The sequence below is a fragment of the Coffea eugenioides genome, chromosome 10 (genome assembly GCF_003713205.1).
Source record: "Coffea eugenioides isolate CCC68of chromosome 10, Ceug_1.0, whole genome shotgun sequence".
NCBI lineage: Eukaryota > Viridiplantae > Streptophyta > Magnoliopsida > Gentianales > Rubiaceae > Coffea > Coffea eugenioides.
In genome coordinates this window covers 3,248,000-3,320,088 of record NC_040044.1, presented here as the reverse complement: position 1 = coordinate 3,320,088, position 72,089 = coordinate 3,248,000, and the positions used below count along the sequence as shown (strand labels likewise).

The 72,089-nt window shown below is 36.5% G+C and overlaps 4 protein-coding genes and 1 pseudogene across 4 annotated transcripts; 4 read left to right on the top strand and 1 right to left on the bottom strand.

The window, feature by feature from the left end:
• Window positions 1-3,101: 3,101 nt before the first annotated feature.
• LOC113749641 (endochitinase EP3-like) lies at window positions 3,102-4,677 on the top strand. Its single transcript, XM_027293455.1, has 2 exons — window positions 3,102-3,613; window positions 4,205-4,677. Exons 1-2 carry the CDS (start codon window positions 3,205-3,207, stop codon window positions 4,615-4,617), a joined length of 822 nt encoding a protein of 273 aa, XP_027149256.1. The 5' UTR covers window positions 3,102-3,204; the 3' UTR covers window positions 4,618-4,677.
• Window positions 4,678-8,668: 3,991 nt separating this feature from the next.
• LOC113749251 lies at window positions 8,669-9,734 on the top strand. Its single transcript, XM_027292939.1, has 2 exons — window positions 8,669-9,529; window positions 9,615-9,734. The coding sequence occupies exons 1-2, from the start codon at window positions 8,669-8,671 to the stop codon at window positions 9,732-9,734; spliced, it is 981 nt and encodes a 326-aa protein (XP_027148740.1).
• Window positions 9,735-16,396: 6,662 nt separating this feature from the next.
• Window positions 16,397-17,837, top strand: LOC113749250 (annotated as a pseudogene).
• Window positions 17,838-24,857: 7,020 nt separating this feature from the next.
• LOC113749247 (F-box/kelch-repeat protein At3g23880-like) lies at window positions 24,858-26,209 on the bottom strand. The gene is made up of 2 exons (XM_027292937.1): window positions 26,125-26,209; window positions 24,858-25,348 (listed from the first exon to the last, which is right to left on the bottom strand). The coding sequence occupies exons 1-2, from the start codon at window positions 26,207-26,209 to the stop codon at window positions 24,858-24,860; spliced, it is 576 nt and encodes a 191-aa protein (XP_027148738.1).
• Window positions 26,210-46,146: 19,937 nt separating this feature from the next.
• LOC113749245 lies at window positions 46,147-48,144 on the top strand. Its single transcript, XM_027292934.1, has 3 exons — window positions 46,147-46,540; window positions 46,925-47,080; window positions 47,171-48,144. The coding sequence occupies exons 1-3, from the start codon at window positions 46,147-46,149 to the stop codon at window positions 48,142-48,144; spliced, it is 1,524 nt and encodes a 507-aa protein (XP_027148735.1).
• The last annotated feature ends 23,945 nt before the right edge of the window (window positions 48,145-72,089 follow it).

Here is a 72,089-nt window from a genome sequence, read left to right as displayed (position 1 = left end):
GGCCTATTATACTTATGTGAATTCCGTGACACCTCAATACATTTTCAGCTTTCGCAGTACGCCTCACGGTCGATGGGCCCATGAACATTTCCAAACCGCCCGCACCTGTTATAGGTAACACTTGCTTTTTTACAAATATTCCCTTCATCCTCCGTACATGTCAGCTTTGCAACGTGCCTGCTTTTTTGCCATATTCTTTACCTTTCCATACCTATCTTGTATTAGTTGAATACACTACAGAATTTACCCTTTTTATGTTTCAATATGCTATTGGCAATTTTAGCCGTGATGTTTCTCAAGGTATGATATTTGAGGATCATAACTATACTAAGATTATTGTTGAGATGCCTTGAATTAAATCTTCGCCCTTCGCTGAGCTGTACGGCGGTCTCGCTGCGAGGTCAGCGAGTCGGGGGTCCAGGGGGCGACGCGCCCCGGCTGGGGGTCTGGGGGGTCTTTGAACCAAAGACTAAGGAACATAGAGCGCTATTATCCGAAGTACTGAAGACTTTGAATAAGATCTAATTCAACTGGCTGAAGAGACTAATGAGGGAATTATAAGGTCTTTGGTTCAATTCTGTTTTATCTTTCTGCCACCAAAAGGCCAATAACTCATCTGCACACGCATGGTGAGACAATGAACGACGAGAAACAAATAACTTTCATTTAGACCTGGCAATTAGGCGGGTTGGGCGGATTTTGGACGGGTTAATATTGGATTTTCATTTAAATGGGTTATACCCAACCTACCCAACTTTAGATTAGGTTGATTTTGGGTTGGGTCATATTAGATTATCTCAAACCCATGATCCAAATATGACCCAACATATTAATTCATACATTTTAATACATAAACTTTTTTCACATACATTTTAACATACAAAAAATATTTTTTTCACACATATAAACACATTTTCACATACATAAATATATTTTCACACACACTCACTTCTTAAGTTCCTTGAAAGCACATCATAAATAGAATAATATTTTATATTACTTGTATTGTGAATTTTAGATAATAAATTGTACATTTAAATAGATTAGCTAAAAAAAATTGTTTACTTTATACTTTTTAATACTACTAATTGATTGAAACTTATTAAATGACTGGAGACATTACTGCATTTTGGTTTTTTGGACTCGGTAATTAAGAGGGAAAATTAATTGTCTTGCTGATTCCAAGTTTCTCATGAAGTTGAAGATTGGAGGTATTTGCTTCAGACAAAATGAAATCATTGGACTAGCTATGCCCAAGTTGTCATAATTAATCAAAACAAAATAGAATCCGCAAGTCAACTATATTGATTTGAAGTTAATATCATGATCTATATACATATAATATATATTAGAAGGTTTTTTTTTATTGATTTGATATAGTTAGATAATTCATCACCTGATTAATTAGAATCATCTAGGATCATACTTGATGCTATTGTCATATTAATCTTTTAGAATTACCAGAGCTCTGATATAAAGCAGAAAATATAATATGCTTGTAAAACTGGTATTGGTCCCCAAAAAATTATTAAAGAAAATCCCAAACTTTTTAAGAAATAAATGAGAGGTGAATTCATGAACTATTCTGACATTTTTACCATCGAGATTGCATTATTTTGAATTATCGAAAAATTAGGCTAATACAAAGTAAGCTTTTGTTTGTAAATTTGAAGAATCCGAAATTATATAATGCTAAAAGGTTAAAAAAGAAATTTGTACGATATTATACATACACGAAATATTAACAAACAAAAGCCATCATGAAATATTAAAAAAGAATGCAATTAGAACAAATTTAAAACTCTATTTACGTACACGAAATATTAACAAACAAAAGCAAGTAGCAACTTGAGAACAACCACAAAAAAAAAGAAAAAAAAGGGGGAGGAAAACAACATACTCTTAAAAGGCATAATAAATTATTATAAAAGTTAAGCAAGTTTAACTACTGTTATAAAAGTAAAATAAGCATGAGTTTTTATTTCAAGTTTCTTTTTTCTTTTAAATAAAAATTTAAAAAATTGATTGAAAATATGTATATATGAGAATTTTGAATACAAATTAATCAATGAATTATTAACACATGTCCAAATGCAAATAGTTGGACATATGTGTATTGAATCTTGTATTTATTATTTTGAATTACATTTAAACAAGTTAGGTATTGGGTACTCAAATAAAAAATCCATCCTGCCCAGTGAATAAATTGGGTTGTTCTTACCCAACCCAACAAAACTCATAACCCAATTGATCCAACCTATGCTTTAAAATTAATGGAAATTAATGGGCGGATTGGGCGGGTTGTTGGGTTTGGACTTTTCTGCCAGTTCTACTTTCATTTGTAAAGTCTATGAGAATATGGGGAAACTTATGCATCGAACAGATTTTTTTTTCAGCTCATGGTAGAAACCAAAAAATTGGGCAGCATAATAAGCCCTCGAGTAGTAAATGTTAGTTTTTATATTGGTATCGTTTCCTATACGCTACCAAAATTTTACCAATTAATTCATATAGTATGCAATAAGAACTCTAAAGGAAAAAAAAAGGACTATGCATTTTATTTAGGATTCTATATTTATCAACTGGATAAAATTTGATCATTTGAGTTCTTTTCACTACAACAGTGATCAAATTTTACATGTCCAATACTTTGCATGATAAGGTAAAGATCGTGCTTTAATTGTAAAGCTTACACCCTTTAAAATATTTTTTTTAAGCCAAATGAAAAGTATGTGTAGTAGGGCAGCCCGTGGATCTAGAATGGTACAAATATCATCTGTGTTCTGACTCAAATACGAGACTGAAGTAGGACTACAACATAGTTAGTCGTCATTAACATCAGATGATACAGACAACATCAAGTTATCTTTTTTGCACGCATTATATTTGTGACTTGTGACTTGTACTCACAATTGTTGATATCAATTGGCCAAATTTTTTCTTTTCCACAATTCCCATTCCGAATGCCAAGAAAGAAGGTTGCTACAATTTGACAGTGACAAAGTCAATAGATTAATTGAAAGTCAAGCACTAATATTGCTTTTTATATCCATTCCCTTCAGTGCTCAACTTCAAGATTTCCAACAGTAGCAGTTCTCCATACTTCACACAAGCTTATCACTTTTCCAGTTCTCTATGCTATAAATATCCTTCTTACTCAAACAATTTCTGTCCACATCCTTTTCTCCTTCTTCAAGTACAGAAATGAAGAATTTTCTAATCATCATTTTCTCCATTGCAGTTCTTGTAGGGTCCTTTTCCCAGCTGATTTCAAGCCAAAACTGTGACTGTGAACCAGATTTATGCTGCAGCCAGTGGGGCTATTGTGGCACCAGCGACGACTATTGTGGCAAAGGCTGCCAGTCCGGCCCTTGCACCGCTGCATCAGATGGCGGTAATAATGGTGTTTCAGTTGCTGATGTTGTGACAGACGCTTTCTTGAGCAGGACTTCTGATCAAGCTGCTTCAAGCTGTGCTGGAAAAGGGTTCTATACTCCATTGGCATTTCTTGAAGCTCTGAATTCGTATTCTGAGTTTGGAACAGTTGGTTCAGTTGATGATTCTAAAAGGGAGATTGCCGCCTTCTTTGCTCATGTGACTCATGAGACTGGACGTAAGCTTTGAACAACTCCACCAAGGAGATTTAGTTTTTTTTGAAATTTTTAGTAACTTTTCTAAGTCTGAGATCCTATTTACTAAATCTTTGTACAGTTCTACATAGGATGTTGTTCTGTGCACTGTTGTCCAAGAACTTTCTTCAAACATAACGACATTAACATGAAATACTTACTATTGTCAAATAACTTAAAATGACCTACCTAAAAAAAAAAAGAAATTTATCATGAGGGTGTGTCTCTTATAACTGGGCAGAGGGGTTATTGTTTTCCTTTTTTTTCTACTTTGTTGTATTGGTTATTTATTTAGTCTGTGATTACTTATAACTTTACAATTTCTTTATAACATACGGTCCCTTCTTAATTATTGATGACATTGTTTTGGGGTTGTTCTTGATTGATTATTATAACTGACTATAGTTTCTGATTTTAAATAATCAATTTTTTTATGTTCTCATTTATTTTTGTATTTAGATTATATATTTTTTTAATAGTAAAAATATCTAAAATCCATGATGTATCAATGAGTGGCTTTCGTGTATGCAATTGAATACAGTGATAATTGATACAGACTTCTCTATATTGCGCAGATTTGTGCTACATAGAAGAGATAGACGGCCCCTCCAAAGATTACTGTGATGAGAGCAACACTCAGTACCCATGTGTGCCAGGCAAGGGATATTACGGCAGGGGTCCATTACAAATATCATGGAACTTTAACTATGGACCAGCAGGTGAAAGCATAGGGTTCGATGGACTAAATGAACCTGAAACTGTGGCCACAGATAATGTTATTTCATTCAAAACTGCCTTGTGGTTCTGGATGAACAATTGTCATGATCTTATCATTTCTGGTCAGGGTTTTGGGGCTACAATTCGTGCCGTTAACGGACAGCTTGAATGCGATGGTGCAAATCCGGACGCTGTTAGTGCTCGTGTTGAGTATTATACTGAATATTGTGACCAGTTGGGTGTTGATCCCGGTGATAATCTCAGGTGCTAGGGTACTTGTAAGAGTTTCGAAACTAATAAAAAATAGCAGAAGTTGAGTACCTTTGTAGTTCTTTGACAGCAGAACGGAAAACTGATTTCAACTCAACTTCTTGGCGTATCTGCAATTATTAAATTCCATTTTTGATCCCTTATCATGTTTGACTTTCTTGTTTCATTTTCAACACATTCTTTGTCAATGATTTGGTGATCACATCTTTCATTTATGGGTTTTTTTAACGGGTGCTAATAAGGCACTCGCTAACATATTTAACGTTCATCTAATCTATCATGTATATACATCTATTAACAATTATTAACCTTTCTTGCATTTATATACTTTTCTTATTTAATTTTATCTACTCTCTCTTGTATTTATTTATTTTTTCTAATTAATTTTACATTTCCAAAAACATGACACCTGACATATATTTTAATCACGCTCTATGGACACCTGTTAGACAAATCCTTCATTTATTATTATTCTTCTTCATATTTTCATATGCTATTGGCAAAATTTAGTTGTGCAGAACTCGGTTTATGCCTTTCTTTCACCAAAATGCCCATAATACATCTGTATGCACTGGGGGAGACAGTCAACGAGATGAAGACAAACAATTTTCATGGGTAAAGTTTGAGAGAAAATAGGGAAGAAAATTTGAGGACACTTTAAAGTTAATCTTTTACAATAAATAAACAAAATTTGTGAGAAAACAATGAAGTGCCTTGAAAGTTGCCATAATTTGGCCTCAAATCCTGGTTCCTCCAAATTATATATTGGGAAAATCGTTCAAAATGTCTCTCACATTTTACAAGATGACTTTTTTTATCCCTCACTTTTAAAAGTGTAATTTTACGTCCCTTACAAATTCATATTGACCAAATTTGGTCCCTACCTAGGTTTCCGACTAGTTTTTTGCCGGAATCCACCACGTGACTTGCATGTGATCATTTTGTAAGGGCAAAATTGTCAAATCAAATTTTTAAATAATCTGATTCATAGTCCCTCATATTTCACAAGATGAATTATTTCGTTCCTCATATTTTAAAAAATGAATTTTTCTATCCCTCACATTTTTCAAAATGAATTTTTCATCTCTCATTGATCATGTGTACGAATAACTTTTTTTCTATAAACCCATGTGTATGTCTATTTGATTTTATTTGAACATTATGAATACCATGTAATTTATCTCTATTGAATTTCATCTAAGCATGCTAATCTTGGTTATACATATGCAATAGATATATATAGGGGTTTAAAACTAATAATTTTGTTTGAAACCCATGTGTATATTTATATGATTTTACCATTTGAACCTATTCAATATTTGTGGCCTTTCTTTTTTAGTAATAAATTATTTATTGAATTGTGTAATAAGGTCATCTAATTAATGGGTCCTAACTCGAATTCTATAATTGTGCTAACAAATTTCAGTTTAAATTTGAAATTTCTACTCGACACTTTAAGACCAACAGTTGAATTACTTGCCTTGTGATTGTCTTAAAATTTGAAAGTGCCAATCACTTATTTCTTTTTGTCATACTTTTCTTTTGTTTACTTTTTCTATCCAAATTTAATTCGATATAAATACTTGACAATATTTAAGATTAAATGCCTTCTTTATTTTCAAATTTCGAGTAAAAGAAAATGAATATAAGTGAAAAACTAACAATTTTTTTAAACTCATGTATTTATCTATTTGATTTCACTTGACCAGTACGAATAGTATGTAATATATCTCTATTTGATTTCATATGCTATTCGTATTGTTCAGGTGATATCAAATAAATATATACATGGATTTAAAAAAAATTATTCACAACATGATCAATAAAAGATGAAAAAATTTATTTTGAAAAATGTGAAGGATGAAAAAAATTCATTTTGTAAAATATAAGGGACGAAAAAATTTATTTTATGAAATATGAGAGATTACGAATAGAATTATATAAAATTTGATTTGACAATTTTGCCCTTAAAATATGATCGCGTGCAAGGCACGTGGTGAATTCTGACAAAAAACTAGTTAGAAACCTAAGTAGGGACCAAATTTGACCAATATGAATTTGTAAGGGGTGTAAAATTACATTTTTAAAAGTGAGGGACGAAAAAAATTATTTTGCAAAATGTGAGGGACGTTTTGAATGAATTTTCCTTATATATTTAATGAAGCCGTCATGGGCGGCTCTGATTGGATGACGATTACGATACTAAAATACAAGCACAAAAATGTCTTCGGTTGCAAATTTAGTAGTTTCATTTAGAGTTTATTGTTCGTTAACTAACAATTAGAAAGATAACCAATGAAAAAAACAAACGAAGTTTCTCCAACATCTCTCTACACAACCTTCAAGACAATTATTTTTTTGGAAAAATTACCAGTTTAGTCCCTAAACATTTTCACTAACGCTAATTTGGTCCCTTAAAGTTTTTTACTATGAAATTAGTCCTCAAAGTAAAATATTTACGCTAATTAAGGACATGCGTCGCAGCGCTGCTCCAAACTTGTCTCTTATTGAAGTAGACGGCGGTCCATTCAAGGGCTTTTTGGGCACTTCATGCCAAGATCATTTTAAGGCTTGGATAGAAAATAAAAATGCGTCCAATATATGCCGAAATTAGGAAAGCTTCTGAGAGAGTGTGTGTGAAACCGATTTAGGGCTTTTTGCTGCTGACTGAAATCTGCATTAGTGCACCTGAATCAGATGATGGAAAGCGATTTCAATAAAATCAAATCGCTAAAGATGGAACAATTGGGTGAGCAAAAAAGTGCTGGAGCTAAAACCAGTGAAATGGTAGCGGGAAAGTATGGTAAGTCCAAACTTATTGTGAAATTTCATTACATTGTTGCTTTCATGGTACTTTTCTTTAGCTCATGTGGTCCTTTTGTTGGCAAATTGCATTATATTGTTGCTTTCATGGTACTGGAATGTTGCTTTTTCCGATTTTTCTTTAGCTTATGTGGTCCCTTTGTTGGCAAAATTGCATTATATTATTGCTTTGATGGTACTAGAAATAGGGATAGAATAAAGGTTGAGCATGTGAAAAATAATTAATAAAAATTTTTGTCTTTTTGTGAAAAAAATAGAAACAGGACACAGATTGGATTATTTTAAGCTGAAAATATTTCATGGTGGGGTATTATTTGGACCACCAAAAGAAAAGTATTTCGGGGACAGTGTGGAATCTTGTAAGGGTGTTCTTGCAAATGGACTAAGTTTGAACAGTCTCTCTGCATTCTGTATTTTGCTTGGATATGAAGGTAATGTAAAAATGTATTATAGAGTTCTAGGCAGAGAGAATGAATTTAAACTTTACAAAATAGATAGTGAAGCTGATGTTGTAGATATGGCTGTCATAGGAAGCCAAATTGGTGATATTGAACTATATTTGGTGCAAGAATTTCATATTAGGTTGTTGGAGAGTAAATTAGACAGGTGTAATGTTGGTGCGGCTGAGTCTAGTGTGTCAATAGAAGATTGTTGTTATATTGACATAACCTTCGATGACTGCACTACCTTTGAAGATACTACAGTGCCAGTTGAAGTTATTGAGGAAGAAGATGATTGCATTGTTGATGATGATGCAGAATTAGAGTCTACTGATGCTGAAAGTTTTCATGATCGTGATTATGACTTTAGCAAAGATGAAGATGATGTGATTTTCCAAAAAGTTGTTGCTAGTACTGAAAAAGAGGTAAAAACTGATCAGAAAATAGGAGAAACACTTGCTGGTGGAGAGACTCAAGGTAGTAAAAATAATGCCATAAAACCAACTGATGATACAATAGGAAAAACAGCACCATGCAAATAAGAAAGTAGCAAAAATAGGGTTGATCAGAAAATAGGAGAAACACTTGCTGATAGAGAGACTCAAGGTAGTCAAAATAATGCCACAAAATCAAATGTTGATGCACTAGGAAAAATAGCAGCATGCAAAAAAGAAAGTAGCAAAAATGGGGTTGACGAGGATGACTTGAATCTATATGGTGGAGATCCCATTGTAGTGCATGAAGGATCTAAATAACTACTGTGAGTCCTCGGATGAGGACAGTTTAAGAATGAGGAAGCCAAGATATATCAGGTTTAGGCCTGAAATTGACATGGCAGAACCAAAATTTTATGCTGGGTTGTTATTGGATGATAAACAAATCTTCAAGAGAGCAGTTGATTACTATGGTGTGAAATGGGGAAAAGTTTTTCAATGGAAAAAGAATGATATTAGAAGAATAAAGGCTAATTGCAAGGCTGCAAATTGCAGCTGGTTCATTTATGCTTCTAAAGAGGCTAATAATGATGCATTTGTCATGCGAACCATGAGACCACCTTGTCATTGTGGTAGGACATTTTATCACAAAAGGGCCAATTCAGGTTTCTTAAGTAGACATTACATGGAATTCCTTAGGTTGAATAAGAAGGTGACAGTTGCACAATTCATGGAAAAAATTCACCTTGAACTCAATGTCAACATCACTAAGCACCAGACAAGCAAGGCTTTCATGAAGGCCAAGTTGTTGATTCATGGTAGTTACAAAAATCAATACAGAAAGCTGTGGGACTATTGTGAAGAACTGCTTACATGTAATCCCGAGACAACAGTGCATATGGAGACCAAACTTGACAAAAGCAGTGGTAAGGATAGATTTTTAAGATTGTATATATGCTTTGAAGCGTTGAAAAGAGGGTTCAAAGTTGGTTGTAGATGTGTGATTGGGGTGGATGGTTGTCACTTGAAGGGTCCCCATCCCGGAATATTGTTAACAACAGTTGGTATTGATGCAAATGACTACATTTATCCTGTTGCTTATGCCATGGTGGAGGTCGAAAATAAAAATTCTTGGAAGTGGTTCATAGAATTCTTGAAGTATGATTTGTCAATTTCTAAACAGAAGAGCTGGACTATCATTAGTGATAGGCAAAAGGTAACATTTTGCTGCTTATGCTTGTTGTCTTTGTTTTTGTCCTATTTTAATGATTCGTCTTTTGCTTATTGGTCTACACTTGCAGGGTTTAGGATCTGCTATTGAAGAAGTGATTCTAGGAGTAGAGCATAGACATTGTGTACGGCACCTACACAACAACATGAAGAAGTTGCACCCTGGACAATCCATTAAGAATAGATTTTAGGCGTGTGCACGGTCATCCTATATGAAGAGATTTGAATCTAAAAAGGAAATTTTAAGAGAGTATGATCGCAATGCTCACAGGTGGCTGCTAGACAACACTAATCTAGCACACTGGTCAAGATCACACTTTAGAGAAGCAGCAAAGTGTGATATTCTATTGAATAACTTATGTGAGAGTTTCAACTCAGTCATCCTAGAGGCTAGAAAAAAACCAATTCTTGGTATGCTTGAGAACATTAGAGTTTATCTCATGGCAAGATTAAGGACAAAAAGAGAATGGATGAAGAAACAGACTAATGACATTTGCCCAAAAATTCAGAACAAGTTGGAAAAGGCAAAAACTGAGTGTGCTGCCAATATTGCTCGACAGTCAGATGACAAAAGATTTGAAGTCCAACACATCTATGGGGGAACCTATGTGGTAGACCTAGACAAGTGTACGTGTACTTGTAGAAAGTGGGAGCTCATAGGCTTGCCTTGTTGTCATGCCATTACATGCATTTCACTTGCCGGTGGCAAACCAGAGGACTATGTGCACAAGTGTTATTCAAGGGAGGCGTACTTGGCTGCATATGAACCTGCTATTGCTCCAATAAGTGGTCCAAATGCGTGGAAATCCTCGACCAATGAACTTGTACTGCCACCTAAGAAAGTGAGACTTCCTGGAAGGCCTAAGAAAGCAAGTCGAAGGGAACCGGATGAACCTCGAAAAGGCAGTAATGGAGTTACAAAGTTGTCAAGAGCAGGAGTATGTCCTCTGAGTTGCTCGAACTGCCATGAAAAAGGACACACCAAAAGAAAATGCCCCCGACTTATACCACCAGAACAGTTAACTACACATGGTAGCAGTAGGGGGCCATCTTTCAATAGTAATAGGTGCAGAAATTGTCAAGAGTTGGGTCACCATAGAAAAACTTGCCCAAAAATCCACAACAGCGAGCAAAGTTGTGCAAATGAGATAAATACTTCAACAGTTAATTTGTTATTCCTACCAAACACCTACACTATTCTAAGTAATATTAAGTCTATTTGCTAATGTTTTCTCTAAACAGAGGGGTTATGTCCTAATGTGTCTAATTCACAACCAGTTGTTCGAAAACAGCCAGAAGCTCATCAACATCATGCTTGGCAAGGCTATACAGTTGGAAAACAAGCTGCTGGAGGTGCAGGACATAGTTGCTCCATACTCAAATTACAACTCGCATGTTAATTGTATCTATGTAGCCACTGATAATTATTATTTTCCCTTGTAGCTTCATGCGCACGAACTGAAGTTCAAGAACCAGCTAAAACAATAGAGTTGACATCTTCGGCTCCTAGTCAAGTTCCTAAACAAAAGACAAAGACCGAAAAATGCAGAATTTGTCGAGCTCCAGGACGTAATAGGAAAACATGTCCTACATATCAAGCACAATCTTGGAGAATATGGAAGGCATCTATGGATGCTTATGGCCCATATGTTGAGTCAGTTGGGAAAAAACGCAGGATAAAGTAGAGGGTTAGTTTATGAGATGAAAAATAGTTTCTACTTTGCATACTTTCTTTATAAGGACACACTTATACTTGCATGTTTATGCAGGCACACAAGCTCATAGATGATCCAGACGAGGAGAATGAACCCAGAACTGAAGACCATCTAGCTGGTTATGAGTAATGGCAAGTAGCTGCAGTAGCTCACATCCAAAGTTGATCAATATATTAGTTGGAGAATATAGCGACTGAAGGCAGTTTTTTGAGCCTACTTATGGAACATGTATCCTACCTAGTTCCCTAGTTAAATCGTATTAGTTGGAACATTTAGTTTGCTGGAATTGTGCTATTATTTTGGTACCTAATGATCATGTCCAACTTATATGAACATATCCCTTTTTTGTTAATGGTTGGAATGATACTCATTGGCAGGTTCTGAAATTTTTTATTGCTCAGGTTGTTATCTGAAAAAACCTTAATGTACTATGTATTTGGTTGCTAGTTAGGATTTTTAAAAAATGAAAGCAAAACTCTGCAGAATTTTTTTTTTGGTGAGTATGACATAGTTGATATTTAGTTGCAGTCATAGCTGGTTGTTTTGCTGTTGTGTTGCTGTAGAGTTTGGTTTCAAGGTTGGGATTGTTCAAATTCAAAGCAAAACTCTTCTGAAATTAAACATGAGAAATAAGTACCTAACCATGTTTCAATAGTCATACATAACACAATAGCTTTCTAAACTAGATTCAACATCCAGCACTATCTAAGCTACTGCAACATTTTGAGTCCTTGCTCTACATGGCTTTTTTTGGCATTATCACTCAACACTATCATTAATAAAATGCAGCAGCCAAACACAACCAACAGTAATAGTTTCATCCTTTTTTTCATATTTTTTATTTCTTTCTTCATTTCCATGTTCTCCCCCTCTGCTTTTCTTAGTTCTCGTAGCAATTTCACCATCACGTTCTTGGTGTACTCTGGCATGGGAGGATCGTGCCATTAAAAGAAATTGCAAGCATGGCGCATCTGTAATTATCATATATTCTCATATTAGTAATAAAAAAAACAATTAGCCTAAAAAAAAGGAATGAACCCAAATAAATCCCATTCCAGTTTGGTCTCTTACACCGTAATTTCTGCATCCGTAAAACCTTCTTGATGGATTTGCTGTAGTCCACGAACTAACTATTTTGCATACTTCTCGGCAATGGCACTCCACACGGGAATCTTCAGTGTAGTTTTCAACCTTTTGACCACTGAATCCTCCAAGAGTTGAAGTGTGATATGTCCTGTTCCTTAGATCTCCATTGGTGGCTGAACTGGACGACCACTCATCCATATTTCTCCTCCTATTGTGCGTTCGAAAAAAGGAATTTGAAGACATTTTAGAATGAGATCTGCTCAAGACCCTAATTTGGCTAAATTGGACCACCTCTCTTCTCCATCTGGGTTTTCATTTGCTATGTTTAATTTTTTATCTTGGCATGAAGTGCCCAAAAAGCCCCTGAATGGACCGCCATCTACTTCAATAAGAGACAAGTTTGGAGCGGCGTTGCGACACTGGTCCTTAATTGGCGTAAATATTTTACTTTGAGGACTAATTTCATAGTAAAAAACTTTAAGGGACCAAATTGGCGTTAGTGAAAATGTTTAGGGACCAAATTGGCGGTTTTCCCTTATTTTTTCCTCCATGGAGGAATGCCTTCCTCCCTCTGTTTGACTTCTCTCTTTTTTTTTAATGTCTAATAAAGTATAGTGAGACTATCTAGTGAGAATTTTCTTCTCTACTAAGATATCCTAGTGAGAGTTTTATTTAGATAATTTTATATCTTGTTTTGTTAGATTTGAGAGCTTTTCAGATTTGTATGTCAAATCTTGAATTTCTTAACTTATTTTCTCAAGTCTAAAACTAGATTTGGAGCTTGAACCACTTCAATATAAAATCTAACGGGAATGATATGCATAAATATTTATTGACAATGATGATATGCACATATATTAATTGGGGGCAGATGATTTATCTGAATTTGGAATATATCAGAGGTACTAAGATAATTTTTGTTAACTTTTATATATCTTGCATCTAACGATTTTTTACTATTGCATGTTGAATGCATTTTCAGCCATTATTAGTGCAATTTGTATGTTTTTTAATAAAGAAAAAAGAGTTTTTTGTGCCTTTCCTTACCATATCGCACCTCGTCAAGCCCTCCAATGACCTTGTAAAGGTGAAATAACTCTCCACAACTTGTTCGGCATCTCAGACTAATAATAATAATAATAATAATAATAATAATAATAATAATAATAATAATAATAATAATAATAATAATAATAATAATAATAATAATAATAATAATAATAATAATAATAATAATAATAATAATAATAATAATAATAATAATAATAATAATATAATAATAATAATAATAATAATAATAATAATAATAATAATAATAATAATAAAATAATAAATAATAATAATAATAATAATATATAATAATAATAATAATAATAATAATAATAATAATAATAATAATAATAATAATAATAATAATAATAATAATAATAATAATAATAATAATAATAATAATAAATATAATAATAATAATAATAATAATAATAATAAAATAATAATAATAATAATATAATAATAATAAATAATAATAATAATAATAATAATAATAATAATAATAATAATAATAATAATAATAATAATATAATAATAATAATAATAATAATAATAATAATAATAATAATAATAATAATAATAATAATAATAATAATAATAATAATAATAATAATAATAATAATAATAATAATAATAATAATAATAATAATAATAATAATAATAATAATAATAATAATAATAATAATAATAATAATAATAATAATAATAATAATAATAATAATAATAATAATAATAATAATAATAATAATAATAATAATAATAATAATAATAATAATAATAATAATAATAATAACAATAACAATAATAACAATAACAATAATAACAATAATAATAATAACAATAATAATAATAACAATAATAATAACAACAATAATAATAACAACAATAATAATAAGAACAATAATAATAATAACAATAATAATAATAATAATAATAATAATAATAATAATAATAATAATAATAATAATAATAATAATAATAATAATAATAATAATAATAATAATAATAATAATAATAATAATAATAATAATAATACCCAAAAATGAATTAATTATCCTTTTTATGGTGAAAATATGAATTTTAAATGCTATAAGCCATATAAAAATTACTGACAACTTCTAACACTTTATTATGTTCTACTCTAATCAAACTAATTACTTAATCTTGTAATCCCTGTGCTCTTTTCATTTTCTGGTCCGTTATCTTGGCTATATACAGCCCATAGTTTTTAGACACCTGGAATCTAAAATCTCATGTCATTGTGTGGATCTCTCTGACTTTCAAAAATGCTACTGCTACTTTACTATTATTATTAGGGAGAATTGCAATTTTATCCTCCAATGTTAGGCTAGTGTGCCAAATTAATCTCCAATACTTTGATTAAAACAAATCTAGCTCCCAAAATTTATCATTTTAGACAAAAATTTGACAATTAATGAAAATTGAATAACCACTAATGGTCAATATCAAATTGCCATTAGTTAACAACTTGGACTTTACACTTTTGGTCCCTAATGTTTAGATTTTGAATCATTATATTTTTTTAATTTTTAAATAGTGATATTAAGGGTTTTAGCATGAATTGAGATGCAAATTAGAATGAAACAGTATTAAATGGGCAATAATGATTCTAATTAAACTTCTTTTGCTTTTTTTATTTTATTTATTCATGTTAATAAGTAACAATATATCATATATTTCTTTTCTTTTACGTAGTTAGTCTCAAATAAATAATTCATAGTGAGTTTTATTATTTTTATTTCTAATGATAATTAAAAACTTAATTAAATGTCCCTTTAAAATATAAGGAATATATACTTTTTGTAAATTAAGTTGATCTTTTTTTTGGGATTTTAATAGGTTACCAATTAAATTTGAAATGAAGTTGGTATTTCATATACATTATATGAACCACTAAATGATTATCAAAGTGCATAGAAATTAAAATAAATGCTTTAAAACTACAATATTGGAACATTAGTTTTCAATTCGTAGGAAAGACAACAAAAACTAAAATATAGTTTTTTAAGAATTCCTGAAATTACTAGATTTATAAGTACAATGCCTAACTACAACAATTTAAAACTTACATGCACAAGACATGCAACAATTTTTTAAGTAGTAACTATGAGATATTTAGATTACAAAGATAGAATTCTCCATTTCTTCTACTACTTTATGTTTTACTTATTATTGGTATATTATCATCTAATTATAACATATTTAACAAAGATAGACCAGTTAGGCTATGATCATGTTGTGTCAATATAAAGAGTTTTAATTAATAGTGAGAAACAATAACATACATATGTTATACCAAATTTGAAACTAACTATGCAAACGAAGGGAAACATATATATTCTTAGCATGATAAATGAAATAAAAGAAAAGAAGAAAAAGAAATTTAATTATACTAAAATTCTTATCACCCATTTATACTATTTCATTCTAATTTATATCTTAATTCATGCTAAAAATCTTAATATCACTATTTAAAAATTAGAAAAATGTAATGATTCAAAATCAAAATATTGGGGACCAAAAGTGTAGAGTCAAAGTTGTTGACTAACAACAATTTGATATTGAGCATTAGTCATTGTTTTATGGGAGAATTGTAATTTCGGTCCCCAATCTATAGTGTATGTGCGGAATTATCCCCAATCTATTTCGAAAATCAATTTTGGCCCCCAATCTATTCAATTTTGCGCTAAAGTGAACAATTGATGGGATCTTTTTAATTTCAATCGGAACTAAGTCACGTGAGATCACATGCCGGCACCTAAAACCCCTTTTTCAATTTTTAAATTTCTAAAACACGTTTTTTAATATTTTCAGCTTTCTCTTGTCTTTTGTCTTATTAAACAAAGACATGAAATTGGTAATCTCACAATCCAAACTACTCCTCTTGTTGGCCGCCGCCTTCAGATCCCCATAACCCACAGCACGAGTAAGAAGCTCAGCTTGGCCTCCAAGTCCAAGTCTCGTTCTTGCCTCCATTAGTAATGGAGATAATCTGCAATAAACACCAGAGACGGACCCAGTTCAACTCTTCTGCACAAACAACAGGAGCAACAGCAGTACTACTTCATAAGCAGGCAAGCAAGCAAGCAGCCGAGAGAGAAGAGCGGATGATAATAATTGGAAATCAAAGGGATTATACGGACCAAATCATCAAAGGGATTATACTAGTAAGTATATTCTTTCCTTATTAGCCATTCTTCACCATTGAACTGGAATGAGCATTCAATTGAACCACTAGTATATTATTGGTAGGTCATGCTTACAGCTGGAATAGACATTTCATCGGTGACTATAGAATGGGCCTTGTCTCTTTTACTCAACCATCCCGAGGTGCTAGAGAAAGCTCGAGCTGAATTGGATACTCAAGTAGGGACTGATCGATTGGTCGACGAACATGATCTATTCAATCTTCCTTATCTTCATAACATTATTTCAGAAACACTTCGGTTGTACCTAGCATCACCAATGCTAGTGCCACATGAGTCATCCGATGACTGTAAAATTGGGGGATACAATATTCTACGAGGCACAATTTTGCTAGTTAATGCATGGGCAGTTCACAGGGACCCAAACGCTTGAGATGATCCAACAAGCTTCAAGCCAGAGAGATTCGAAGGCTTGTAGGTTCAGCTATCAAGCTGATTCCATTTGGGATGGGAAGGAGATCTTGCTCTAGTTCTGGCCTAGCATGGCGGGTGGTGGGTTTGGCCTTGGGATCTCTAATTCAGAGTTTTGATTGGAAAAGAATTGGCGAGGAGGAGATTGATCTGGCTGAGGGGACAGGAGTGTCCATGCCAAAAGCCAAGCTACTAGAAAAAATGTGTTTTAAAAATTAAAAAATTGAAAAAGGGGTTTTAGGTGCCGGCACGTGATCTCACGTGACTTAGTTCCGATTGAAATTGAAGAGATTCCGTCAATTGTCCACTTTAGCGCAAAATTGAATAGATTGAGGACCAAAATTGATTTTCAAAATAGATTGGGGATAATTTCGTGCATACACTATAGATTGGGGACCAAAATTACAATTCTCCCTTGTTTTATTTCCGTTCTAAATCTACCTATTATTTAAATATGGGGACCAAAATTGCAAGTCTCCCTTTTCTGACCGAAACATTGGGGACTAATTTGAAATACAGGCCAAATATTGGGGACCAAAACTGATTTTCCCTTGTTATTTATTTTGGCTGGATCGACTGAAGAAAGCCTAGCTGGCAGAGAATTCGGGTATTAGTTGCTTCATTGATGTTGTCACACGCTTGAACTCCCAGCCTTCTGTATTCCTTCTTTACTGTACCTGGGCTGTAGTTGAGTTTTGAGGTTTCTTGTTGAATTTTTTCTTTAAAGCTTGCATATATGTTCAGGAAAGTTACATCGAAGAAGAAGAGAATGATTGATGAAGATGGCATGTTTTGTGGACTATAGTGATTCCGTACTTCCTTCTTTAGTATGAAGAACACGCGGTGCCGCACCATGTGAAAATATCATGTAATGCAAATATTAATCATCTATCACTGAGTATAATTAAAGTCAGTCATTCTTTTTATCTAATATTTATTAGTGATGAGTGATTGATTTTAGAATATCAAGTTACATGCTTCATAATGTACATGATCTACTTAATAATTTCAAGGTGATAATTCTGCTCGCTTGCTGCCTAATTTTCAAGCAACCAATCAACCATAGAGAAGTGAAGTGGATTAAGCACTTAGGCATTTCAAATCTGATGCACAATTACATTAGTAGGTATGCTTTGAAAAGATTTATTCAGTTCATGATAGCGAGTCAGTTAACACGGTAGTTGATCCGTACAGATTCGTTTTTCATGCGGATTCGCATTACTGTGCAGTAAGGTATATCACATTGATAAATTTTATTATTCTTTTTTTGAATATCAGAAATGGGATTTTCTGTTTATGGATTGTTGAAAAAATATGCTTGTTCCAAACTGTTGCTAAAACCAACCTCTTGAATTTAGCAACAAATGAATCAAAGCATGTATGCTTACTCCACCATAACACTTCCTGTTGCCAACTCACGCTACTTCCACTTCTATATAAAGTGAAAACATCCTTTCCAACTCATTCTACCTCTAATATAAAGTACCTCTGTCAAAAAAAAAAAAAAAAAACCACATCCTTTGAACTGTATCCCAAGAACAATGCAAAAAGTAACCACTAAAAAACAATTGTCCACAAATTGATAGATTCATTAATGACACCCCACCTACAAACCCTATCCTTTTTCATCAATCTTTCCTGTATAACCAACCAAAGCACAAAAGAAAACTTGGGAATATGAGCTTTGCCCCATGCCAGGTTGAACCACCTTTGCCATCAATCTTTCCTGTATAGCCAACCAAAGCACAAAAGCAAACTTGGGAATATGCGCTTTGCCCCATATCAGGTTGAACCACCTTATCTTAACACCAGAACAGAACAATTTCTTCATGCCATTTGATCCGGTCGATATAAGTTATATAGCAAAGATAAAGGAGTAGACTTTTTGAAGTCACTAACCAAAGCAGTAAACTTCCCCCCATGTTGCCACTTCCCAATCATCACCTCTGATAAAGTCAATAACTTCTGATTTTATAGTTAGACCCAAACTTTCGAGTAGAGAGACGGGATATTTATATATTTTGTACAAGGGACCCAAAGAATGCCAAGAATCATACCAAAATGAAGTATTGACTTTATTCAAAGGTTGAGCAAGACATCTAAGTTGCAAAACCTTTCTTCACGCCTAAAAACAATAATTGGTCAGAATTTTATCCTCCCAAAAATTACACTTCCGTTAGTATTATAAATCTCCGTTAGCACAATAGAACGGATCCATCTTAGCATTTCAAAATTTACAAAATGGAGGAATTTTATCCTCCCAACTTTGTTACGAATTTTAAAATCATACTACAAGTAGTTTTTTTTTTTTTTTTTTTTTTATAACTCAACTTTTATTGCCACCGAGCGAACAAAGTTACACAGAGCCAAAAAAGCCTAGACAAAACTACGCGAAACTAATGCCGGACCCTGCCTAGCCGAATCGAGGGAACTGAAAGCCTGTCCAACTGGAGAGCGGACCGGGCCTTCCGAGGAAGCTCAGCCCGGACCGTAAAAACGCCATCCTGTCGAGGCCGCGAACACGCAAGGGCATCCGCTACCGTATTTGCTTCTCGATAGATATGTGCCACTGAGACCCCCATTTGCCTTGAAAGCCATTGAATATGACGTAGAGTGTTGACCAAAGGCCATCGGGCAGGGCCGCAAGAGGAGACCATGCGCACCAAAACACTCGAATCCACCTCAGCCACAAAGTGCATGATGTGCCGAGCATAACATAACCGCAAACCTTCCAATAACGCCAACGCCTCTGCTGTGAGCACATCGCACTCCCCGAACTCCTTGTAAAATGCAAAAACCAGGTCGCCATCTGAATTATGCACCAGTCCCCCCCCGGTGGCCAGCCCCTCGGTGACGCTAGCATCGGTATTCAGTTTCACTGAGGACGTGGGTGGCAATGCCCAAGTAACTGCGCGGGGTATAACCTGCCGTCGATTGTCTATGCCAAATGTCGCCCACTCGCAGTCTGCATCCCCCTGGAAGTCCTGCCGGCGTAACCGACCGCCCCTTCCCAGTTGCTGGATAAATGCGCTAACCTGCAAAATGATAATCCCTGGGGACATGGCCGTCCCCTCAAAACGAGCTGCATTACGGGATTTCCATAGAAACCATAGGATCACCATAGGAAGAAGGACACGAATATGATTCCTGTTCACACAGGAGCGGGAGAAGAACCAGCTGGAGAGTCTAGCCTGCACCCCCCGCCCTTGTGTCATAATCCCAAAGCGATCTGCAAAAAACTTCCACACTGTCACAGCCACTGGCCCAGATACCAAGAGATGGCCAGTGGTCTCCGTCACACCCCCACAACATGAGCACCTTGACGCCAAAGGACGTCCCCGCTGCTGTAAAACCCCATCCAATGGCAGCCAGCTCCTCAATGCCCTCCACCCAAAGAAAGAGATCTTTTTTGGGATAATCGGGCTCCATAAGAGGGAGTCCACCATGGAAATGTTTCTTTTCCCCCGAAGCTGCTCCCACGCTGAGGTGATGGAGAATTCCCCCGACTGGGATGCCACCCAGATCATCCTGTCCTGCATACCCGGGAACACACGTAGGGCCAGGACCTTTTCCACCAAGGCTCCCGGCAACAACTGCCGCAGTCGCTGAGCATCCCATCCCGTGTCCATGAAGAGTTCCCCCACCAGAAGATGCGAGTGACTACGGCCCGAGACCAGCTGGGCGAGGGGGACATCCGTGCACCATCTATCCTGCCAGAAATCTACCAAACCCTCACCAAGGCACCACCGGATGTTTTCTTCAGCAACCCCCCGCACCTCCAGCAGACGCCGCCACACAGCCGAAGGTCGATGAAATGAAACCAAGCCCGGATGCTCGCCCTTCACATACTTGCAATGCATAAAATTTGACCACGGTGACTCATTTGCTCTTAATTTCCACCACAGCTTGCATGCAAACGCCTGCCCTAGCGTTTCAAATGAACGAAATCCTAACCCCCCTTCCTCGACCGGGTAGCACACCCTCTCCCACGCCGTCCAGTGAATACGGCGAGAATCTGGGTTGTCCCATAAGAAGGCATTGCAGAGCCGACCCATCGCTACTAGCACTGCCCCTGGGGGTTGCAGAGCCTGAAGCCAATATAAAGGTATAGAACCCAATACGTAACGGACGAGGATGATTTTGCCCCCCATTGACAGCATCTTTGAACTCCAGTGAAATAATCGCTGCCGCATCCTAGACAGTAGACCATCAAAGATCGCACTCGTAACCCTGCCCCGTATCAAGGGGATTCCCAGGTAACTGAAGGGGGGTTGCTGCTCTTTAAAGCCAAGAAGTGCCCTGATAATCCCCCGTTGAGACTCTAACAGCCTCGAGGATGACGCGAAGGAACTCTTATTGAGATTTACCACCTGCCCCGAATATGCCTGATATAGGCGTAAAAAATCCTGGATTACTGACAACGCGTCGTGGGAGCAGCGAGTAAAGATAATTGTGTCATCCGCAAAGGCTAGATACGGAACATTCGGCCCCGCAGTCACAAAGTAGCGGCTCTTTTTAGCTTCAAACAACTGCTGGATACCCCTACCCAAAAATTCGGCTACAAATAAGAAAAGCGCAGGAGATAATGGGTCCCCCTGCCGAACCCCTTGAGAGGACTTGAAAAGCCCAGTTTGCTCCCCATTCACCAAAACCGAAAACCACGAATTGGAGAACGTCCGAAATAGTTCTCAAACAAGTTATACCGAGTACGCCAATCTCTGAGACGCTGGAACCGGGAGGTCTTTGGGAAGGTGGCATCCAATGTGGCATCTGCGGAGCGGGTTTGGAGACAAAGGGAGACGGAGTTCGATGAATGCAGGGATGATGAGTCCAAGCTTCGCCTCCATGAAGCTAGGGTTCTTTTATAGGATCTTTGCATTTTGATAATACCAGCTCTCAAGAATTCACGGAACGTGAGCTCGTAGGAATGGAGTTCGCCTTTAAGAGATGCCAGCTTTCAAATGATTGTATTTGAAAGAAAGTGAAGTTCTGATGGCAAAAAGAGTTATAGAGTCCATGTAGACGTCGGGTACGTATGGTGGGAGTTATAAAGTAACTCTACAGGTCAATGATGGAGCCAAGGGGGCTGAGGGGGCCATGCCCTAAATTTTTAAAATTTTAATTTATAGTATATAAATATATATATATATATAAAACAAAGTTGGTTTTCCTTAATTTTTTGCAATGTTAATTTATATTATGAAATTTCAAAAACCTAAACATATAATTTGATGATCCATAGTAAATTGACTCAATTTAATATATTATAATAAAAAGACCCAATACATAATTATCAATGGGTTAAAACAAAAATAATTACTTTGTTGACCCATATATAAATATACAACTTAGTCCAATTGATTAGAGTTGTTCTCACTTCTCTTCTTGTGTCAACTGCAACTACAGAACAAATATTTCTAATTATGAAGATAATCAAGATAAAGCTCTGAATAAGTTCAAAGATAATTTTTTAAATGATTGCCTAACTGTATACATAGAAAAGGAAGTTGTTAAAAAATTTAGCATTGATTTAATTATAAATGAATTTAGTTCTATTAAAAAATGTAAAACACAATTTATTTTAAGAAAAGAGGTTGAAATTTCAAGGTATGTTAACATAACTTTAATCTTTTTTTAATTGAAAATAGTTATTTTTACACTACATAGTTATATATATATATATATATTGCATAGGTGACAGGTGACATATTGGAATATCTTCTCATAAGTTACAACTTGGATGGTTTATGATCTTATAAAATATTTAATCAAAGGTTATTTCTTGTCTTAATTTTCATTATGACTTTGCTATATATTTACAACATAAACATATCTTTATAATTAATGTTAATATTTGATGTTTTTAGATGTCATATATTTAAATAGATGAAAATTATTTTCAACATAATATATTAAGATAATTTTATTAGAAAAAATTTTGACCCCCTAGAAAAAAAAGTTTTGGCTCCGTCACTACTAGAGGTCGAGTACCTAGACTGGGAACCTGCAGTGCACTTCAAAACGAAAACTCCATCTTGTCAAGGCCAGCAGCTAGTTTATGTACAATTCTTAAACCAAAACAAAAAAAAAGTCTTAAATGTGAGCTCTTGTCTTTATTTTTTATTATTTTATTTTTCATAAAAACATTATGATTGCTTGTTTCTATTTTTTTTTCTTATTTTCTGAAACAATTGAGAAAAGGTGATAAAAATAAAAACTATTGAGTTTGAGAATGAATAGTTGCATCGTAATATGTAAAAAGTCAATTGAAATTAAATTACTGTTTATCATATGTTTATAAAATAGTTCATTGATTTATCAAATTGCAAATTTTCTTATTTAGTGTTTGCTAGCAAAATAAAGGGATAATTTTGTATACCTTCCTCGATGTTTCAGACAATTGCACTTAAATACCCTCTAAAATTAAAATTACACTCACCTTCTTTTGATGGAAACATTTGATAAATATTGTAGCCTTTGCCTTTAAAGGAAAGTCAAAAAAGTGGGAAAAGGTACAGACACATGAATTTTTTCCGACTTTACCCTCTTTATATTCTGAACGAAACATTTGCCACTTTGTTTATAAAAATTAATTAAAAAAGATGTGAAAGTAGTAAGGATCCTCTCAGTACAACAAAGAGTGCATGTACAATTCTGCACTTATGACCGTTAGAAGCAAGAAGAAGTGGACAGGTTGCAACAGCTCTATCTTGGCATCATATAACCTAGATAAAGTGTAAAAAATGCATCCTATTTAAAACTCTTAGCATTATTCCTCTCTATGGCAAATTGAGGAATAATAAAATCAATTTTGCATCTCAAGATAATAGTTGAGAAATAACAAAATCAATTTTGCTTTTGCAGATGCTTGCACCAAGAAGCAAATAAAAAAATACTATTGTTGTAGGCAATTTTTTCTCACATTTTTTGCAATAATATTAGCTGCAACATTTTGACGAAAAGTTGGTCATTAGGAGGCTTTTGGCGCTGACAAGTTGTCATATCCATCATAGGGGAGAGATAAGTGTAATTTTTAAATTTAGAGGATATTTAAATGCAACTATCAAAAACCTTGAGGGAGGTATCTGAAATTATCCCCAAAATAAAGGAATAAATTTGGGTTTTACTTAATTCAAGGATTTTAAATAATTAGAAGACAATAAAATATGAGTTGTTGATATGTGCCGTGTAGATTGATGTTAATGCAAATCAAATAAAAGCTTTAGACATGGAAATTGAGCACAAAATAGAAGCAGTGAGTCCAGCTACAAACCCAATAATTAGGAAGCATATGGTTGGAGAGCTTCAATTCCCAAGAATGCAAGTGGACAAGAAGGTGTTCATTTTGTGACAATCATAGAGTGCAATTGATTCAAAGCCAGCACTATGTCAGGTGCAAAATTGATAGAAAGTTAATGCAGCTACCCTAACTCTTGAGCTGTTGAGAGGTTAATTAACATGTTTGCGTTCTGGATTAGCTCATACTCCCATAGTTTAAGGTTTTTTTCCCCTTCCATTAGACCAATAGTTTCATTTTGACCAATAATTCCTCCTGCTTTTCCGTTCTCCCCTCCTCTTAGTCAATAAAAAAGTTGGGTATCTTTATAAAATATCAGTAGACATTGAAAGCTTCCATAGCTTTAACAAATGAATTCATCTAAAGCCAAAGTAATACGCAAGACAAGTGCATCATCTATCATTCGTTGTTGAGTTTATACACCAGCAAAAGTAATTTGAAGATCAAGACTCAAAAAAGGAGGCAGTACAGTAATTAACACAAGGAAGGCATAGAAGAAGAGATATATCACTAGAAGTACCATCGAGTTTACAGCTCCACTCTCTTGAGTATCTCTCTGGCCTTGGCGGTTGCCTTTCTTTTGGGATTAGTGTAGGGTGACAAATTGCTCTCAATATACAGAGCTGTTTCGATCTCAAAATTTTTGTGCACAAGAACATCAAACTTATTCTTCTTGGAATTAAACTTGACAACTTTCTTGTGACCCATTTGCAACACAACTTCTCCATTTTTGTTAATGCACAATGGAACCACAAAAGGAGTTTTGAATAGAATTGGAATGTTGGCCACTTTAGCCCAAGAACTTATGACACCATGCTCTTTCATCACCCATATTGTCCATGCTCCAGGGCTAGATTCATAGTGACTACAAACCAAACAAAGAAACCTTTCTAAAACCCCAACATGTAGCATATGCCCAGTAAACTTAGGTAGTTCCAAATTCTTGAATTTTTCATCTCCTAAATCAAAGCATCCAATCCTTCTGCATAACATCTGATCCTTACCCCTTTTCTCAAGCACTAGCCAATAAAAAATCCATCAACATAAGCTCCATCCACTTGCAAAACCTCATTATAAGGACAATTTCCAATTCTTTTCCAAGAATCACTTCTTATACTATAAACTCTTACCCCCTTTCTCTTTATGCTATGCAAATATACAAAATTCTCTTCATTAAACCAATATTCATCACAACAAACACCTTTTAAAACCTTATAATCATCATAGGATTGATCAAAGCCAAATCCACAAAACACAAAGCTATCTTCCCAGAAACCAATTTCAGGCAACTTTTTTAGCAGTTTTATTGTTGAGGATTGACAACTTTAAACCATCACAAGAGCCCAGAAACTAAACAAGGAAACTATTTTGTACCTGTAGAGGGGTCAACTCTCCTAGCGACACATGTCAATTCGGGCAGCTTGCTCGACAGCGCACACTTGCCAGTTCGAACCTTAGCCACAAGTCTCCAAAAGTCCGAATAGGGGGAGGACTCCGAACCCATTGGGTAAGGCCAGAGGTAGAATCTAAATGGGACTCCACCTCCCGTGATCTAGTAGGACTCATATTTGGGATAGCTACCAAAGGTAGCGGGATGACTTAGGACTCTTTCCAAACCATCCCACAGGACTCTATAAATAAGGAATGGAGGGATCAGGAAAGGTATGCACACATACACATACAGCACTATACATTACAATTACTTTCTCTTACTTCTCAACTAACTTGAGCGTTTGAGTCACAACGGGGAGCTAGTCCCCCTGTTCATCCATTGCAGGTCAGTTCGAGAGCATACACGGGAGCTCTGTTCGGATCGTAATCTCAGCATACTCATCAATTGGCGCCGTTTGTGGGAAAGCTTGTTTCTCTTTGCAAACCATGCCTACGACTCAATCTCAGAAGAACACTGAGGAGCCTAGGGGGAACGAGCAGAGCGATCGGCAAAATCCTCAACATGGTCTGACCCAAGTTGAGGATGGGACAGAGCTCTCTCGAATCCCACCTGAATAGTTGGTGCAAGTCGTGGCAAGAAAATCTGCCCACCTTCGAAGTAATCGTGAACTACCCGAGCTATAAAAGGGGGAATCATCATGATCCAAGTCTTGAAACCCAAAAGAAGGGTAAGAAGAATCATCGGAGTCAGGAACAGGAAGTCCATACCCCCAATGAAAACGGGTACGAAAAGAACCTTCACAGGATCAGATGGAAGCTTTCGAACCTTCCCATAAGAACTCCCGAACAGACCACTTTGGATTTTTTCGGGGAAAAGAGTATTCTCCAAAGCGTGAAGAATACCCAATATGGGATGAACTAGACCTACTATTGGATCTGAAGGAGGACAGGTACTCTTCCTCTCTTTTCATATCGGATATTGAGAACTACCCTTGGCGCCCAGGTTCAAGATACCAAGCATGAAAGCCTATGATGCTACCACAGATCCAGAAGACCATCTGTTTGCGTTATTAACTCATATCCGATTGCAGACTGCTGCGGATGCCGTTCAGTGCAAAATCTTTCCCATGTTTCTTGAGGGAAGGGCACGCCAATGGTTCCAAGGGCTACCTCCCAATCCATATGATCTTTCGGGCAACTCGCTCACCTGTTCGCAGCTCAGTTCGTCTCGTCTTGAGCCTTCTCCAAGAACACTGCTCATCTGATGGCAGTTTGGCAGAAATCGGAGGAGTCCTTACGGGAGTATATGGTACGATTTAATAACAAGTCCTTTCAAATTCACGATCAAGATGACAAGGTGGTCATGACAACCTTCATTAATGGGCTACGCTTACAAAAGTTGTATACGAAATTTGTGAAAAAGCCTACTAAGTCAATTCGAGAAATGCTAGATCGAGCTCATGAAAGGGCCAACGCCGAAGAAGCTAATCGTCTGAAGAGTGAACAAGAAAAACAGAGGAGAAGGGAGTACAAGCGAAAGGATAAGACATTCATGAGACCGGTTCCAGGGAAACAAAGACCGAACTCCAGAGCCGGAGGTACAGAATCTAGTTGGAGTGATCAACATCATAGCTGGGGGACCCGTTGGGGGGATAGTCATACAGCTCAGCGAAGCAATTGCCCCCTCCTAGTGGGCACAACCCGAGTAAACAGTTAAAAATATATAAGGAGATAGTGTACGGATCCGAAGACACAGTTCCCCTAGCATCTAATAACCAGAAGACTATCGTTATAGAGGGGGTAACGTGCAATTACAAAGTAAAGAAGGTGTATATAGACAATGAGAGCTCCATTGATGTATTGTACTATAAGACGTTCAAAGAGATATAGTTAGAGAATAAGCAACTCATTCCGATTCGAACTCCTCTTATTGGATTTGCAGGGCCACCGATCAAACCCGAGTGGATGATTACGCTCATGGTTATGGTGGGCACATTGCCAAAGTGCCGAACTGTCTCGGTCAATTTTGCAGTTGTAAAGGAGCCGTCATCATACAATATGATCTTAGGACAGCCTACCCTGAATGTCCTCCGAGCTGTCTATTCTACCTTACACCTGAGCTTGAAATTCCCTACGTTGGAGGAGTGGTTGAGGTGCAGGGGGATTCGGAAGTGGCTCGAACCTGTTACGTTCCAACTCTGAAGGGAAAGAAAAAGTTGGTGGCCCAAATCGCTTGTTTAGAACCTTTAGAGCCAGCGGAAAGGAGCGAAAAGCTTGAGACAGATGAAGAGATGCTCGAAATTCCAATTAACCAAGAGCAACCAGATTGGGTGATAAGGGCGCGAGCTAAACAGGGAGGTGCTGGAATCCCTATTATTAGAGTATGCGAAAGTTTTCACAGGGAGTGCGGAGGTCATGCTTGGAATCCCCGCCAAACTAGCTGTTCATAAATTGCATGTGGATTCTAACAATCGGCCAATAAAGCAAAAGAAAATGAGTTTTGCTCTTGAAGGAAATGAGGTCGTTAAGCAAGAGGTAGTCAAGCTTTTGGAAGCTAAGATCGTGAAGGAGGTCTACTACCCGACCTGGTTGGCCAATCCTCTGTTGGTGAAGAAGGATGAAAAGGCTTGAAAAATGTGTATAGACTTCATCGATCTGAACTAGGGGTGCAGAGAATTCGAGTAGCTTGAATCGAGCTCGCGAGTAGCTTGACTAAGTACTCGACTCGAGCTCGAGAAAAATCGATCTCGAGTCGATCTCGAGCTAATTGCTACAGTAAATTGAGTCGATTCGAGTAATTAGGAATAAGAAATTTTAGCTCGTCGAGTAGCTCGAGCTCGGTGACATATATGTATATTTTATATATCAATTTACCCTTTTAGGTTTGTTAGTTAGAATATTTACGGGCTTAGTCAGCTATATTGTAATAATAATGAAGGGTGAATATGTAATTTTGGTTGAAAACTAAAAACGATGAAATAATGAATCCGTCCTTCATTCGTCTTCGGTGCTTCACTCTTCAGTTCATTCTTCAGCCTTCAGTCCTTCGCTCTCAAATCCCAATCTCTCAAGTCTTTGGCTCATCTTCTCAACTATCACAGTAGAGACATCTGAAGCTTTAAACACTTCCGCAGTTCAAGCTACTCTTCCTTCTTCCTTCTCCTGGAGCTCAAAATGGAGTAGGTAGCAGTAGCAGCGTGAGCAGCTCAGCAGCCGAACAATTTCAAATCAAATCAAAACCCACCAAATTCAACAGCTGCATTTGACAAATTGAGGTACTTATTGTGCATTTGTGTAGTAAATATGTGCATTATGAGGTTAAATTTGATAAGTCTAATATTAATTTTTAATCTCCAAACCCTAACCAAAAAAATTGGGGGCTGCAGCCTGCGATTCAATATATTCCATTTGCGTATCTCATTCGCTCTCCATTGCTGCATTGGACCTTTGAGGAAATGGAAGGCAGCTCGATTCCTTCAACAAGTGATTCGGCAGTTGGCGCTACAGCTCCAAGAATTGGTAAGTTTCTTGACATTGGCTCTAAACATGTTTGTGGATTTTTCTTTGATGTGAAAATGCACTGATTTCAGTTGGATTATTAAGTGTTACCTAGCTAGTATATTAATAAGATTAATGAGAATATTCAGTTATGTTCTTAAGTTGGTCATCTAGAGAATAATTTTGATGCTATCTTATGCAGTTTTATTTAACGCAACAAATTATTCCAGGAATTAGAAAAATTAAAGACAATCTTCATTACTGTTGGTAGTTCCTTTTTGGTAGTTCTCTTAACCTGGCAGCTAGTAGTTCATGCTGTTTAGATGGTTCGTTGCCATTTTAGTGTGTGTACTCTTGCAGGAGTTGGCTTGCAGTTGCTTGATTAATTTTGTTGCTTGTTATGGTTTGATTTCTTAATTCTTCTGCAACTTTTAATCTGAAATATCCTGATGGTTGGAGTTCAATCTGAGAAATTGTGCTTGGAATATATTGTTTGGTGATGGTGACCGTGTTTGATTTTTTTTTTTGGTTGGTAAGTGCTCATAAGATCTAACCCTTGTGCTTATGATAGGAATATGAAACACTAAGAGTTCAATGCAAATATGTTTTGATGCCTATCAACTTAAACCACATGACTGTTATTCTTCCAGTTGCTGAAAGTTATCTGTGCAGCAGAAATATGAGCAATCTTTAGTATGATTGGCCTATTTTAAGCTCTGTATCATGCTGCAAATGTTTGTACTGGAACTCATTTCAATGCAAATGTTTGTTTTTCTATTAAAGGCATGTCTATTAGTCCACCCGAGGTTACTTCAATAGCACGTGTGTCTGGGGCTGATTCATCCACACCAGTCATGATTGATAGCCCAATATTTGTAAGCCGTGATGGCTGTGATCCCACACAGGAGGGTGGTGAAACACAAGAATGGGGAACCGAAGACACCAATAGGCACCAAGGAGACGCGGCTGAAGATGATGGTAAATTCCGAGTACCTAAAAGGAATAAAACATCTGAGGCATGGGAAGATTTCGACGATTTGGAAGAAAATGGCATATATTATGCCATTTGTAAACATTGTAGCAAGAAACTAAATCGGGGAAAAACTAAACAAACCAGCAGCATGTGGAGGCATCGAGAAAACTGTTCCGTTAGAAAAGCCAAGCTTAGGATGGCTGAGCAGCAAACAAAGATTAACTTTCAGCCGGCGGATGAGCGTTTTTCAACTGTACCACCATTGCACACGGGCAAATTTGATATGGAAGCAATGAGAGAGGCTGCTGCACATTGGATCTTGATGCACGAGCATCCTTTCACAATTTTGGAGGAAGAGGGTTTCAACCTAATGATGAAACGTGGCTGGCCGGAGTGGCAGAAGATCTCACGTATGACAACTAAAAAGGATTGTACACAGGTGTACGAGATAGAGAAAAAGAAGTTGAAGAACTTGCTGAGGCAGGTACAGAAAGTCAGCTTGACCGCTGATATGTGGAAATCAAAGAATCAGAAAATTGAATACATGGTGGTGACCGGACATTGGATTGATGGAAATTGGAAGCTTCAGAAAAGGGTGTTAAATTTTGTTCATATTCGACCACCACGTCGAGGAGTTGAGATTTCGGATGCAGTTTTTAAGTGTGCAAAGGAATGGGGAAATGAGGAAAAAATTCACACTATTTCCGTGGACAATGCCTCAAACAATGATGTGGCCGTGAGATTGTTGAAAGATGACTTTGGGAGATGCAAGAAGCTATTGGGTGGAGGAAAGCTGTTTCATGTTCGTTGTTGCGCCCATGTCTTGAACCTTATGGTTCAAGATGGCTTGAAAGAGATAGTAGACATTTGTGAAAATATTCGAGATAGTGTAGATTTTGTGAACAAATCTGATGGTAGGGCATTGCTATTTGCAGAAATTGCTCAACACCTGCAAATTCCTGGAAAAAAATTGCTCCATGATTGTAGGACGAGATGGAATTCAACATATGAAATGTTGAATTGTGCTATAAAATATAAAGAGGTTTTTCCTCATTTTCAAGTTCGAGAGCCCCTTTATGAGTATTGTCCATCTTCAGAGGATTGGGAGAAAGTTGTGAAAGTTTGCACCATTTTAGAGAAGTTCTACACAGCCACGCACATAATTTCGGGGAGTGAGTATCCAACTAGCAATCTATTCCTCCCTAAGATTCTAAAGGTGAAGAAACTCTTGGATGCACGAGTAGATGATGAAGATGATTTTGTCCGGGGTATGATTACAAGAATGAAGCTCAAGTTTGACAAATACTGGAAAGAGTGCAATTTATTGATGTCCATTGCAGCTATCTTGGATCCTAGACAGAAAATGCGAGCAATAGAGTTTGCCTTCCCTAAGATGTATTCCACATATGAAGCTCAAGAGAATATCACATATGTTCGAAAAGCCATCTTTGAGCTTTATGAGGAGTACGTTGCTATGGGTACAAGTGGAAATGCAGGGGAAGGTTGTTCATTAAATCTTGCATCTGAAATAGTGTGTCCACCTCGAGCAAGTGCTGACTATTGGGATGATTTGGATGAGTATTGTGGTGAACTCGAATCTGATGAACCCCATAAGAGTGAGTTGGTGGATTACCTAGACAAGCCTCGCCAACCTATTGGGCAAAATCCAAAGGATTTCAAATGTCTTGATTGGTGGAAAATCAACCGATCAGCATACCCGGTACTCTCTCAACTAGCAGCTGATGTATTGGCCATTCCTATCACTACCGTCGCATCTGAGTCCACCTTTAGTGCTGGAACTAGGGTGATTGATTCATACCGTGCTTCACTTGCTCCAGAGACAGTTCAGACGTTAATGTGTGCAGGCGATTGGTGTAGAAATTTACACGGGGTCAAAAAGAAATTGAAAGTAAGTTATATCTATATAAATTTGTTATTGTAGAAATAAACTAGTATTTATTAGTTTGTTTATTGATTTTAAAGTATTACATTATTTGCATTTCCACCACCTAAATGCAGCCACAAAAAGTTGTCCTTGAATATGAGCTGCCCAATGTTTGAAGTTGCATAAGGAGCAAATAACTTGCTGGAAATCAGGTCCATCTTTTTTGTGAATTCTCATTTTCTTATTCTTAATTTGCTTTAAGTTGTGTTCAAATTTTAAATTTATATTGTACATAAGTTGGTTGATTTGTCTATTGTGTATGGCTAGGTATCGTAGATTATACACCGAAGTTTGAAGATGCATAAGGAGCAAACAAGCTGTTTTATTTACCAGATTACAAACAGGAGCTTCTAAATGCTTATTAGACTCCAGAAATTCTGATGGCTGCACTCCTAAATTTCCCTAAATTTTTCCTTTCAATTGGCTGTACTCTTTTTTCTATTTTCGTGAAATTCTGATGATGTTGAGAACAGGTTGTTGCTTATGTATATTGCTGAAATGTTAATGTGGATCATGGCCACTTAGTTTCTGCATGCGTATGGTGTTTCTTTAATCTGCCTATCCTTTTGTTTCTCATTGGCTTCTCTTTTGCGAAATTTCTGAATTTTGGAAGCTAAAATTCTTGAATCTTGAATCCTTATTAATCTTATTGATTCCCCTGGGCATGTTGATTTCTCATCTGAGGTGACTGCTGCTGCTGCCCTTTGTATTACTGATGGTGCATTTGTGGTGGTTGATTGTATTGAGGGTGTGTGTGTGTCTAAACAGAAACTGTCCTTCGACAGGCTCTGGGAGAAAGGATTCGGCCTGTCTTAACCTGTGAACAAGATGGACAGGTGTGTCCCAAGGAACAGGTTATGCTCTATGTATCCAAGATGATTCCAGCATCTGACAAAGGTAGATTCTTTGCTTTTGGCCGTGTGTTTTCTGAAAAAATTGCTACTGGCATGAAGGTTAGAATCATGGGTCCTAACTATGTTCCGGTAGAGAAAAAGGACTTGTATGTTAAGAATGTCCAAAGAACAGTTATTTGGATGGGTAAGAAGCATGTGTTGCTTTTCAATCTGGGCTTTGTGATGATTTGCAAGTGGAAATTCCTATTTGCTGATTTTGAGTTAGTGAAGACGTTTGCTGGGTTTTTTATTCCCTTTTGTTTTTGGGTGCCTAATATCTTACAATCAATGGTTTGTATATCAACCAGGATAGGAAAACTTGCTTCATAAAACAGAGAGGTGAATTTTTGTTTGTGTTCATTTATGCAAAATGTTGCTGCATGGAATTCCAAATGGGTTGGATTGACTCTTTGGTTTACCTCTTCAAGGAGAAATTTAAAACTTGCTCATATTGAGTTCTATCAGTAGCTTTTGTGGTGTAATATGTATACATATATGCCACCGAGCTGTGGTGTAAATTTTAGCTTTTGTGGATGTAGAGGCGTAGAGCAATGAAGTTCTTTGTGTCCACTCTCCCTTGTCGTGCATGTTGCTGTGCAGTGCAAGATTGCATCTGACCTTATGTTTAGTGCAAGTCTGCAAGACTTTCTGGCTCCAGGACTTTATGGCTTCTAAGTTTGATTTCTTTGTATTGCAATTAATCTTGTTCAATTGATATTAATGTACTTTAATTCGAATGTTTAGTGCAATTTAGTTTATTGTTTAATACAAATTAGTAGTGCTCAGTGCCCATCGTTGAGAATTCTTTAGATTCTTTGGAATTGTGCAAGAACCAGGAGCAATTCGAGCTCATTCGAGCTCGAGTACTCGACTCGATATCGAGCTCGAGGTACATGTAGAGCTCGATCGAGTCGAGTTCGAGCTCCATAGGCTTGTGTCGAGTCGATCTCGATCTTTTGTTTCTCGAGCTCGCTCAAGCTCGAGCTCTGATGGTCTGCGTCGAGCTCGAGCTCGAGTGCACCACTACTCGAGCTCGACTCGGCTCGATTTCACCCCTAATCTGAACAAGGCTTGCCCAAAAGATTGCTACCTTTTGTCCCGAATAGAACTGCTCGTAGATTCAACTATGGGATATGATATCTTCTGCTTCTTGGACGCCTTCAAGGGGTACCAACAGATGGCCATGGCCGAGGAAAATCAGGAAAAAACTTCTTTCATAATTGAATATGGAATGTACTGTTATGTCACTATGCCTTTAGGTTGAAGAATGCAGGAGCAACGTACCAGAGGTTAGTTAACAAGCAGTTCAATGATCAAATAGGCTGCAACATGGAGTTCTACGTAGATGATATGCTAATCAAAAATAGGACTCAGGGTCAGTTCATTTCAGACCTTAGCCAAATTTTTTATATACTCCGGATATCATAGGTGAGGTTGAACCCCAAGAAGTGCACGTTTGGGGTACATGATGCCCAAAGATGAAATTAAAGCTAATTTCGATAAGGTAAAAGCCATTATGGATATAACACCCCAAAAAGCATCAAAGAAGTGCAAATATTGACCAGTAGAATGGCCGTCTTGAGCAGATTCCCGTCACAGTCGACTGTTCGGGGTCTCATTTCTTCAAGACCCTGAAGAAGGGGCCAAACTTCGAGTGGACAACAAAGTGTCAAAAGGCATTCAAGAAACTGAAAACACATATTACTGAACTGTCGACACTGACTTCTCCCGAACAGGGTAAAACTCTGTTAATGTATTTGGCTATAGGAGAAAAGGCAGTTAATGCGATATTAATTAGAGAAGAAGATAAAATTCAAAAGCCAGTGTACAAGTGGTGGAAACCTGATACTCGCCTATAGAGAGGTACGTCTTGGCGTCGTTCACGCAGCCCGAAAATTCAGGTCATATTTTCAGTCTCATCTTATAATGGTTGTGACTGACCAACCACTGAAACAGATATTGTCGAACCTGACGCATCGGGTCGGATGGTCAAGTGGACTATTGAGTTGTCTGAGCATGACCTCAGGTTTCAACCCCGAACTGCAATTAAAGCTCAAGCACTGGCCGATTTCATTGCAGAAGGAGTCCCCTTTGGAGTATGCGAAAGCAGGATAGGGGGCAGGAGCTTGAATAGCCCAAGGCAAAGACAGAACAAACCATCCCGGTGTGGATGTTATATATCGATGGAGCGTCTGGCAAAAAGGGGTGCGGAGATGGGTTGCTCCTCATCAGTCCCATAGGAGAAAAACTGGCCTATGTCTTGAGATTTGACTTTCAGGTATCTAATAACGAATTCGAATACGAAACCTTGATCATAGAGATGGAGGTAGCCCAGAAGATGAGGGCCGAGTTGTTAAAAGTTTATAGCGATTCGCAATTGATAGTGAACCAAGTCTTGGGAAAATAAGAGGTCAAGAAGGAGCCCTTGAGGAGATAAGTGAACAGAGCGCGCGGGCTGAAAGGCCTGTTCGGCCAGTTCAATATCGAACAAATCCTGAGGTTTCATAACAAAATGGTGGACGTCTTACCCAAGCTGGCCTCTACCTCATTCGGACCGTTGAGCAAGGAAATCTTGGCAGAGATCGTAAAGAAGAGAGCTTACGAACAGATGGAGTCAGCTGTAATTGAAGTGATGAACTTGTGAATGGATCTCATCATGAAATAATTGTCCCAGGGAGAACTCTCTCTGGATATGAGGAAGGTTCAAAAACTCCTGCTTAAATCTCAAAGTATGTGCTAACGAATCCAATGCTGTATAGAAAGTCATACGTAAGTCCATGGTTGAAGTGTATAACACCCGAGGAAGGAAAGCATATCCTAAGCGAAATGCATGAAGGCATTTTTGGCCACGTGGGTTTAAGGATCCTGGCGAAGAAGGGAATGATAATGGGTTATTATTGGCCGACCATCTTCCGAGACTCGGCCGAACTGGTGAAGAAATGCTGAGCTTGCCAACTTTATACGCCAACTCATCATGTCCCAACACAGGAGATAATTCCTCTACAAAGTCCATGGTCATTTGTCCAATGGAGAGTCGACCTGCTCGATCCGTTTTCCCGAGTTTCGGGAGGATACGAACACTTGGTTGCAGCCATAGACTACTTCACCAAGTGGGTGGAAGTTGAACCTCTTAATGCTATCAGTGGGAGGTCAGTGCAAATGTTCTTCTGAAAAAACATAACATGCAGGTTCGGTGTACCCTGAGTTCTAGTTTCGGACAATGATCAACAGTTAGCCCAAAATTCTTTCCGTGATTTGTGTAAGGAGCTCGAGATTCAGCAGCATTTCACTTCGGTAGAACACCCTCAAACCAAAGGATAGGTGAAAAACGTCAATAGGACCATTCTGCACGGCTTGAAAACACGAATAGAGTCTGAAATTCCTGCAGAGGTTGGTCTACCTTCAGGTAGAGTGCTGAATTTCATAGGTTAGAATAACGAAGAAAAACTGAGGTTTAACCTAGACCAGCTCGAACAAAAAAAGGACGAAACTGCCGTCAGGATGGCCAAATATAAGGAACAAATAGCTCAGTATTATAATATCAAAGTTAGACATTTCTATTTCAAACCAGGAGATCTAGTCTTAAGGAAGAACTCAGTAAGTCGGGTCTTGAGCACGGTAAACTAGATCCGAACTAGGAGGCCCCGTATCTGGTAAAAGAGGTAAATTGTGTAGGATATTGCAAGTTAGCCTATCTTAATAGAGAAAAAGTCCCACGCACTTGGCACAGTTTAAATTTGAAGATTTTCCACTGAAGGGTTGTGACTATCCTTCTGTTCGGCTTTTTAAGTTCTTTATTACTTATATCCACGATTCAATTATTTTTGGCTTGAACAAACACCCTCAAGTCTATTCGGGAGTTCTTACTTAACTATTAAAACAAAAAGTATAGTATCAAAAAATTGACTAAGTACTGCAAAAGCATTTCATTCAACAAAATATGTCGATTTACAATGAAAGGAACAAATCGAACTGTCTATTCAGTCCAACATCATACTTTGCCCTACAGCCTAACTGAACTCCCTACTCCTAATCTACTCAGCTCGGCTTTCTCCCTCGCCCTCCTGTTCTTCTTCAGGTGTGGTCACGAGCAGGGATGGGTCGGCCACCAGATCAACAAGCTTGTGTCCGTGCCAGTACCCCTCCACAAGGCGGTCGAGCTGCTATACTGCTTTAGGATTATAATTAATAAATTTTTCAATGTCGAATCCTGGAAGGTCTAGTGCTTGCACTTCGTTCAGTGCCTAGGCATACCCATACTGAAGAACGGGGATGTTTAGTATGGCCAGGTCAGCCATGAAGTCGTCAGACTTTAGGAATTCTCGTACACCCAACCCCCGACCTTCTTCCATGGCAGCGACATACCGATTTCCCAGTTCAACTGACTTCTTCGATTCGGCCTCTAGCTAAACAGAAAAGGCAGAGCTCTTCTGTATCTCGAGCTCAAAATTGGTGTGGACTTGAAACAATTGTTTCTTCAATGCCTCCACTTCAGAGGTGGCAGCGTCAAGCTGAGTAGTCAGCTTGTTGTTGGTCTCTCTGTTCTGGGCCATCAACTCGGTCATATTCTCGAATCTCTTGACCAGTTTGACACCAGTAACATTCACCAGACATGCTAGAACAGGAAAAAAAAAGGATGAGTAGGGAACCTCCCACACTAAGTTTAACAAGAAAGCTGAACAGAGAAGTAGAACCGACCTGACCAGTCGCCGAATAGTAATGCTATAGGAGGGAAGAATTGGGGGAAGAATTGGGGGCCACCTTGATGAGGTCATAGTCTCGAGCGAGGATGGCACCCTATAGCAGTTCCCGAACTATCTGGGGATATTGAATTCGGCCGTTGATAGACAGCCTCCACGGCGGACAGAAATGTATAGGATGAAAATGTATGGTCAGCTTGATCTGTAGATCGTACGAAACTGTTCTCAAATGCTGCTGCATATGAGGAGGAGGCGATGTCCAAGCTTGCTCCGCGACCATATTGACCTCATAATGCCCGAATTGCGTGGCATTGGAGGTGGGAACACTCTTTCGAACAGGTGAGGAAGTAGCCTCTGTTCAGGCCTTCTTGGCCGGGGATTTCTTTGATTTCTTCTTCTTCCTCTCCGCCTCAGGAATGGATTGGGTGGAAATAGAAGGAGGAAGAGGGGCAGAACTGGCAGGATCCGTAGCAGGCAGAGACGTAGGAGCTGAGCTGAAGGCTCTTACCAAGGAAAACACTTGAGAAAACCTTTTCATTGCAAAATAGCACAGGTCAGTAAACAAACATCTAACAGAGCCTAAAATGAGTAATCTGACAGGGTGGAAAAATAAGTACCAGTTTCCAGTTCGGCAGGAGAGAGAGTTCGGATCTCATTAAAAGGATCAGAAGGGTTTGCTCGGACCAGACCCGCGGTCAAGAGCTGAGCAGAGGAGAACTCTTTCGCATTTAGCTTGATGTTCGAGCTGTTTAAGTGGCTCATTTCGGACTCGGGAAAGGATAAAGGAAAGGCATCGGAGACCTGGGTCTCCTCCCTCCAGGTCAGTAGAGGAAAGCCTATATTCTTCACATAAAAGAACTGAGCCTTCTAACCCCTGATAGAGGAAGGAGCACCAGAGAACAGTTCGCGAGTCTGATGATTCACCCCACTCCTACGAGCGAAGTAGAACTAGCTCAGAACATGCCCGCTTATCTTCATATGAAAGTAGGAGCGAAATAGATCAAGAGAGTAAAAGATTTCAAGAATGCGACAAAGGATGAAAAACCCAAGAATTGACCGAATTGAATTTGGAATGAGTTGGGTTATGCGAATACCCCAGAAATTAAGGATCTGAAAAAGAAAGCTGGGAATGGGGAGACGAAGACCAGCCATGAACTGATCTTTTTACACCGCTACATACGCAGGCAAAGGTCGACAGGCAACCTTTCTGAGTTGAGCAGCCCTAACTTTGAACTGGGCAGAAATGGTATACTTTCCTGCCAGTTCGTTTACCTCTCCCTAATCTGAGACCAGAGGAATCAGGTTGACTTCGCTGAAATTGTACACAGCTCCCCTGAAGGTCCCGTCGACGGCCTCGACTGTAGCAACCTGGGCAGAGGCCTCAGGGATGGGTGGAATAGGCTGTTCGGGCAAGTTCATCGCTCAAACGGGGGAATGTGCGGGGGTCGGGATATACTCAGATCTTGACGAACTAGGGGAGAAAGAGCTAGAAGGGGAAGTGGAGGAAGAGATTACTTCTATTGGTATTGGCCAAACTGCCCTATGCCTAGGAGCAGAACTGGTAATATCCGAGTGTTCGGAGGAAGACATAAAAAGAAAAGGAAGAAGGGACTTACTAGTGATAGAGGGGGAAACAACTTGGAATTGAAATATTAATAAAGAAGCACGAACTAGCCAAGCGAACCGGGAGTAAAGAAGCACGAATTGGCTAAGAAGCAAGGAGGTTTAAAAAAATGAAAGTAGAGTGTGAAAATAACTGGTGGTAGACCCTATTTGTAGGAGAACCCCAGGGCGGGAAAATGAAGAGGCTCACATTCAAAGCTAGTAACGGCCACTGTTGAGGGACGCGACGGTTAAAGTGATGGTTACTCGAAGCTGAAGTGGCGGTTACACAAAGTGGGAGCGACGGTTACTTAGAACATGGGAAGCAATTATGGCAAGGGACGCATTGTTTCACTGAACTGATACGTTCGTAAAACTCTGTCCAAATTCATTCGAATGACTCTGGTTTTCAGAGGAGGGCTAGTGTAGAGGGGTCAACTCTCCTATGACACGTGTTAGTTAGGCCAGCTTGCTCGGCAGCACAGGCCTACCAGTTCGGACCTCAACCACGGGCCTTCAAGAGTCCGAATAGGAGGTGGACTCCAGATCCATTGGATAAGACCAGAGGTAGAATCCAAATGGGACTCCACCTCTCAGGACCTAGTAGGACTCATATTTGGGATAGCTATCAAAGGTAGCTGATGATTTAGGACTCTTTCCGGACCATCCCACAAGACTATAAATAAGGAATAGAGGGACCAGGAAAGGTACGCACATATACAAATACAGCACCATACAATACAATTACTTTCTCTTACTTCTCAACTGACTTGAACGTCCGAGTCACAACGGGGAACTAGTCCCCCAATTCATCCATTGTAGGTCAGTTCGGGAGCACACATGGGAGTTCTGTTCGGATCGTGATCTTGGCATACTCATCAGTACCCATTTACCTGGTAATTTAATCTTGACAAGCCTTGGGGCTTTTGAAGCTTCGATATCCAATGAATTCACTGAAAATAGCGGACGTTCGAACTATGTCACAAGAATCTGTCCCCGGTTTCGGTGTTTCATGAAGAAAGGATCAGCGAACAAATTTTTCCAAGACTTGCAAATGCAGCAAAAACGCATTAGAGATTCGAAGGGCAGATTTTGAAGAAACTTGAATATAATATCTTTTGGAAGGTCGGGTAATTGGCTTTCTTTCTTAAGTTGTACTTCTTTTCTGAGTCTGAGAACACATGGGTTGATCTTTCTTGGGGTGTTGGTTTCCATGTTAGTATTTTTCAGGTCGTTCAATCACTTTTGGATTGAAAAATAGATCAAACGTAACCCTCTATTCATATAAATAAGGAAATTTGAATATTTTATTTTTATTTTTTTTCTCGTTTTGGGTTTCCTATTTGAATTTGGATTTCTGGGCCGATTAGGATGTCATAATTAATGATTGATGAAAACCTATTGAGGTTTGAGACCGGGTTTGTCAGAGCTACTCCAAGAAATGAAGAAAATTAACGAAAAGTTTTGAACCTAGTGACTTAAATAAATGGTGAGAATTCCGATAAGGGGCTAGTATTGTTGGGGTTTGGTATAATCTAGTTGTTGTACTTTTTATATTATTTAGTATGTAATTACCTTGCATTATTGTATTCGAGGTAAAAATGACATACATGAATAAAATATTTGACATATATTCAGTACAACATTATAATGTATTTGTATACTAAAAATTTAAATATATAAAATGATTGGACGGAGCCGCACAAAACACATTTGTACTAAATCCTTGGAGAAATCCAAAAAAAAGGCAAATTATATATAATCCCCCTATGGTTTTATATAATACCAGATGAAATCTCCTAAAGTTTCAAAATAATTACATAATCCCCTATAGTCTTATGTAAAGTGAAAAATGGATGGAATACAAATCAGTTATAGTGATTAGACTATAAGCCCTCTAAAAGTGCGTGTAATAAAATCATAATTGACGAGCGTCGAGTATATATATAACAATTAAGCTCATTCCACAGTCAAGTTTTACATTTATAAATTCTAAATACCCCACACACGATTTTTTGCAAGTATACGAGTCGTTTATTGAGCATAAGGATATTAGGTGTCGATCTCACAGGGAAGATCGTCAATTACCGATGTTTTCCGAAATCTTTTATTATTTAGACTATCAAATGTACTAGATATTGAATCTAAACTATAAACAATGAGATAAAAATAATAAAAATAACAATAGAAAGATCATAGAGATATGAAATTCCTTACTACTCTTGCAAATGAAATTATAAGTTAAGTGAATGCTATTATCTTGATTAGTTATGGCGTAATTTCCTAATATACGTGATACCCGCTTTCGCCGGTGTATCAACTATACCTATAGTTAATTCATACCTACGTTCATGGTTATGAAACTAACTATAAGTTTATTTCTTCTATGAAATTACATAAAACGAGTCACTAAAGCCACAAAGGTGCACCTCTACTTTCATGAGTGTACTCTCTAGGTTTATCACTTCTTTGAACTAGTATTTAATTCCAATTTTCATTGCAAACTTAACACCTTAAGATTATCACAATTAATGGCTAGTTAATCATGCTTAGAAAAGCAAAAGTGATAAACAACTTGCTCAAAATAATATCATCAAATAACCAAGTAAATATCACTAATAAGATATAGCGAGTTCAACCATAACTCTAGGTATAAACTTTAGAAACACATTAAAAACACAATTTCAAACTTGTATTATAGCTAAATATGAAATCTAATACAAGAGAGAAAGTAGTAGAAGAGATATCACCTTTGTCACATGAGATCAACCTCTCCATCTTTGCTCCTCAATCTTCATCCAAATCTAGCTACCAATACAAGAAGGATAAACTACACTACCTATGCTATACTACTCTAACTAATGAACTAAGGAAACTCTAGTGAAAACTACATTTTTGGTGAGTTTCTCTAACCTTCCAAAGTTATGAAAATGTTCTCCAAGGCCTCCATTTATAGAGGAATTCAAGTTCATGGTGAGTTGTTAAAGTTGATGTAAATTGCTCCTTGGAATTACCAAAAGATGCTTCTTGAATTCTCTATACTTGCTTACTCAGTTCCAGCCAGATTTCTTGTAAATAAATTGGTCAAAAAGCTTGTGTGAACAGAGCACAAGTTGCAGAGCAAGTTGCAAAGCCGAAATTTGGGATCCAAGGGCAAGATCCGAGGTTGGATCGCTCAAAATACCCTTCAGATCTCATTTTTCTTCATTTTTATCTTCACTGCACATTAAGATCCAAGGCCTGTAACAAAGGGATCTGAGATCCTCCCTCGGATGTTGCCTTCTGATTACAGAAGTTTATCCGAGATCGGGTTTAGTACAGATCCAAACTCGGATTTACTTGCTCTGTTTTTCGCAATTTCCACTGATCTTTTATTGATGTTAGAGGCTGAACTAGCTCGTGTGTACAACATGAAAGTTGTATTCCTTTGAGTTAGCTTTCCAATGCATCAATAATTATCCAATTTGGAGCTCTGTCGACCAATAAATGACCAAAATACCCTCAACTGGTCAGAACTCTTTTTCAGCTTTCGACCATGAAAATGCACTTCTGTATTTCAACATTTTGACAATGAAAACGACTGAACTGGATTTCGATGTCCACATGCCAAATGTAGATATATCTCTTAGCTTCAAAATAGTACAAGAATTACCTCAATCTAATAGTTGTAGCTCAAGATATTGCCGAAATACCAAAAGGTGTCAAAACTGTGAAACTTGCTTCCTTTTATTCTTGATTGCATTTCGTCTTTTGCACTTCATATTCTTTTTTTATCACTTCAAACCATCATCAATCATCCAATTATCTTCTTAAATCATTCCATTTGATGATTGAATCATTAAACCTATAAAAACATGAAGTTTTTATCATGAAAATTTGTAGAAATGCAATTTTTACCACTTTAACCACAAAATGCATATTTTCACTAGAAACCTAGTTCATTAGCTATAAACATGACTAAAACACACCAAAACTAAATAATAAAACATACTTAAAACACTCAAAATATGCACTGATCAATAATATCTACTTAATCTCCTTATAATTTGTATAAATATCCACTTTACCCCATATAGCTTTTGCATTTATCCACATAATTTCCCTATATTTGTATATAAGATGATTAAGTCATCATTTGATTTAGCATTTAAGTAAAGGTATTACTGGTATTTCAACTAAAGATATTACATAGGTTATTTTTTGTTAAATTTTCAGTTTGTATGAAATCATAAGGGATGAAGTGAATATTTTGAAATGTTAGAAGAATTATATGGCAATAGATGAAACCCCAGAAGGTTATTAATGAGTTACCCAGAAAAAAAAAGAGATTAGGACTTTAATATTTTTAAGGGTTTGACTAATAGATATCCTAAATCACTCATTAAGAGATTATGTCCCGCTTCTTCAAGCCACACTCTCGATTGAGGAGTTACTTGGAATGCGGCCAAGATATTGATATTTTTATTTCATATTCAGGGTCTAGTAAGTTAATTTGTACTATTTAACTTCAGCTTTGAATCCAACACATGCTTTAACCTTTATCTATAGTGACATAAATCACTTACTATAATTCATGAATTAAGAATTCTCACACCAAGAAGATCTGCTCGACACAAATTAGCTATTAATGAAAATTACTCAACTGTTAATTTATTGTCTGGAGTGAAAATAATTTTAGGAAGATATGTAAGTATAGGGTGTGCATAAATATGATATGAGTACATGAAAGTAAGAATTTGGGGGTGCATAAAAACATTTAATTGGTGAATAAATGATTTAGGCATCCAACACGAGCTTTGTCGAGGGAGAGAAGTATTTGGAGAAGGATTTGGGAGAGAAGCATTGACTGAATATTGGTTTAAATATTTGTTTCATAAATCTTCATCAGAGGGTAATGTCTTCTTACTCTAAGCTATAGTCCTTCCAGGGTACCTCGTATAAGAACAAAAAGAATTGTACATTTTGAAGGACATAACCGGGAGTACAATTCTACTTTTTAACATTAAATAGGATAAAGAATCTCATTCCAGACATCAGGAACTCTTGGAAGGCACCAATGTATGCAATCTAAATAGCTCCTGGGATAAGCTAATTGCACCTTGCTTGGAGGCACCCAATGCATCCTGTAGATGGATGGGTGAGCATCTCTCCTACCATCAGATAACTGAGTTATATTGAGGTATTGCACTTTCAAGCCTCTTCTCTCCAACTCATGCATGGTTGGTTCGGCCATTCTCATCAACCCACGATCAGCATTGCGCGCCTGTCCTCTAAAATTCCTGTAGATGATCCCCAATATTCAACCCTATAGTTTAAATTGATCCCTCTTGTCAAATGGTATTTTCGATTGAATACCGTACATAGGAAATCCAAATCAAGATGTAATGATGGAAAAATATGAATGTATTACACTATCTGTACCATTATTAATATTGTATTTTCACTTGTTTGACATCTCAAAACAAGATCACCGATTTGAAATCAACAATTACTTTTCAAATTTGTCATTTGAAAAAGTAACTTGTATATTACCCAGGGGAGGAGGGAAGGGGGGCAACAACCCCCCCTCCAATTGTTAAAAAAAATTTCTAAGTAAAAAAATTTTTATTATAATGTTTCGCCCCCCTAAAAATTGATCAAAAAATTCACTTTGCCCTCCAAGGGCCCAAACAATAATGTTTGAAAGTTATTTGGACCAAATAACAAAGAATTGCCACTATTTTCTTAACGGAGAATAACAGACTTGGTCCAAATAACTTACCTACTATTTTCTGAACTTCACGCCCTTTTTCACCAATTCACCTCTTATTTCCTTCTTACAGAAAAGCCTCAACTCTCAACTCCCAACTTCAATTCCCTCTTCGATCTCCAATTTTTTTTTTCATTTCAAAATACAAGCTAATACTCTATGGCAGAGAATTGTAACTCCTCAACTCTCACCCGAATTTTTCTGCAAAAGTTGAAACGCACGGCTTTGAAACTGGATGTACCAAAAGCTCTGAAATTTCAAGCTATTACTGTTTACCAGGTTAGTTTGACATTGCATTTATTTAGTGAAATGTGGGTGTAAAACGTTCGCCCACCAGTTGTTTGATGAATTGCTTGAGAGGGACTTGTATTGTTTTTCGTACTTGTCCTTCTAAATTCGGGTGATAAGCATTTATTTTAGTTGATTCTGAGACTGATTTCCTTTTCCAATTTTCATACTAATTTTATTTTGAGGATCTTGTTGGCTTCCTTGGGTGATGGCCAGGCTTTTCAGTCAGGCTGAGTGGCTGAAATTTGTAAGGGAATTAGGGAAACCAGTCTTTTGCATTGGTCAAATTCCCATCTCTATAAGCCATAACTAGCATTTCTCAATCAATTTTATTTCAATTACAGGTTGTTGTTTTATTGCAAATATAGTGGTAATGGCCAATAGGACAATTGATTCTTTTTTCAAGAAAAGATGTCTAGAACTAAGTGGAAGTGGTGTCCTCTTTGTGATTCTTCTCCTAAGTATCAAACAAAGAAATTTTGTTGAGCTGAATCATTAGAGTTTGATATTTCATCCATAGAACGTGATTCTGGAAAGCGAAAATCCATTTGGGAATATCTAGAGCATCAAAGGGATGAGGTATGGAGAGCATATATTAAATTTGAGCCATACCAACCTGAGCTTCCGATTGAATCAATGGTTGTTGACAAGAAGGGCCGACGTTTCCTTTTCTCTTGGTATAAAATTGTTTCTAGATTGGTTGGAATTTTCTCCAACAAAGAATGCTGTTTTGTCCCTTGCTCACTTCTTTCCAAGCCAACGGACCGTTTTGGATCAATGGCCTTCACAACTAATGGATTTAGATCATGGAAGAAGGTAAATGATGGAAAAAATTGTGCTTTTTTAAATCACATTGGAAAAGATCCTAACTCATCACACAAAGTGGCAATGCAATGCTATCATGATTTGGAAAACTCATTGCAACATCTTGATAAAATTATTGAGGTGCAAAATTCTGAGCAGGTTGCAAAAATCGGTTGCAACTTCAAGTTTCAAGCGGTGGCTTTTAGGGGTCATGATGAAAGTTTAGATTCTAACAATCGAGGTAATTTTATTGAGTTGATTAAGCATGTGTCTTCTTATTATGAAAAAATGGCTGCTGTGGTCCTTGATAATGCTCCTCGAAATGCATCTTATACTTCTCCAATGATCCAAAAGGAGATATTGTCCAGTTGGTCAAGCAAGATACAAAAGTATATTTGAGAGGAGATTAGTGATTCAAAATTTTCTATACTTGTTGATGAGGCTCAAGATAGATCAAAAAGAGAGCAAATGGCTATTGTTCTTAGATTTGTGGACAAGCAAGGCTAAATTCGAGAGAGATTTTTTAACATTGTTCATGTGCATGAAACCAATTCCTTGACTTTGAAGAAGGAGATATGTAATGTCCTTTCTCACCATAATCTTAGTGTACAAAACATTCATGGCCAAGGATATGATGGAGCTAGTAACATGCATGGAGAATGGAATGGACTACAAGCATTATTTATTCAGGAGTGCCCCTATGCATATTATATTCACTATTTTGCTCATCAACTACAATTAACATTGGTAGCAACATCTCAAGAGGTAATTCCTGTGGAACAATTCTTTACATACTTATCTCTTCTTATAAATTTAATTTCATCTTCTTGCAAACGTGTGGACCAACTTAGAGTTGCTAGAGCTGCTAGAATTACTGAATTGATTGCTATTGATGAACTTGAGACTGGTAGGGGTCAGAATTAGATTGGTACCTTAAAACGGCCAGGGACTATGAGATGGGGGTCTCATTTTAGTTCTATCTATAGCTTATTCACAGAATATAAAGACATTTGCTATGTCCTAATTGATGTTATCAATTATGGAAATACATCAACTCAAAGAAGTGAAGCTGACAGAGTTTACGATTTCATGACATCCTTTGATTTTGTTCTTGTTATGCATATGATGAGGGACATTTTAGGATTTGCACAAGTACTTTCTCAAGCTTTACAATGCAAATTTCAAGATATTTTGAATGCCTTTAAATTGGTTTCAGTAACAAAAGATCGACTTCAAAGTTACAGAGATAATGGATGGAATGAATTGTTCACCAATGTAAAGACATTTTGTGATGCACGAAATATAGAGATGCCTGATATTAATGTCATTTATAAAGCAGGTCGAGGAAGAATTCGAAAACAAAATGATCCAATTACCATGGAGTGTCACTATAGGATTGATATGTTTTTGGCAACGGTTGATTCTCAAATACTTGAAATGAAGAATAGGTTTAAGGAAGATGTAATAGAGTTGCTTATTCTTAGTTCAGCATTGCACCCCAAAGATAATTTCCAGGCTTTCAATATTGAACAAATTTGTCAACTTGTAAACAAGTTTTATTCAGCTGACTTCACAGATCAAGAGAAGTTACACTTAAGAACTCAATTAGAGCTTTTCCAAATTGAGTTTTCCTGTAATTCTCAGCTTCAAAATTTGTCATCACTTCAGGAGTTGTGCCAAGTGTCAGCAAAGACAAGAAAGTCAATGTGCTATACTCTTATTGATAGATTGATTCGTCTTATTTTGACTCTTCCTGTTTCAACAGCTACAACAGAGCGTGCATTTTCTGTTATGAAAATCATCAAGACTTGTTTGCATTCTAGGATGGAGGAAGACTTTTTTGCTAACTCTATGATAATGTATATTGAGAAAGAAATTGCAAAAACTTTTGATATAAATTCAATCATTGATGACTTTGATAAAATTAAAAGTCATCGTGCACAATTTCATATGTCTCACACAGTCAAATAGATTTGTAAATATGATGATATTTTTGTATATGTAAAGCGTATAAGTGTGAGGACTTGTAAAATTCCTTATATTTTTCTTAAAAATCCCCTTTTATTTGAAAATTATTACTTTATAATTGCCCTACTACTCAATCACCCACAATAAGTGCAAATGAACCCAGAAAGTAGGGTTTCACTTTTCGTTTTTTAAGTTAGCGTGAATTAGGGTTTTACGCCTATCCATGGTGTGACTATCCGATACGGAGTGCGGATCAAATTTGGTGATTAAGAGTGAATTTTAGATGATATTAAGTGTGTGATTAAAAGTGGTAATAATAAGTTAGTGAATTATAAGTTAAAACCCTAGTAGATGCGATTTAAGGAAAATCGGCTCAAACCGACGGATACCGTTTGTTACCGATTGAATGCACTACTTAACCACCATTTTCTTACCATAAAATAACCTTGATATTAGTGTAAAATATCAGCCCTTAATCCAGCTTAAGATGGCCAAAAATATTTACCAAGAAAAGGAAAAAAAAGAAGGAAAAATTGAGGTTGAATCTTGTAGTGACACTTGGCGGTCATCCACTTAACTTTGACCCAAACCAATTACCATCTTATAAACCTTCTTGAACCTTCATTTTCTCCTCCATTCCAGCATCTTGGTCATGAGTTTGAGAGAAAAAACAAAGAGAGGAAGACAAGCTAGCAACTTCACCTTGAATCCAACTTAGTTGAGTGAAAATCCAAAATCCAAACCGATTAAACTTTCATTTTAGTGCTTAGATAGTTGTGTGTGGTAAAACTTTGGGAAGAAAGTATTTGGTTTCTCACCTACAAGGAGCTTTTGGAAGGTACCATGGCTGCCTATCCTTTTACTCTTCATTAATCTTGTTTAAGTTTGGATAGAAACTCATATTCTTGGTTTATGACAGTAAATTTGCTAGTTTGGAATGATATGTGGAATATGGAGTTAGGGTTTACATTTTCAGCCTTGCTTATGGTTATTCATCTAGTAATGGATGTTATAGAGTTAGTAATTGTTGGCTTTGATGCTTGAATGCTTGCTAGATATGAAATTCTAGCGGAACAGCTCAAATTCCAGGTTTAAGTTTTCATATTCCCCTGTTCTGTCCGGTTCTAGTTCACCATACTAGAGGCTGAATTAGGTTTAGTATAAAACGTAAAAGTTGTAGAAAATGATATTTTATAGGGGCCTGTAAAATTTAAGCTCAATCCGAGCATTGTAGCATGTGAAAAGACAAAAACTACCCCTGACTGCCATAGGAAGAACTTTAGGGACAGTTTTGACATTTCACCAATTTGACCGCATCTGTTCACCCTGATGCATACTAAATTAGCATTTAGCCAAAATATAAAAGTTGTAGTTCTATGTCTTAGCTTTCCAACGCCCCTGGAATCGCCTCAATTGGACTTTTGTAACTTGAGTTATTGTCGTTTAAACATAGCGCGGTTAACTGACCTGTTTGTGAGATTCTGGTTCTGTAAATTGGGAGTATGACTTGGATACACTAGAAACTGGACTAAGTGGTCTTCATCAAAATTGTAGCCTCTGTCTTAGCTTTGAAATGGTATAAGTTGCACCTCAATCCGATAAGCGTAGCCTCGGTTGTTTCCGTTACATAAAACAACGTCAAATCTGTCTTTTATTTTTTGACGCAAACTTCATTTCCGCACATGTTCCTAGCTTGGTTTGGTACTTGTATGATTTTGAACCTATTGAATGGCTATGGAAATGAGATGATTTTGTGTATGATTTTGGGACTGACAGAGGAAAAGAATGAAGCCATAAATGGCTGAAAAATAGGTAAATACAAAGGGCGTGCTACCCAAATTTACGCTCGAGAGCTAAACAGCTATACTTGCGACTAGAGTAAGGCTTGAGAGCGAATATCACGTGAACCATCTAGGATATTTGCGTCTTCTTTTATCGAGGTATATAAGTTAGAATTTGGCCGAATTTGTACCCTTGGAAAAATGAACTTAACGACTAATAGAAATACGTTTTCTTTGTCACTTCGACTCAAATGGAGATTTTAAAGTTTTACGAGTGAGCATAAGTTTTACAAATATTTTACTTATGTCATTTGGTTTAAATGTACTTTTTTCACTACCAAAATCATATTTATACTTTGTACTAGTACGTATTCGAATTTTCTTTGAATCACTTAAATCGTTGATGGTTGAAGCATAATGTGTTCTTTTGATTATATTAGAATTCATCGGTGACTGACGGTATTATCCGGCAGGATATTTTGGATATTATTTTGCGTAAATAGCTGAGTGTTCCTTGTTTGTTATATTTCCATTGATTATATGACTTGTTGTGGATGTATGATTACATGTTTCATGTTATCAATGACTGTTGAAATGAATTTTACTAGGCGAGTGTGTACTTTATTGCACTCAACCTAAATAAATGTGAAATTTTCAATGATTAAATGATTAAATACTAGTTGCGCATGAATGTAAGCCGTGTGGCTGAACTGGGCCCTTGCCCTTTGTTACCTGTCGACTCGAGCCAGAAGCGAACTCGGTCGGGCGATTTGGTGACCCTGGGTGAAAGTTTGGTATACTCGAATATTACCTTGTAGTCTGGTGGAGTCTGGCCAACGTCTAGGTGGAGGTGAATGAAATAAATGAACGAATGTCAATGCAAATGAGTAGTTTTACTTACAAAATGTATTTTCAAATGATTGGAGGAATAAGGGAATGAAAGGAGAATAAATGAACGAATGAATGAATGGCTCCCTGTGAGCACGTATCCTTTTAATAAATGTGTTATTATCGCTTTTCATTGTCAATGTCTCTTGAATTATTGGTTATCCACGGTTAATGCATTGGCTTTATTATTGGATTATGTGTTCGAAACCTTACTGAGTTTTTAAGCTCATTCCTTTAGTTTTGTTTTCCTTAACAGGGGAAGGCGAGTAAGGACGAGAGCTCTGTATAGACTAACTTGGTCTAGTTCTATGAAATTTCTTTTGTAATGGTTTTCGCCCTAGTGTTTGGCACGGGTTGGATGTATGAAGCATTGAGAACCTTTGTTTATTTGAGTTTGTACCCTCTTTTGAGATAGAAATGCATATAAGTTTTGCGTTAAGTTTCAGATTATCATTATGCTTGTTCCTATGGTTTTATTTGAGGTATGATGGAGTCCCGGCGAGAGTTGGGCAGGCGGTCCACCAAACCCTTTTGTTCGCCTTAGGGGAAGGTGGGGCTGTCACAGTTGGTATCAGAGCCACTTCGCGTGGTCTCTGTACGGAGTGAGTTTGGGCCAAGTGGTGAGTAAGTGTGAAGGACTCAGTGCTCTTTTGAGCATAATCTATGAATCATGAATTGTTATAGGTCTTAAATCGTTATCATGGTATTTGAGGACAATAGATAGGTACGTCCAGTAGGAATCTCGATTGTAGGTAATTTACTCTTAGGACTGGCCAATTCGAGTTGTGAATTATCTTATTTCGGATTCTTGTACCCGAGTACTCTAGAGTTGAGGGCGATACTAAGTGCTTGAGAATTTCATTTTGGGGAACATGAACAGGTTCGTGTTTGGCTAGAGTAAGTACAAGAGATCAATGGGCACCTAGTTCGGATGGGAAGTGAAGTAAAAGACCGGACGGGGGTGATTTTCACTGAGTGTGGGACGACAAGTCGCGTTTTCTTTCGTTTTGCCCTTGCATTGTTCCTACATGTCATTTACTTGTGGTATGTTAATACCTGCATATATGGTACTTGCTACACTTTACTTTGTCTAACTTGAAATGTCTTTTTGTGTATATGGTGCGTTATCTTGTGTATATGTCTTATTGTGTATTTGATGTGTTATATCTTGTTGTTTTAGTCAATTTACTTCGTTATATACTAAATCACCTTTTAAAAAAAAAAAGAGATAAAAGGGTATGGAGGGGAGACGTAGCCGTGGACGTGGTGTTAGTCGAGGCCGTGGGACTAAGCGAGCTCAAGAACCGAGAGAAGAAAGAGAAACAATGGACGAGCAAGAACATGGACCGAGGGTTGAGGCCGGAAATCAAATGGCGACGGCGATGCAACAAATGACAAATATCCTAGCACGACTGGTAGATCAACAAGGTCAAATGCCAGTGAATCAACCCCGGAATCCTGAGATAGGAGAGGATAAGGCTCTTGAGAGGTTCCAAAAGTTTCTACCTCCGAAATTTCATGGAGGGCCTGATCCGAATATAGCTGAACAGTGGTTGGAAGCAATGATTAACATCTTCGCGGTTTTAAACTACACAGAGCAAAGACAAGTGAACTTTGTTGTATTTCAATTCGAAGGACCGGCCCGAGTATGGTGGAATGTTATTAGGGCAAAATAGGAAAGAGAACAAACTGCATGGATATGGACGAACTTTGTGAGGAAATTTAACGAGAAGTATCTCCCACCTTTAGTCCAAGAAAGGAGAGAAAACGAGTTTATTGGGTTACGTCAAGGAACCCAGAGTATGGCCGAATATGAGACTAAATTTACCAAACTATCCAAGTTTGCTTCTGAATTGGTGGCCACGGAGTGGAGAAGAGTGAGACGGTTCATACAAGGGTTGAATCTGGAAATCCAGAAAGCTTTAGCAGCAGTTCAGGTCAATACCTTTACGAAAGCCCTTAAGAAAGCCCAAAGGATTGAGAATGCAAAGGCACATGTCAAAGTCTTTCAAACACGGAAAAGGGCATCTGGTGGTGTATTTGAGGAATCTAGCGAAAAGATAATGCCTTCTAAAGTACAAAAAGTGAACCCTTCACCCCGTCCACCATAGACATTAGGAGCACTAAATGAATGATCTACCAAAGAAAATCAAATAGGTCATAGGGATATTTCTCAAGAAAGCCAAAAAGTGGCTTCTTACCTGGCCTGCGGATATTGTGGAAAGGCAAATCATACTGAGAATGAGTGTTGGAGGAAAGGGCGACAATGTTTGATTTGTGGGAGTAGCGATCACCAAATTAGTAGTTGCTAGATGAAGCAGCCCTGGGGGAATAGTGCTCAACCACTGGATGGAACCAAACCGAAACAAGTGAATGACAGAGGGAATTGAACAAAAGTACAGGCAAAGGTATATGCCTTAGACGACCAACAAACTCCTGAGTCATCTGAAGGTATGAATTTCGAGGTCGAAATTCTCTTAAGGGGGAGAGAGTGTGAGAACTCGTAAAATTCCTTATATTTTTCTTAAAAATTCCCTTTTATTTGGAAATTATTACTTTATAATAGCCCTACTACTCAATCACCCCACAATAAGTGCAAATGAACCTAGAAAGTAAGGTTTCACTTTTCATTTTTTAAATTAACGTGAATTAGGGTTTTATGCCTATCCGTGGTGTGACTATCCGGTATGGAGTGTGGATCAAATTTGGTGATTAAGAGTGAGTTTTAGATGATATCAAGTGTGTTATTAGAAGTGGTAATAATAAGTTAGTGAATTATAAGTTAAAACCCTAGTAGATGCGATTTAAGGAAAATCGGCTCAAACAGACGGATACCGTTTGTTACCGATTGAGTGCACCATTTGAGCACCATTTTCTTACCATAAAATAACCTTGATATTAGTGTAAAATGTCAGCCCTTAATCCAGCTTAAGATGGCCGAAAATATTGACCATGAAAAGGAAAAAAAAAGAAGGAAAAATTGAGGTTGAATCTTGTGGTGACACTTGGCGGTCATCCACTTAACTTTGACCCAAACCAATTACCATCTTATAAACCTTCTTGAACCTTCATTTTCTCCTCCATTCCAGCATCTTGGTCATGAGTTTGAGAGAAAAAACAAAGAGAGGAAGACAAACTAGGAACTTCACCTTGAATCCAACTTAGTTGAGTGAAAATTCAAAATCTAAACCGATTAAACTTTCATTTTAGTGCTTAGATAGTTGTGTGTGGTAAAAGTTTGGGAAGAAAGTGTTTGGTTTCTCACCTACAAGGAGCTTTTGGAAGGTACCATGGCTGCCTATCCCTTTACTCTTCATTAATCTTGTTTAAGTTTGGATAGAAACTCATATTCTTGGTTTATGACGGTAAATTTGTTAGTTTGGAATGATATGTGGAATATGGAGCTAGGGTTTACATTTTTAGCCTTGCTTATGGTTATTCATCTAGTAATGGATGTTATAGAGTTAGTAATTGTTGGCTTTGATGCTTGAATGCTTGCTAGATATGAAATTCTAGCGGAACAGCTCAAATTCCAGGTTTAAGTTTTCATATTCCCCTATTCTGCCCGGTTCTAGTTCATCATGCTAGGGGCCGAATTAGGCTTAGTATAAAACATGAAAGTTGTAGAGAATGATGTTTTATAGGTTCTTGTAAAATTTCAGCTCAATTTGAGTACTGTAGCATGTGAAAAGACAAAAAATACCCCTGACTGTCATAGGAAGAACTTTAGGGACAGTTTTGACATTTCACCAATTTGACCGCATCTGTTCACCCTGATGCATACTGAATTAGCATTTAACCAAAACATGAAAGTTTTAGTGCTATGTCTTAGCTTTCCATCGTCTCGATTGGACTTCAGTAGCCTGAATTATTGTCGTTTAAGTATAGCGCGGTTAACTGACCTGTTTGTGAGATTCTGGTTCTGTAAATTGGGAATATGACTTGGATACACAAAAACTGGACTAAATGCTCTCCATCAAAATTGTAGCCCTCTGTCTTAGCTTTGAAATGGTATAAGTTGCACCTCAATCCGATAAGCGTAGCCTCGGTTGTGTCCGTTACGCAAAACAACGTCAAATCTGTCTTTTATTTTTTGACGCAAACTTCATTTCCGCACATGTTCCTAGCTTGGTTTGGTACTTGTATGACTTTGAGTCTATTGAATGGCTATGGAAATGAGATGATTTTGTGTATGATTTTGGGACTGACTAAGGAAAAGAATGAAGCCATAAATGGTTGAAAAATAGGTAAATACAAAGGGCGTGCTGCCCAAATTTACACTCGAGGGCTAAACAGCTATACTTGCGACTCGAGTAAGGCTTGAGAGCAAATATCACGTGAACCATCTAGGATATATATATAAGTTAATCGAACTTGTACTCTTGAAAAAATGAACTTAACGACTAATAGAAATATGTTTTCTTTGTCACTTCAACTCAAATGGAGATTTTAAAGTTTTACGAGTGAGCATAAATTTTACAAATATTTTACTTATATCTTTTGGTTTAAATGTACTTTTTTCACTACCAAAATCATATTTATACTTTGTACTAGTACGTATTCGAATTTTCTTTGAATCACTTAAATCGTTGATGGTTGAAGCATAATGTGTTCTTTTGATTATATTAGAATTCATCGGTGACTGACGGTATTATCCGGCAGGATATTTTGGATATTATTTTGCGTAAATAGGTGAGTGTTCCTTGTTTGTTATATTTTCATTGACTATATGGCTTGTTGTGGATGTATGATTACATGTTCCATGTTATCAATGACTGTTGAAATGAATTTTACTAGGCGAGTGTGCACTTTATCGCACTCAACCTAAATAAATGTGAAATTTTCAATGATTAAATGATTAAATGCTAGTTGCGCATGAATGTAAGCCGTTTGGCTGAATTGGGCCCTTGCCCTTTGTTACTTGTCGACTCGAGCAAGAAGCAGACTCGGTCGGGCGATTTGGTGACCCTGGGTGAAAGTTTGGTATACTCGAGTATTACCTTGTAGTCTGGTGGAGCCTGGCCAACATCCAGGAGGGGGTGAATGAAATGAATGAACGAATGTCAATGCAAATGAGGGGTTTTACTTACAAAATGCATTTTCAAATGATTGGAGGAATAAGTGAATGAAAGGAGAATGAATGAATGAATGAATGAATGAATGGCTCCCTGTGAGCACGTATCCTTTTAATGAATGTGTTATTATCGCTTTCCATTGTCAATGTCTCTTGAATTATTGGTTATCCACGGTTAATGCATTGGCTTTATTGTTGGATTATGTGTTCTGAATCTTATTGAGCTTTTAAGCTCATTCCTTTAATTTTGTTTTCCTTAACAGGGGAAGGCGAGCAAGGACGAGAGCTCTGTATAGACTAACTTGGTTTAGTTCTATGAAATTTTTTTTGTAATGGTTCTCGCCCTAGCGTTTGGCACGGGTTGGATGTATGAAGCATTGAGAACCTTTGTTTATTTGAGTTTGTACCCCTTTTGAGATAGAAATGTATATAACTTTTGCGTTAAGTTTCGGATTATCATTATGCTTGTTCCTATGGTTTTATTTGAGGTATGACGGAGTCCTGGCAAAAGTTGGGCAGGCGGTCCGCCAAACCCTTTGATTTGCCTTAGGGGAAGGTGGGGCTGTCACAATAAGTAATTTTCATTCTATATAAGGTTGTTTCTAATCTTGTAGTATATGTGTTCACATTATTTTTTTGTAAATATATTTTACTTTCATTGGTATAGACTCGCCCCCCAAAGCTAATTCCTAGCTCCGCCACTGGTATTACCCAATGCACAATCTATCAAGTGAATGATTTAAATCAAAGGTTATACATCTCAATTCATCTAATACCACATCACTTAGACATAATAATTATATATCTCCATAAAAGGTTGAATTCTCAGAAAACTACTCTTAACACTAGGTTGGAGGGAATACAGTAAAAAGAATTGCATTGTCTACATTTTCTTGTGATTACTGCAACAGCAAAATAGTCGTGGAGAAACTGATTTTTTATGCATCTTGTAAACACGAGACTAACTCATGAAAAGCAATTTTGTTTTGGTCCGGTTGATATGGATGTCCAACCAATCTGACCATGCTCGCAAAGCCATCAGCCTCTTCCGCGCCTTCTTCCGAATTTCTATCACCTGATCAAAAAAGCACCAGTATCAATAGCCAAAAGAAATCTTGGGAAGCTGTTGAATCTATTGGGACATTCAAAATGTACTTACAGAAGCGCCACTTCATGTTGCTACCACCACATGAAAGAATCAATGAGGAGTATGTCTGTATTAGTCCAGTGCCTAGCATGCTTTTCAATTGCTTCGATTCTGCAATTTGATCGAGAATATGATAGCTCACTGGATCATCACTGTTCGATTCCACTAGCATTGATTCCCCGTAGAAATCATGGTGGCGTTGTATTCCTTCGTCGCCATTAGACTATATATATATGCACGGACAAAAAGTTACTTTTGAAAGATTGAACATTAGTTAAAACAAAAGAAACACGGGAGAGAGAAAAGAAACCAAAAAAGAAAAGAAAAGGAGAAGAAAGATTGCTATTTGCCAGCTATATATGTTCGTGGTCCAAGATCAAACGCAACATAAACTTAGAAATGAAGACATAACCAAAACAGATTAGCCCAATCTTCCGGGATTGGCCTACTTCTTCTCAGCTCTTGAATACTCGAATGATCTACCTAAAAGACTCCAATCTGTTTAGGTATGGATCTATCTCTATGAAATGGAGTAGTTTAAAGCCTCAAAACAGAATAAACAAATCAACTTGATTGTTGGAATAATAATTATCAAATGGCACTTGCATTTGTTTGTTTAACCTCGTAAAGGGGCTTTGAGGGACCAGAATCATCAATTGGCCTTTTCTATTTTCCAACACAGGAGAAATTTAATTTTTTAAAACATGGGGGTGATCGCCCCTCCTTGAACCCCGTAGTTCTATCTATTTTTTACCTTGTTTGTCTACAATAAAAACCTTAACTAAAAGTACTTAATTCCTCATTAAGATTGGTAGAGAAGATGTAGATAAACATGGCAAGTTTGAGTTGAGGATTGACTAAGATGAAAATAAACATAACCTAGCACACTATGTCCCACGAAGATTGGCGCTTTTTTCTTTTCTTTTTTTTGTTGCAACTTATAGGTTTATTTCTTTTTCAGAGAGATAGTTTATTTATGATTTTACTAATATATTCATATGTAATGCACATCTTTATCAAACTAAATTATTATTATTCTTGTTGAAATAATAAGTACGACACTAGATAAGGCCTTCCATCCTCTATGTTTGAATGAAATATTATAAGTATTGAAGGAGAAAGTCCTAGCCGAAAATGATTTCTTGAACTAAATTAACTTGTACTTCTATTTCTACATGAAAATGGAAGTATGCCTACAATTAACATCTAAATTAGCTTACACTTCTATTTTTATGGGATAGAGGGAGTGTCAATTAAGATGTAGGATAATTTTAGAAATATATATTGGACGCTTGATAATACATTTTGTTCTTTATATTCTGCATCCGGTATATCTTATGAAGCTACATGTGATTAGATCCGTTATTGTCTTTGCATCCCATGTTTCGACTTATTAAAGGGGAAAAACAAAAACAAAAAAAAGAAGAAAACTCGTACTGCTTCTACAGTTTAGTAAGATGTATTTACCAAAGGAAGAAGAAAAATCAAGAGTCTTCATATATTTAAAAAAAGAAAAAGAAAAAATCCTTGAAAGTTGACTTGAGTGAAACTCTGATCGTTGGGCATAAGAACGGTTTGGAGGATAGCCTTTTTGGGCTCGCTGCTGGTTTCCGCTTTGGAACTTGCCATGGGCCTATCCTGTATTTTAGCCTCTTTTCAGTTTTTTTTTTTAACGTATTTCATGGCCTCTCCTTGGGTTATATTTTTCTTTCATCTTTTGGATTCTTTTCGGGCTGGTAAGTTGTCACTTCTTCCTTATAATTTTTTATCTTCATAAAGCAAAACTTTCTCTTCCTTTCTATAACAAAATAAACAAGAAGACTTTCATTTTCCTTTTTGTTTGCAGTCTCTTTTTGTTGTTCCTTTTTTTTTTCATCAATCAGCCCGAATTCTAAAAATAAATGGCCATAAAACATGGAGGGCGATAATTTCTTAACAAAAATGATCAAACAAATTAAAGTACTTGTAACATTTATGGTTAGGAAATGAGATAAGAATAGATAGAAAAAATAGGCATCTGTATACAATAATTAGTAAATTTGATCTTCAATAGTATTATATAAAGATGGAACTTTCCCAGTCATGAGTATTCACAATTTTGTAATCCATAATGCACATATTGCTTTTGTGTGTTTAACCTCAAATAGACCAAAAAGTTGACATTGATGAACCATAATTATCACCAGCCTTTTCAATTTTCAGAGGCAGGAAAACTTTATCAAAGAATAGCTATAAATAGTTCGAAATTTGATTTTGGATATTAACTAACTTAAAACATAACTCAGTAGGAACACGTAGAGTTCAAATATATCTAACGCCCAAGCGTAAGAACTAATGCAGACATAAATCTTTAGAAAGTTATGAAGAATTCAAATGTATCTTGTATTCTAATGTAAAAGTAGTACTTACAAATATATCCACTGTTTAATATCCCTTTTTTTTTCTTATCATTCACGCTTTAAAATCTTTTGCGATTAGAGTTTTGCAGTTTGGGTTGTACATCACTAATCTTCTGAAAAACTTGGGCATCCATGACCCTCCTGCCCCTTAGTTTTGTCTTTTTTTGACCTTATGTATCTATAACAAGAACTTGAATTAGAGTACTGAATTACTAGTGAAGATGAAAAATAAATATCGACGGGTTTGAATAATGTTTGCCTAACTCCTAGCGATTAATATGTGACTCTTGCAAATTGGTTTAGTGAGATAAACCTTAGACAAATCCTCCTTCTTTCTCATTGCTTTTTAAATTCTACCCTTCTCCTGTTAGGAGAGAAAGAGAGAGAGAGATAAACTTCAGAAATATCTTTTTTTGTTTAGAAATATATTTTTAGATGTTTGATAGTACATTTTGTTCTTTTTGTTCTGCATACGGTATATCTTAATCAAGGCTATCCTACTATAGTTTTTCTATCACATGTTTTGACTATTTAAAAGAAAGAAAAAAAGAAAGAAAAAGTCACATCGCTCTATGATCGCGTGAGATGTATACTCCCAAATAAGAAGGCAAAAGAATCGTCTTATATATCATTTTTCACGCAAGACTATCATCAATGTTATTAAACTCAGATAGGATAACAACTCGACTAAACTATTGAGTCAAGAGTCAACTAGTTGAATCAGTTGGATCATTCTTAAAAGTTAGCTAATGTCATCGTGATGCCATAATTATTTTATATTTTTATAAGTTTTAGAAATATTGAAATTAAGTTTTTGGTTATAACTAATTGAAAAACTAAATTAAAACAAATCATACCTAATTTGAGTTCTTTTTATTGGGATTATGGCTTTTCTAATGAAAATTGGAATCACTAATGATAAAATGATAAGATGATATGGATGAAAATTTCTTGATTTAGAGACCGCTTATAGATGTGAGTGATTTTTTTGTTTACACTAAGTGAGTGGTGTTTTTTTATTCCTATTAATAAATGAAAGTTTTGTAATTTAGTTAACTCAAATTATGTTCAAAAATAAGAAAAAAATTTTGAGAACTAGATCAAACAATCAAATCGGATCACCAGTTTGACCGATTTCTGACAGATTTGATTAGTTTTTTTATCAAAACGATTTTTTGCTAATGACCAATTTAAAAAGAAGACCGGCTCACAATTAAGACTGGTCAATCCTGTCCGGTACAAGCCTAATAATAGTGACTATTATACTCCCGATATGGCAACAAGAAGAAAAAATGGAAAGAATTCAAACTTGAAGGCTGACTACAATGCAGCCAGCAATTTTGATCGTTGGGCATTAAGGGCAGGCTTTTCTTTATTTCGGTTTTTTTTGGTCTTTTTCTCCTATTATTTTTTTTGGCTTTTCTTTAGTGCATGTTTGTCTATATATATATATATATATATATATATATATATATATATATAATTAATATTTTATGTACTATCAGTATACAATTTTTTTAAACTAGTACGTTCAAATCATGTCATATGACATGAATTTAAATTTGAAATTCAAATCATATACAACAATCAAACTACTAACAAAATGTTGTGGCAATAATAGGTAGGAGACTTAAACCTGGTACAAAAAATAGATATCAACATAAAAAAGTTGAAAGAATTGATCAACTTAGAGCCGTCATAATAGAAGATTTCATCCTAGTGAAATGTCCCATGTTACTAGTGAAATGTCCCATGTTGGAACCAAATAAAGAGAAAAGTATAGCATATAGATTTTGATCCATGGGATACCGAATAACTTGAAGTAGCCATTTTGAACCCTATGGTTTTAGTTCAAAAGTTGCTTGGAGTAGCCCTCAGACCCACAGAGCGTTACAAATGATATTAGAACAAGTTTCGTGAGGTCTCTGTGCGGGGTAAACCTGGGCCAAGTGATGTTATATATAGTTTTGACAATGCAAAGAAGTGTGAGGAAGTAAGTGCTCTGTGAAACTAAATAACACATTCAATGGGGATCACCTCGAGGTGAGTTTGGGCTAATTGGTGTCACAGTTCTAACTACGCGAGAAAATGTAAGAAATTAAGTAAAATTGTGCCGAGTTAAGTGTCACATTCGATGAACTAAGTGCTGTGTGGAACTAAGTGTCATGTTCGATAGGGGCCACCTCGAGGTGAGTTTGGAGCTAAGTGGTGTAATGGTTCTGATTATGTAAGGAATTGTAAGGAACTGAGTGTTGTGTGCGGTTAAGTGTTACGTTCAATGGAGACTAGCTCTAGAACTTATGAGATTAAGTGTCATATTGGATTGTGGGTTACCTTTAGAACTCGCACGAGTCACCTCTAGAATCTGCCTACGATTAAGTGGACAATTTAGATTGTAATGGATTTTATGAGGATGCAAAGTTCTGAAGATGAGAAGAGTAAAATGTCCCACATTGGGATAAAACCTCCGATCCATGGGCTACCGAATAATTTAGATAAACCATTTTGATCATGCGATCTCAGCTCAAAAGTTGCTTGGGGTAGCCCTTGGGCTCCGAGCGTTACAACCAGTGTTCTAAAGGTATTTATTTTAGGCAAAAACCCCTTAAAAGAATACTAACTTTACGGAGTAGATAGTATGTTATAGGAAATGATAATCGTTATTGGATCTTATAGGAAATGATAGTCCTTTTTTTTTTTTTTTGAGGAATACTTCTATAAAAGCTGCACTAAATTATCTCATGCAGCCACCTCATGATCTATCAGAAAAATTTCTAATTTGTGGATCGAAGTGTCTGCAATTAAGGAGGGGCTCGTGAAGATGCCAATCATTAGATTATTTTTTAACAATTTACTTTTGCTGCACCAAAAACTAAGGCGCAGAGATTGTACAGCAAAAATTTGTCATGTTGTTTACATACGATGAGCTGGAACACCTGAGTTATCAATGTTCTTGTTATTATAGAAAGCTTGAACCATTGATCAAGGGCAAAAGAAATGAAAGAAAGCATTAAGGAAAAAAAATTCTAACATTATAACTGCCACTTCAAGGGCAAAAGTCAGAAATATACATCTATGCATTAAGATTTCATAGAGCAACAAGACATCAAAGAAAGAATGAATGAAATAACCAAAAAAAAAAACAGAGTCTTAGACCCTCTCTAGATAGTAAATACTACCAAAATATACTAGTGTAGTAGTGTTGGTTGTCAGTGTCCTTGCATGGCCGAACCGCTCCCTAAATACTTGCTGGCCATACTTTTAAGCTTAATGACCAGGTCCTCTAGGGCTAGGTCCAGAAGCCAACCTTTCAAGCCAATGCGACATCGTGTCTCTTGCTTTTGCATAGACCGAAGGAAATTTATCCAAGTGATTGGCACCTGCGAAGTCTTCCTCTGTCAACAACCTCGCTGCCTCCACATGAACTTGGCCCATGATGGCAACAAAAATGACAAAAACCAGTACAAGAATTGCTGCTTTTCTGCAATCCATCTTGAACCCGAAAATCGACTAAAACCCGTGAAAAAAGAACAAATTTACCAGCTCAAAATATAGGTGATTTGGTTGTTGATTCTTGGTTATGCTTGCAATGGATGCAGAAGTGGGGAGATTGTTGGGGTATTTATAGCAGGGAGAGTAAGAGCGGTTTGGAGTCATGTTTGAAACTTTGAACGTAAAGGGTTGAATATTCCGCAATTCTCCAAACTGTGTTACGTGTTGACCAAGGAGATGTAATATTGAAGTGGTCTTACTCGTGATTGTTTTTTTTTTTTTTTTTTTGTAATTTGTGATTGATTTTTATTAGCGAAACTCTGATCGTTCGGCTTAAGAGCCGGCTGTAGGATTTGCTTTATTGGGTTTAGGGCTGTAAACGAACCGATCCGCTCGTGCTGGCTCGAGTCGAAATCGAGCTCGAATTCAAACTCAAAATATTAAACTCGTTAGTTCGCGAGTCGGTTCGCGAGTTCGAGTATATATATATATATATATTTTATTATTATTATTATATATTTTATTTTTTATTTTAAGTATATATATTTTTATTTTAATAGTAAAATTATATTTATCCTTAACATTTTATTATTTATTAAGAAAAAATATTATTTTATTTATTTTTTAAAAATAAAATAATTATTTTTTATTTTTTTCGAGCTCGAGCTCGGCTCGAATCAAGTCGAGCTTGAACTCGAGCTTTAAATTGTCAACTCGTCGAGCTCGAGCTCCAGTTCGAGTTCAATAAAATTAAGTCAAGACTCGGATCGATTAGACCAAAACTCGATTCGGCTCGACTTGTTTGCAACCCTAAATTTGGGCTCACTTCAGCTTTCCGCTGTTGAACTTGCCATGGGCCATTCTATTATTTTCGCATGTTTTAGGGTTTTTCAATTTTCTTTTTTTTATTATATTATGGCCTTTCTTTTAGGCTATATTTTTCTTTGATCGTTTATTCATTTGAATTCTTTTGGTTTCTATTTCACATTAATAATGGGTTTGGAGATAAAAGTCAGTTCCAGGGCTGCTAAGTTTTTCTCCTATTTTTTAAAGTTCCATGGCTGCTAAGTTGTCTTTCTTCCCTTATTTTTCCTCTTGATAAAGAAAAATTTTCTCTTCCTTTCTTTAACAAAATAAACAACATAGTAAACAAGAAGAGTTTCATTTTCATTGTGGTTTTGAAGACTTTTTCTGTTTTTCCTTTAGTTGTCTATCAGGCAGCCCCCATTCTAAAAATAAATGGCCATAAAATCATGGAAGTGTGATAATTCCTTAACAAAAATGATCAAACTACTAAAAGAAGTTGTAACATTTATCGTTAGAGTATTAGATAAGAATAGATAGAAAAATAGATATCTACAGAAAATAATTGGCAAATTTGATCTTCAATAGTATTATAAAAAGATGGAACTCTCCTAATCATGAACATACACAATTTTTTATCCATAATGCACGTATTGCTTTTGTGTGTTTAACCTCAAAAAGACTAAAAAGCTGATCTAATATTCTAATGTAAACATAGTACTCACAAACATATCCACAGTTTAAATATATCTCTGTCCCTATTTTTTGATCCCTCACGCTATAAAATCTTTTGCAATTAGAGTTTTGGAGTTTGGGCTGTATATCACTAATCCCTAACAAAAAAATGGGGAAGTTGAGTTTGTGAATAGTAATTCATGGCCTCTTGTGGACACCATAAGTAGGCGAGTGTTTTGGTCAATTTGGAAGGGGTTTTAGACTTTAGTATTGGTTAGTGGTTGTTTTTTGGACTATTGGACTGAGAACGGTTTGCTTGTTTCTTTGTTTTGACCATAATGTCCAGATTTTCAAGTGTTGTTTTACAATGAGGCCCCTCTGTTCCTTTCATGTCCCTACTAACAATGAAATGGATTGGACAAACTGGTGTGGTTTTCATGTCTTTTTGCATTCCACCATCACAAACGGTAGTTTGAATTTTTTTTCTTGACTGCTGAACTTAGGAAAATTGGCTTCTTGTTATTGGTTGCATGTAGATGTTTACCCAACAAATGATGTTCATTTATTACAACTTTAATTGCTTTATATTATGAAATAATTATAAGATGTGGATGTGGATGTCTGTTGATATTCTCAAGGAGAAATATAAGATGTGGATGTCCGTTTATATTCTCAAGAATATAGATACATGTACTCTCCCTAGATTCATTGGTACATTGGATGAACCCATTTATGGATGTACTTGAAGTACTAAATTCATATATTAGTATTTAATAGGGTTCATGTATATTTGATCTTGGATCACCTATATATACGGGTGAATCCTACTTCATTTGTAACCTGGAAGTACTTTGATCAGTGAATAGAATAATACTATAGTTCTTCTCTCTCTCTCCGCTTCTCACTCTACTATTCCAATCCCTATGTTAGTAGTTTATTTTATTTGTTTCACAATACGTTATCAGCAGGAGTCTCTACTTCTGAGCAAAAGGTGAAAACGGAGCCTCTACCTTGAGCTAAAGCGAAACACGAGACTCTGTCAGGATTTTACTAGTGTCAAATCAACTATTGAATTTTTTCTTGGGCAAACCCTTGATGAACTATTGAGGTAAATTTCTTACCCATAAACTTATTTCAATTTCTTATGGCTAACATTAGAATGATCGCAAAATACAAGTGCCTACTGTTGAACAACCACTAAACACAAACATATACTATTTGCCATCTTTGAGGTAATATTTCTTCTTTCAATTCTTCTTACTTATCTTTATTATCATGAGAATAATTTGCTATAGATTCTTACACCCTGATGCAATGAGTTTTGGAGACGCTATTATAGTATATTAATTATGCTTGAGAATCCACTTGTCCTTTGAAATACTTAAATGATAAAGATTCGATCACCTAAAGTTGGTCGTTCTTCCAAAGATCCGATATGATTGGCTTCACTTACGGCTACAACATTTTAAATCTGTCATTGAATATATTTCAGTCATGTTCAGAATTACTTCTCAATTAACATTATGTGGTGAAAAAAATTACAAATGAAGACATGTTATAGAAAACATTCTCTACTTTTCATGTCTCTTATATGCTCCTGTAACAGCAATATAGAGATAAAGGATTTAAGAAGTATTCTGAACTTATTGCATGTCTCCTCTTGGCTGAACAAAACAATGAATTATTGTTAAAAAATCATGAGTCCCGACCAACTGGTGACAGTCCATTCCCTGAAGCGAATATGACTCAACCTCAAAATTCTGGTCGTGGTCACGGATGTAGCCGTAGATGTGGTCGAGAAGGCCGAGGACATAGTCATGGCCGTTGACGCGGACCTGATAGATTTGTACCTTATGACAATAATCGTGGCAAGCAATAAAATATCCCCCAGAAGTGGGATAATAACAATGATCAGAAAAATGCTATCGGTGTGGCATGGAAGGTCATTGGTCCCGTTCCTGTCATACAACTGACCACCTTATTGACCTTTATCAAGCATATCTTTGAAAAAGAAAGACAAAAATGTTGAGACAAATTTTATCGACCAAAAGGATGCTTATGATGATGATGATGCTGACATGATACATCTAGATGTTGCTGATTTCTTTGAGCATCCTGAAGATGCAAAATGATCATATATTAAATATTTGTCTAGATGTTTGATATGTTGTTAGTCTTGCATATTTTATCAATTTACTTTGCATATATCTATTCTCACATCTTTTATTAATGTTTATTTATTTTTCTTCCTGAAGAAGAAATAGATGCCAAACATTTGGAACTATATAATGGTGATAATAATATTTGCCTCATTGATAGTGCTTCTACGCACACTATATTGAAAAATAAAAGATATTTTTCTTCTTTGGAGATGGGAGAGATGTTAATACCATCAGTGGTAGTGCAAAATTGATTGAAGGTTCCGGAAGAGTCATTCTATTTCTCCCTGAAGGAACTAAAAAAAATTATCATAAATAATGCACTACTTTCTCCCAAGTCTCGAAGAAATTTATTAAGTTTTAGAGATATCCGTCGAAATGAATATCAAATTGAGACACTGAATGAGATAATAATAAAGATCAAGTGAGATAAAGGTTGATTATATAATAATAATTATTCGAGAGTGAAATGGTTATCGATATAGTTTGTCTTTATTCTCATTTGATTTATAATCATCACCAGCAGTAAACCAGAAGTTTACTGATCCCAATGAATATATGATTTGGCAAAGGTGAGAATATTTGAATGTCGACAAGTATTTATACATATCCCCTTTATATTATGCATGGCTCCAAAAGAAATATATGTCGGGTATGCATCACCTTTTACGATTAAATATCGTAAAATATTGATGAGTGATCTATCCCGACACTAGGGGGAGGAAAAGATCAACCGAAAGGAAATCATTTGAAAAATTGGATTTCCTTGATTCTCATACAAAATAATGTGAACTAGAAATTCAAGAAATTCTTCATTTGAAGAAAGTTATATTTATCGACCCAGAAGAGTCATTAAATCAACTATTCCTGCAGGAAATACTCTTGTTAAAATTAATGTCCCTGAAGGACATGCACAAGTGCTACAAATAAAGGCCGGCCTATCTATATAAGGTATAAATTGATTTCAAATGTCTTCGGAGATTAAATAAATGTCATGACAAAATTTAACCTCCTGAAGAGGTTGCTCCTGAAGAGCCAGCTCCCGAAGAGCCAACTCCTGAAGAGAATGAAATTATAGAAAATTTAATTGGAGCCTAATGAAATGTAACACTTGATATTAAAGAAGTTGATGAGAATCATGAGCCTAGATCGATTGATGAATGTCAGCATAGAAATGATTGGTCAAAATGGAATGATGCGATACAATCTGAATTAGATTCACTAGCTAAAAGGAAAGTTTTTGGATCTATAGTCCAAACACCTGAAGATGTACAGTCAGTTGGATACAAATGGATTTTTGTGAGGAAAAGAAATGAAAAGAATGAAATTGTGAGATATAAAGCAAGACTTGTACCCCTGGATTTTTCACAAAGACCTGGATTTGATTATGATGAAATGTATTCACCAGTAGTGGATACGATCACATTTAGGTATCTTGTGTGTGACGCCCCCACTTCTCCCTAAGGCGAACCAAAGGGTATCCGGGGATCGCCTGCCCAGCTCTCGCCAGGACTCAAGCAATTTTCGTTCAAACTTAATGCAATACTATTCAACAACACTAGATAAGTAAGAAAGTGCGGAAAACTTCCAAACTTAACAATATATATAACGATTATCCAACCCTTTCATCAAGTTCCCAAAAGTTACATCAATACTCAAAATATACAACATCCAGGTACATCAAATACCCAAATCATACTTTAGATTCTCAAAAGTACAACCAATAAGAGGTCTAGCCCAAATTACATTAGAAACCCTAAACCAAAAGTACATCAAAAGGGGTTTCTCCAAGTTCACTCCATGTCCAATCCTGTTAAAGAAAACAAATCTACAGGGTGAGCAAAACGCTTGTGAGGCCAAGAACACACATGCAAGCACATTGTTCAAGTAACAAACCAATTTACAAGTCGAGCAATAATATTTCAATAATTAATAATTCATTGGAAAAGTAAACAAAAACAATTCAAGGATACTGGAGCTCTCAGGAGCTATATTCCACTTGCACGAGCAATAACCTCCACGAATTGACACTCCGTCAATCAGGTAGGTTTAGTCCGTAGAACTCCACTTAACCGGTCCCCTTTCACCTTACATAACCCTGTATCGGGCCCGCCTGTCATTTGTTGGTGGCGATACTACTCAAGTATGCCAAGCAAGACCTCTCATTAGGTCAAACTTATATGTCTCATGGCTCGCCAAGGTTCCCGACCAAACCCATGCCGGCTAGAGTCCAAGGTCGGCCAATGAGATGTGGGCGTCCCTATGTGCATTTGTGTGTCGAGGAGATTCACTCCAACGACGTATGCAGCCATAGCATACCAAATCATGTATCAAGCATTGATATATACAAGCAATCGATGTATTCAAGCAATCGATATATTCAAGCAATTTGAGCACGAGTTAAATCATTTCGAATGAGAATGAGTGCGATAAAGTATACACTCGACTCCATTTTCCAAAATCTCAAGTATCAATAACAAGTAATCATGTATCGAGTTCACAAGAGTTCAAGTAACACACACTTGACACTCACCAAGTAAACAAGAAGAAACGGCACTCGAAGTTCAAGCGTCTACCGTGGGATCCTCTTGAAGTTTCTCTTGTATGCCTGAGAAATTAATAGTGAACAATCACTTATAAATCCCAATTATCGAGAAGATTGCACACTTGTACAATCCTAAGAAATTTCACTAAAATGAGCCTAAATTACTCACGAATTAAGGCTCAAAAGTGGGGTTTTAAGGTACAAAAGAAATCGAGTTTTCATCTTTGAACTTAAGTATAAAACGTTCAAGTAATATCGAAGGAATAAGGAGAATTCGAAAGAAACTCCATTTCCTTAAGATTCAGAAATTTTCAGTTTTGATATGAGATCTTTGAAAAATCGTATCTCACTCTTTACAAGTCCAAAATTGGAAAACTTGGTACCGTTGGAGAACTCTTAGAAAGTACTAAAAGTTCTTAGAAGACACTTTTCTATGATTCTAAATGGAAGGTATTCAAAATTTGGCCCAAAGTCACTGTTTTGGACACCAAGGCAGTTTTCGAGGTTGGTCTTCAGCAAAGTTTGTAAATTCGGTAAAATTCACACAATACAAACCAGCCTCTGAAATTTGGAACTCAATTAGAGTTGCACACATGGTTTAGAACACAATAAGCGGGTCAACAATCGGAGTTTTGAGCACCAAGATATGATAGTTCAAAGTTGGTGAAAAATCAAAACTGTTAAGCCAATTTTCCAGATTTAAGTTCCAAACTTTGGGACTTTAGTTAGGTATTGAAACAGACTCGAAACGGCACCAAATTTGGTATGAATATACTACCATATAAGGACTATTCCTCTGCCAATTTTTATAGAAAAATATGTATGGAAAGTTGATTAACGAAACCGTTGAAATCACAAGAAATTCCAAGGCTAAGCTGCCTTTGAACTTCCGTTTTGCCGTTTCCAAACATTTGGTCAAGAAATATCTCAAACATGGTCCATTCCAGTAGGTAATGTCTAAAATATGTCCAAGGTACATTTGATAGGTGATTTACACTAAGAAGCTTCGGATAACAAGTCCCAAATCATTGTTAGTTTCAAATCTGTCCAAATGCATGGTATTCCTTCACAAGACCAGATTCGAATTTTGATCAAAAATCACACAATTCAACTCAGAATTGAGCTTAGTTTGTGGCGTTGGAAAATAGAATCATAAGGCTATATTTTCTCAGAAGAAATCATTTTCAAAATCTGGCCATAACCAGCTCATTCGTGAGCATCAAGTTACAGCTCATGTGCTGCCTTCCAGGAAACAATGAAACAGGGCAGCAATTTTCAAATGAGTGGTTTGGCTCACTCAGATGGAACCAGAATGTGAATTTTATACCGTTGGAAAGTTGGGAATGTCTAGTTTCCATTACCACAAACGGCACTCGATTCCGACATCGGAGTAAAAAGATATAACCGAAACAAAATGACTGCCTGGGCAGTGACAGGAATAGTTTCCAGATTTCTAAGCTTTCGTTACTCCAACATTTGGGTGACCAAATCAAGTTATTTTTCAATGAAACATTTTACACACTCAATATAACATGTAAACAACAGAAACAAGCCATTAGAACCTCAAAATTACGCACCAAAGTGCTCGAACAAAGCAGGGGCAAAATGATCACTTTTGCTCCAAGCACCTCTTTTGATTTTCTACCAACTATACAACATTAATCTACTAATTTAATCACTAAACCACCATTAATTTCATCATCAGTCATCAAATCAATCCTTCCATCAAAAGTGGGAGTTCATAGAGCCCACCAAACAAAAATCCATCATAAACAAGACTACCCACATGCATGCAAGAGTTTATACATGTAATTCTACTTCCATAAACGAAAATTTGATGGTCGGATCGTTACCTACTTGTGTGATGAACAAAGGCAGAATTTTCGGTCCAAATGTGCTCAAGAAAACCACGGACAGCAGCTCCTTTTCTTAGCTAGATGTAATCTCCAAGTGTTGAGCTAACTGCGGTTGAAATTTGAGGTGAAATGATGAAGGTTTAGTGAAGAAATTGAGAAGAAATTGGGGCTGTTTTACTCTACCTCTTAGTCGGCTATTTGGAGCAGAAAAAGAAGGGCTAAAGCTGAAGGTAAGCTTCCGTGAGAAGCTTTATAAGTTGTGGCAAAAAGTTGCTTCAAAGTCAACTAGGAATAGTGCGCGCACGCGCGCGTTTTGTGCTCGATTTCTCTTAAGTTTGTTTCACTAGTGCACTAAACCTCCAATACCCTTATATTCATATAAATATTATTCACTCTTAATTGTCCCAAAATAAGGGTCTAAAGTCCCTCAATTAAATCGCGCGTGTGTGAAAACGCGTATTTCCAAATTAAGCGCGATAAAGCGAAACCTTCAAGAATTTCTTATAACGATAGTACTAATAACTATCACTCGAGTACTTAAACGTAAAATTACCTATTTTAGGACCATTGTATAAGTCTCCAATTTTTCAAACTCATGGTACTCTCAATCGGTTAAAATTTCCAAATACGTTTTCACTATTTTCATTAAACGAGCTTCCAAAAATTAATTTTTGAAACAAGTCACTTTAAAAATATAATGAGGCTATAATTCCATGTATTTAGGTCTAATAAGGTTAGAAAATATTATTCGAGACAAATATCCAAATAAATAATTAAATGAGCCAAAAATAGGGGTTTGAAATAAGAATTTTTACAAGTCCTCACATTGTGAGTATTGCAGTGCATGAAAAACTTGATATGCATCTCATGAACGTTGTCACTACTTATTTGTATGGAAATCTTGAAAATGATATTTACATGAGAATCCCTGAAGGATTCAACATGCCTGAGACATGTAAATCAAATCCTAGAGATGTGTATTCTATTAGAATACAAAAGTCTTTGTATGGGCTCAAGCAATCTGGACGTATGTGGTATAACCGCCTCAATGAATGCTTAACTAAAGAAGGTTATACCAATGACCCAATATGTCCATATGTTTTTATCAAGAAAAATGGATCAAAGTTT

Excerpts from the sequence above, each read along its gene's own strand:
- LOC113749245 (XM_027292934.1), top strand. The coding sequence starts at position 46,147 with ATGGCCTTCACAACTAATGGATTTAGATCATGGAAGAAGGTAAATGAT. Across the intron at positions 46,541-46,924 it reads CCAAAAGGAGATATTGTCCA|CAACATCTCAAGAGGTAATT; the intron begins GTTGGTCAAGCA and ends TAACATTGGTAG. Across the intron at positions 47,081-47,170 it reads TATTGATGAACTTGAGACTG|AATATAAAGACATTTGCTAT; the intron begins GTAGGGGTCAGA and ends GCTTATTCACAG.
- LOC113749641 (XM_027293455.1), top strand. The coding sequence starts at position 3,205 with ATGAAGAATTTTCTAATCATCATTTTCTCCATTGCAGTTCTTGTAGGG. Across the intron at positions 3,614-4,204 it reads TGTGACTCATGAGACTGGAC|ATTTGTGCTACATAGAAGAG; the intron begins GTAAGCTTTGAA and ends TATATTGCGCAG.
- LOC113749247 (XM_027292937.1), bottom strand. The coding sequence starts at position 26,209 with ATGGTTTGCAAAGAGAAACAAGCTTTCCCACAAACGGCGCCAATTGAT. Across the intron at positions 25,349-26,124 it reads GATCCGAACAGAGCTCCCGT|TGCTTGAGAAAAGGGGTAAG; the intron begins GTATGCTCTCGA and ends TTTATTGGCTAG.
- LOC113749251 (XM_027292939.1), top strand. The coding sequence starts at position 8,669 with ATGAGGAAGCCAAGATATATCAGGTTTAGGCCTGAAATTGACATGGCA. Across the intron at positions 9,530-9,614 it reads TCATTAGTGATAGGCAAAAG|GGTTTAGGATCTGCTATTGA; the intron begins GTAACATTTTGC and ends CTACACTTGCAG.